Source organism: Vicia villosa, linkage group LG5 (assembly GCF_029867415.1).
Source record: "Vicia villosa cultivar HV-30 ecotype Madison, WI linkage group LG5, Vvil1.0, whole genome shotgun sequence".
Taxonomy (NCBI): domain Eukaryota; kingdom Viridiplantae; phylum Streptophyta; class Magnoliopsida; order Fabales; family Fabaceae; genus Vicia; species Vicia villosa.
Window position 1 is genome coordinate 60,895,988 of NC_081184.1, and position 72,089 is coordinate 60,968,076.

A 72,089-nucleotide genomic window follows, 5' to 3' on the forward strand; every position below is an offset into this window, starting at 1 on the left:
TAGAATTGGTGCTGACAGGAAATTGGGGAATTTTCCGAGGAACAATCCTCCATTGTTCAAGGGCATGCAAGATCCAGAAGGTTATCAAAAGTGGCTGAAGGAGATCGAAAGGATTTTCAGTGTTTTTGATTGTGTTTAGAACCTAAAAGTGAGGTATGGTACTCACATGTTGTCTGAAGAGGCAGATGACTGGTGGGTCTCTAAGAGAGCTGAACTGGACGCTGACGGTGTATCTATTTCTTGGTCTATATTCAAGAGAGAGTTTATGAGGAAGTACTTTCCTGAAGATGTTCGGGGAAGGAAGGAGATAGACTTCTTGAACTGAAACAGGGTAACATGACAGTGCTGGAGTATGCTTCCAAATTTGATGAGCTGGCAAAGTTCTATGTTCACTACAACAATGATGAAGTCAATGAGTTCTCAAAGTGCATCAAATTTGAGAATGGTCTTCGGGACGAGATTAAGCAAGGTATCAAGTATCAGTGGATTCGTTAATTTGTCAATTTGGTGGATTGTAGCAGAATCTTCGAAGAGGCTAACCTTAAGCTGAAGTCATCTAACTCTCACGAGTTGCTTGACAAGAAGGGTAAGAAGCCTATGGACTGGGTAAGCCATATGGTAGAGGAAATCCAAAAGCTGGTATTTGGAAGAAGCCTAGTTGGAGAGATTCTAGTGCTCCCGTTAGGTGCTACAACTCTGGTGAGACTGGACATAGAAGGAATGAGTGTAAGAATGGGGAGAATAAATGCTTCAAGTGTGGTAAGGCGGGTCATATTGCTTCTGATTGTAGGATGAATACCGTGACTTACTACAATTACGGTGAAGAAGGCCATCTCAGGCCACAGTGCACTAAGCCGAAGAAGAATCAGTCTGGTGGGAAGGTCTTTGCTTTGTCTAGGTCAGAGACTACTCCAGAGGATCGATTGATTAAAGGTACGTGTTTCATCCATGGCACACCTTTAATTGCAATTATTGATACTAGAGCGACTCATTCGTTCATTTCATTGGATTGTGCTAAACGATTAGGATTAGAAATATTTGATATTAATGGAAGTATGGTTATTGACACTCCTGCGTCGGGTTCAGTAACTACTTCTTCTGCTTGTTTGAGTTGTCCGGTTGATATTTTTGGTAGAAAGTTTGGGATGGACTTAGTATGCCTTCCGTTGGAACAACTTGATGTTATTTTGGGTATGAACTGGTTGGAATTCAACTAGGTTCATATTAATTGCTTTACGAAGACGGTTATCTTCCTCGAAGAGAGCAGTGTTGAGGCCTTGGCGATGACTACTAAGCAGGTGAAGAAAGCAGTTAGAGATGGGGATGCAATGTTCAAATTATTTGCATCAATGGAAGTGAAAGAGAAAGCAGTGAATAGTGAATTATCGGTGGTACGAGACTTTCCATAGGTTTTTCTAGAAGATGTTAGAGAGTTGCCACCTGAGAGTGAAGTGGAATTTGCGATCGAATTAATTCCTGGAACGAGTTTGGTGTCGATGGCGCTTTATCGCATGTCGGCTTCTGAGTTCGCTGAATTGAAGAGTAAATTAGAAGAGCTGTTGGAGAAGGAATTTATTTGCCCTAGTGTTTCACCATGGGTGCACCGGTGCTATTGGTAAAGAAGAAAGAGGTTTTTATGAGATTGTGTGTGGATTACAGACAACTGAACAAAGTTACTATCAAGAATCGGTATCCATTACCAAGGATTGACGATTTGATGGATCAGTTGGTGGGAGCAAATGCATTTAGAAAAATTGATCTGAGGTATGGGTATCATCAGATTAGAGTGAAGGCGGACGATATTCAGAAAACTGCATTTAGAACAAGTTACGGTCATTACGAGTATACAGTGATGCCATTTGGGATTACTAATGCGCCTGGTATTTTTATGGAGTATATGAATAGGATCTTTCATCCTTATCTCGACAAGTTCATGGTAGTGTTTATAGATGACATTTTGATATATTCTAAGAACGAAGAAGAGCATGCAGAACATCTAAGAGTGGTATTGGAATTGTTAAAAGAGAAGAAGGTTTATGCGAAGTTGTCGAAGTGTGGGTTCTGGTTAGAGAAAGTAAGCTTTCTTGGTAAAGTGATTTCCAAGAATGACGTTGTCATAGATCCTACGAAGGTTGAAGCGGTATCTCAGTGGGAAACCCCGAAGTCCGCGTCAGAGATTCATATTTTTCTGGGTCTTGAGGGTTACTACTGGAAGTTTATTGAAGGATTTTCGAAGTTAGTATTGTCGTTAACTAAGTTGACTAGAAAGGGGCAAGTGCTCATTTGGGATTCTAAGTGTGAATAAGGATTCCAAGAGTTGAAGAAGAGGTTAACTAGTGCTCCCATCTTCATAATCTTTTATGGTTTATTGTAATGCTTCATTGATGGGATTAGGTGGTGTATTAATGCAGAATCAACGGGTAGTGGCTTATGCATCGAGACAACTCAAAGTGCATGAGAGGAATTACCCGACTCATGATTTAGAGTTGGCAGCGGTGGTCTTTGAATTAAAATTATGGAGACATTATCTATACGGTTCGAGGTTTGAAGTGTTTAGCAATCACAAGAGCCTGAAGTATCTCTTTGATCAGAAAGAGCTTAATATGAGGCTGAGAAAATGGTTAGAATTTCTTAAAGATTATAATTTTAGGCTGAATTATCATCCGGGTAAAGCGAATGTCGTTGCTGATGTGTTTAGTAGGAAGTCCTTACATGTGTCTATGCTAATGGTGTAGGAATTGGATTTGATTGAACAATTCTGAGATTTAAGTTTGGTATGTGAAGGTACTGCTAATAGTTTTAAATTGGGTATGCTGAAGCTGACGAGTGGTATTCTTGATGAGATTAGAACAGGTCATAAAGCTGATGTTGAGTTGGTTGATAGATTGACCTTGATTAACCAAGGCAAAGGAGGTGAATTAAGGATTAACGAGAATGATATAATGAGGTTTGGTGATCGGGTTTGTGTTTCTGATGTTGGAGAACTTGGAAAGAGTATTCTTGAAGAAGGACATCATAGTGGATTGAGTATTCATCCTGGTGCTACCAAGATGCACCACGATTTAAAGAAGTTATTTTGGTGGTCTGGAATGAAGAAAGAGATTGCTGTGTTCGTTTATTCTTGTTTGACTTTCCAGAAGTCGAAAATTGAACATCAGAAATTGTATGGTGCTATGCAACCGTTGTTTATTATAGAATGGAAGTGGGACAACATATCTATGGATTTTGTTTCTGGTTTGTCAAGGACTGTTAAGAATTGTGAAGCTATTTGGGTTATCGTGGACAGATTGACGAAGTCTGCTCACTTTATACCGATGAGAATGGATTATTCAATGGAGAAGTTAGCTCAATTGTATATTGAGAAGATAGTGTGTTTACATGGTATTCCTTCGAGTATCGTGTCAGATAGAGATCCAAGGTTTACATCGAGATTTTGGGAAGGTTTACAGAAAGCGTTGGGAACTAAGTTGAGATTGAGTTCTGCTTATCATCCGCAAACTGATGGTCATACGGAGAGAACGATTCAATCGTTGGAAGATTTGTTGCGTGCTTGTGTGTTGGAAAAAGGTGGTATGTGTAACACCCTTCTAAACCCCGCGGAAACTAATTAAATAAATCAGAGTAACATGCACAAGGGCGTCACAATTCATAATAAATAAACATCATCCATCAATGTCATGCATTCACTAAGGAACATTTCATTATAACTCATAATTCATAATATATCATGTTGACACAGCGGAATTACATCATCTAATTACATCACATCATCAATGTATTAATCCTCAAATAAATTAAACAAAAATGAGTTATTATCATAAACTCAAAAACAGCGTTTCCCCCAGTGTTACACCTATCAGAGCATGACCCGACGCTAAACAACATATCGACTCATGAGCTAATCCTCACCAAGTCGGAGCCGCTATCCTCAATCTGAAAAATATAGTGTAAGGGTGAGTCTCACTCGCAATTAACAAATATTATTGCATTATAAATAACAACACATCAATAGTTATATTATTCACCCAATCCATCTATATTCAGATAATCCATCATCACACAAAACACACAATACCAATCATAACAATGAAATACATTCAGTCACGTTATCAAATTCATGCATATGGATGCAACTGACTCTATGCGTGTGGTACCAAACATCACCAGTGGAAATCATCCACCGACCGATCTATCATCATCCAGATACGGCCCTGTCAGCACAAATTCCACACAATGGGAATTCTGCCCTTCACTGAATCCTCTCATCATCTAGGATTCAGCCCTCATCAATGTTTATGAATGCATGCAAACATATATATAACATACTTTCATCATCAACATTCTATGAGTAGCATCATCTATACTCATTTCATCATCATCATCATCCTCATCATCATTATTAAGCATGTTCATATATACATTAACACCATTCATCACATATCAATCATCATCACCATCATTACAGAACATACATGTATTACACTAATCATCATCATCATCAAAAGTAAGAATATACATGTATTCACATCTTCCAAAACAATTCAATCATCATTGTATAATTCTCAACAATCATCACATAATCATGTTTTTCAAACACGTCTTATATTGTCACATCTCATCACATGTGTCAACAATATATCATCCATCAAACGAACAAAGTATTAAAATCATACTCATATCATCACATAAAATATCTCATGAGTTCCATTACACAATCAAACAAGATCATCATCCGAATCATGTTTAAAACATAGCATGTATTGTCATATCTCATCATATATACGTACAATACATCATTCATCAAGCAATAATTCATAATTCAAAATTAATTGAAAGCTACACCTCATTTTATCATTTAAACTCGTAGGTTATCTCATAAGGTTCGTCATACTCGAAACGACACTAAAAACGGAGTTACGGATCAAAAAGTTACGCATCATTGAGCTTTCGAAGAAAATCACAAAACAGAATTTTTACACACAGAAGCCATACGAGTATGGCAATTTCCATACGCGTATCACCCAAACCCATACGCGTTTCAGCAATCCCATACGCAAATGAACAGAACTAATTTTACACTGAAAATTCCCATACGCGTATCAACAAACCCATACGCGTATCAACAAACCCATACGCGTATGGCCTCACCCCATACGCGTATGCCAGAATTCCATATGCAAAACACCAGTATTCCTCCAAAAATATGCAATTTCACACCAGTCCGTTTTCCACTTGTTTTCACTCATAACAGGCTACGATTTTAAGTTTGAAACACCATCTTTTCACACATTAACATATGGTATTCATCCAATTTCATCAATCTATTATCCCATGTCAGTTTTACACATTAAAACCTAACTTTCTATCCAATTATTGGAAACCCATAACTCAGATTCAGTGTTCATGGAAGAACACAACAACACAACAACTGATACAATACCCACAACACAAACATCAATTAACATACAATTCTATATAGAATTCACAGAGGTATTCATCAATTATTCACTTCTATTAAAATTATCCCAAAACCTAACTCTGACATATGATCAAATTGACCCAAACAATATCCCTAATCATGCCCTATCATTCATAACACGATAAGAGATGATAATTGGAAGAGTCCCCCCTTACCTTAGCCAAATTCTTTATCTTTGGTCCTCTTCCTCTTTGGTTCCTCTTTACGTTCCTCAGCTCTCCTCTTCCACTTCTCATTTTTCACGTTCTGACTCTTTTTCCTTATTTCCTTTATTTTATGAAAACATAATATAATTAGTAATGGGCTTACTCACTTAGCACCCCCATACTACTAATCTCACCATTCGGCCCAATGGCCCTTAATCCATAATTCTCCAATAATTCAACAAAATACCAAATAATTCTAAATAATAATTTAATTTCCGATTAAATTAAAATTAGAAAATATGGGGTGTTACAACTCTCCCCCACTAAAAGAGTTTTCGTCCTCGAAAACATACTTCCAGTGAAAAGTTCCAGATAGGAGTCCTTCGTCTATCTCTCTAGCTCCTAAATAACATTCCCATCAGTCGATCATCAAAATCCATCTGATGTTACCAACAGAAAACATGTCTCACGCATTCAATTCTCGGCTCTTGCGTCGTACTTGACCACCCAAAGGTGTACTACTCGTAATACCTCCAAAAGGTTAACAACAATAGTACATTGAGGTACGACTCATACAATACGCCCAATAACTGAATAATAAAATTACACAACCATGGTATGACCACACCTGATCAACACTGCAATAAAGAATTTCATCTACCAAACGTACCAACCTTAGACACACTTTCCATCTGAGCGATGAAATAATACTTACACTTTTCACCAACTGCTTCTCTCAAGAAAAGTCAATAATTGTATTCTTCATACTATTGAATTTCAACTATCTGACTCCTCTCAAGTCACACCAGCAACTATCCAACACGTTACACTCTACTTTTACTACACTATGTTAATTACTCATTACACCCATCATTACCAATTAGATTTTTGAGTTATACCTAACTCTGGCCTTCTTTACTCGTTCGTTCAAGAATCATTCTTACCATACATGGTACTAATTCACTACTCAGCAATCCTTACTCGCATCCAACAAAAACCAATTCCTGATTTACTTCCTCTATTTAAACATCCTAACCATCAGAACAAGTACACACAAGTAATTATAATCACACTCGTCAGCCTCAATACACCATTTCTTACAAAATAACTCAAATTGAGTGTCGCTCTTCTCTAAGAATTAAATCAACCTCATCCTTCTTAGAGTATAATCCCTTATTATATCTGGAATCTACAATAACATCTTACAACAACACAAAATTATTTTAGCATCATATGGTATCAACTCATCGTCTTAACTTCGCCGAATACATACTCGTTAACTACGTACAACCATAATAACATATTCATCATCTCGGTAATTATTCAAAAGAGTTATAATTCTTCGACACGACATCCTTACATCCACTGGATTCTAAATCCAACATATAGATCAATACATATTCTCTATGTAGGCTCCCTACATTTTAATTTCTCACTGCCCACGAGTAGTACTTGCACACTACTCCACATCACACTTTCGCTGCGCGACTCTGATTACCCGTCTTAAGTCATCACCCAATATACTTTTTCATATTCACTTCTTTATAAGTTCACACAACATAGTGAGTGATTATTCTCATGGCTTAATATTCATCACATCTTATACCATTAAGGTAACAAAACAAGCTCATCTTATTTATATGATTCCGTATACTACAAACAAGAGATTAAGGATGATCAAGTCCTCATCAATTTGTCAATAGATAGCCGACAACCATATGTAAGCATAAACCGTCATTACTACATAATAGTGTCCTTTTCCGAGTTTGCAATCAAACTCATTAACATCGTCATAGCCCAATAATTCACTTCGAGTCTTTATAACTCGCACACTTTTCTCTCATTGGATCTTATCGGTGAGACACCGACGTCCAAACATTAAAAAAATCTTCTTCATAGTCACTTAGCATCACACATTTGTTAAGTACTTCCAACCTCACAATCACTAATATACTCGTACATTACTATTCATCTCGTTCCAAATCAAAATCCTCATCTTAGCAAAAAACCGCGACAATATTTATAACTCGTGGTTTTACTCCAAATCCCATGACATCTTTCGCGCCCAAATATCATTCCACTCAAAATCTCAACAAAGTCTCCCTCACATCAATAGGTGTTAGAAATTCTCTACAATTCTTCTTTTATACCTATCGTTACTTTGGCCTCACAAATACGAATCCAAGAGTTCTAAAGTTTATTCCACCTTTACTACTAATTCACTTCTGACTAAAATCCATCAGTACTTAAATCATCTTTATGACCGAACATCTCATCAACTTATTCATCAACAACATGTTCTACTCAATTTTGTTTCAAACAATCACGGTAGTAGGCATTCTTATTCAACAAGTTTCACGCTTCTATAACCGAATTCAGAATATCTCCTCATAGTATCACTCTACTATATTTATAACTCTCCCATAAAGTAGAACATAATCTCTCCTCTTCGTAGGTTCAAACGGCACATTAATCTGACACTCGGAACTCAAGATATGAATTTTCCAACGTCATCCAAAATGCAACATCGATATCATGCAGCGACGCTCTATACGGTATTCCCAAAACTATTCAAATGGTATATTCAATTCTTAAAATTAATTCTCAACAACCTTCTAATTATTCCTTCAATCCGTCCAACGCTGACACTGACATCCCGTGCAGTACCAATAAGTCTAGTTCTAAGAACAAGAGTAACCGTAACTTCACCTCTTTCCAACGTCATCCTGTCACAATTAATTATGTTACAGCTGCTGCAACAATTTTTATAACAAATTTCATGTCGTTAGCTTTCCGACGCTTCAAACGGAACTCAAATCGGATGTCCAGAACTCCAGTTATGAATTTTCGAAGTTCCGCAGCTATTCAGCAATTTTCCTGCGTTTTGCTTACGAAAATCTCACTCCAAAACTCATTCTCTTCAACTCGATCACATTCCAAACAGCCCCTTATCATATCTCTTCACTTCCAAACATTCTTATAACTTGAGCAACACATCCCATCGCCGAAGTACGATTTCTGAAACCTTACGACCGCAAACCTCCTTGCAACTTGCAGCTGAACTTCTTCTGAGACGCAAGGCTACTCAACTGACAACTTCGCAGCCCCTCAGCAGAGCTGATACATTGCAACTTTCTAATTTTCCTCTCCTACAAATAATCATCAATTGCATATAATCATCCTCCCTCAAGATGCTCAAACTTAATTACCAGCCAAGTCCTAATTCCAAGTCACCTTCAATTTGGGAAACAACAAACTCCAACAACGCTTGCACTGTTGCCAACAACAGCCTACTGAATCAATCATCTTACAACTGAAACATAACTGAGAAGCGAATCTTCTCCCCCACTTGTTTCAAACCAACTTCCGCAACAAACAACCAAGTGCCGACAGTGATTCACTCACATGTCGCGTACCAAGGGATAATATGCCGACAATATTCAACTGTCGTGCAACTCAACTGACTCAACAATTGGCCGGACGGACCGACCTGCTCTGATACCACTATTGTAACACCCTTCTAAACCCCGTGGAAATTAATTAAATAAATCAGAGTAACATGCACAAGGGCGTCACAATTCATAATAAATAAACATCATCCGTCAATGTCATGCATTCACTAAGGAACATTTCATTATAACTCATAATTCATAATATATCATGTTGACACAGCGGAATTACATCATCTAATTACATCACATCATCAATGTATTAATCCTCAAATAAATTAAACAAAAATGAGTTATTATCATAAACTCAAAAACAGCGTTTCCCCCAGTGTTACACCTATCAGAACATGACCCGACGCTAAACAACATATCGACTCATGAGCTAATCCTCACCAAGTCGGAGCCGCTATCCTCAATCTGAAAAATATAGTGTAAGGGTGAGTCTCACTCGCAATTAACAAATATTATTGCATTATAAATAACAACACATCAATAGTTATATTATTCACCCAATCCATCTATATTCAGATAATCCATCATCACACAAAACACACAATACCAATCATAACAATGAAATACATTTAGTCACGTTATCAAATTCATGCATATGGATGCAACTGACTCTATGCGTGTGGTACCAAACATCACCAGTGGAAATCATCCACCGACCGATCTATCATCATCCAGATACGGCCCTGCCAGCACAAAATCCACACAATGGGAATTCTGCCCTTCACTGAATCCTCTCATCATCTAGGATTCAGCCCTCATCAATGTTTATGAATGCATGCAAACATATATATAACATACTTTCATCATCAACATTCTATGAGTAGCATCATATATACTCATTTCATCATCATCATCATCCTCATCATCATTATTAAGCATGTCCATATATACATTAACACCATTCATCACAAATCAATCATCATCACCATCATTACAGAACATACATGTATTACACTAATCATCATCATCATCATCAAAAGTAAGAATATACATGTATTCACATCTTCCAAAACAATTCAATTATCATTGTATAATTCTCAACAATCATCACATAATCATGTTTTTCAAACACGTCTTATATTGTCACATCTCATCACATGTGTCAACAATATATCATCCATCAAACGAACAAAGTGTGAATACAAGATCACACTCACAAAGATGTTTTTGATTCATGGCAAACTCAACAAGCATTCAAGCAACAAGGTACAAGCAGAAGAACTCAAAGAAAATCAAGCTTTGGTCTCTCATAACAGAGCAGGTCGACCTACCATGCACACAGGTCGACTCAACACAAGCAAAATAAGAGGAACTCAGAAAATCAGCAGTTAGGTCGACCTACTCACAACACAGGTCGACCTAAAATGAAGAAATTTACATATCATTCTGCTAGGTCGACCTACATAACAACTAGGTCGACTTAATCTGAGAAAATTTCCCCAAAACGCATCTGAAGTGGATTCTGGTCGACCTACCTCTTTGACAGGTCGACCTAACTGGGAACAAATGAAATCCAAAAGATATGCAGCTCTGTTAGGTAGACCCAGCCCTAAATTAGGTCGACCTATCTGATCGAAATTGACTTCCAAAGGATATGCAACTCTGTTAGGTCAACCCAGCCCTAAATTAGGTCGACCTATCTGATCAAAACTGTCAAAATTTCTGGTTTTCTCTGCATCAACTGAAAAGCTCTCATATATATTGTCCAAGGTTCAATTATTGAAGACAACACCAACTACTGAAAGATACACAAAGGCTTCTCATCTTCGTTCTTCGTCATCTCCAACACAATTACACATAATCATTCTTGCGTTGAGGGTTAGTGATCGAGTTCGATAACGTCCATGGAACGGAATTGAAGATTCCTAGTGGGTGAAGATTTGTGGGGTTTTTGGTGAATAAAATCTGCGGGTTTTGTCCTCCAAGATAGGTGTTTCTTGGGGGTTTTTATCAAGAGGTTTCATTGAGGATCCATCTGAGTGTGAAGATTGAAGAACAAGGGTTCAAGGCAATTCAAGACACTGCGGAAAAGGGATTAAGTGAAGCTCTTGGATAACCTTGATCTGACTGAAGATTAAAGGGGAAGAAGATTCAAAGGATCGACATAATTGGTTTATGGTTTATCGCTTTGTTATCTTCTTTATATAAACTGCTTTCAACATTAATGAAAGATTTCCCAATTTCAGTTTGGAATTGGGGCAGACGTAGTCGTAGCGAGGACGATCGACGAACTGCCTAAACAAATATTGTGTTCTTGTCGCTTTTACCTTTTCATTTACGTTCTGTTCATATTTGGTTATAATAGCAAATTGATCATCAATTCGAGTGTTAAGATTGTGAATTAAGAACTTATATAAACATCACAATCCATCACACATTGAATCACCATCAATTTGATCATTATCACCAAGTGTTTGTGTTTTTGCTTCTTTCACCATTACTGCATTGCAAACGTCGTTCATCATATAAGAAGTTAATTGATTTTCAATAGAGCGACGTATTGATTCTATAGTGTATTCTCTTATCGTTTATCTCAAGCTGGTTAGTGGTTTTAACACATATACAATCGTTTCAATAGTGGTTCGGAATAGACGCGAGTCGATTCAGAATCACTTCCGCTTAAAGTTCAATTAATTCCGCAAAACTGTGTAAGATCTATTCACCCCCCTCTAGATTCTAAGGGCAGCGTCTAACAAGTGGCATCAAGAGCTCTGGTTTATTTCGTGCTACGTGAAACACTTATTGGAAAGATGGCTTCCGGACCTAAAGGGGCTCACAATAGAGCTCCAGTTTTCAACGGTGAAAACTATGGCTATTGGAAGGATTGTATGTGTGTCCACATCAATGCAATTGATAGGAACATCTGGACAGCTATTGTCAATGGTCCCTTTCAGATCACCATGACAAATGCAGCTGGTGCAGTTGTTCCAAAACCAGAAAATACTTGGGATGCTGAAGATGAAAAGAGATATGCATACGATTGGAAAGCGAGAAACATTCTAATCTCAGCTCTAGGAGTTGATGAATACTATCGCGTTTCCCATTGTAGATCCGCTAAAGCTATGTGGGACACATTGCAAGTTGCCCACGAGGGAACGGATGATGTCAAACTAGCTAGGATCAACACGTTAACTCAAGAGTTCGAACTCTTCCACATGGAAGATGGTGAATCCATCGAAAACATGCAGAAGAGATTCGTTCACCTGAAAAATCGGTTAAATTCTCTTGATAGACCTGTTTCTAATGCAGTTGCTACTAACAAAATCTTAAGATGCTTGAACAGGGAATGGCAACCCAAGGTTACAGCAATAAAGGAAGCAAATGATCTAAACACCTTAGACATTACCACTCTCTTTGGTAAACTAGAGGAACATGAACAACACCTTAAATGCCTTGACATGCATGAGAAAAGGGCAAAGAAAGAAAAGAACATGGAGAAAGAGGTAGAGAAGAAGTCAATAGCTCTAAAAGCTTCAAGCTCCAAGACCTCAAGACAAGAGCTAAAGGATAGTGATACAAGTGATGACGAAGACTCCGATGATGAGGAAATGGGACTGTTTGTGCGATGATACAACAAATATCTAAAGAAAAATGGAGCAAAACATTCTGACAAAGGCTTGATCAAATATAGAAAGCAATCAAACAAGTTCAAACAAGATGACGACAACAAAGGAAAAATCAAAGGCCTTTGCTTCAATTGTGGGAAAGCCGGTCACTACAAACCGGATTGTCCATACCTTGAGAAGGAAAAAGAGAAGAACCAAAGCAAAGGTCATAACAAATCTAAAAGAGCCTACATAGCATGGGAAAGTGATTCATCTAGTGAAAGCTCATCAAGCGATGAAGAAGAATCAGCAAACCTATGTTTCATGGCTCATCAACACAAGAAAAAGAAAGCTGAAAAGTGTCTTGACATTGCCGAAAGGTTGTGGTTCCTTGATAGCGGATGTTCAAGACACATGACTGGAGACCTATCTCTTTTCGTTGAGTTTCAAGCAAAGAAAAAGGGGTATGTCACCTATGGAGATAACAATCGGGGAGCCATACTTGGTAAATGAAGTGTAGGTAACCCTTCTACCACTACTATAACTGATGTGCTGCTAGTAGAAGGTCTTAAACATAATCTTTTAAGTATAAGTCAATTGTGTGACAAAGATTTTAAAGTAATGTTTACAAATTCTGGCTGCACAATAGAACATACTAAGAAAAGAGACATTATGTTTAAGGGCTTAAGAGTAAACAATATCTACATGCTAAACTTGGATGAGGTATCTAAGTCTAGTACCAAGTGTCTAATTGCTCTAGGCGAAGACTCATGGCTTTGGCATAGACGTCTCGCCCACATAAATTTTGACTTACTAAATAAAGTTGTCACAAAAGATTTAGTAATCGGCTTACCTAAAATGAAGTTTTCAAAAGATCATCTATGTGATGCTTGTCAAAAGGGAAAGCAAACAAAAATCTCTTTTAAATCAAAAAACGTGGTGTCTACATCACGCCCTCTTGAACTACTTCACATGGATCTCTTTGGCCCTTCAAGGACTAAAAGCATAGGTGGAAACACCTATGGTTTTGTCATTGTCGATGATTACTCTAGATTTTGTTGGACAATCTTTCTACCTAGTAAGGATCAAACTTTTCCAGCTTTCACACAATTTGCAAGATTATGTCAAAATAAAATGAACAACAAAATAGTTGCAATTCGAAGTGATCACGGTGGAGAGTTTGAAAACTATCTTTTTGAAAAATACTGTGATAAACATGGAATTGAGCATAACTTTTAAGCTCCTAGAACACCTCAACAAAATGGAGTGGTTGAACGTAAAAATCGGGTTCTAGAGGAGCTGGCAAGAACAATGTTGAATGAGGGTAATCTACCCAAGTATTTCTGGGCTGACGCGATTAGCACCGCATGTTATGTTTTGAATAGGATAATAATACGTCCTATACTGAACAAAACTCCCTATGAATTACTAAAAGGTAGAAAACCAAATGTATCTCATCTCCATGTATTCGGTTGCAAGTGTTTTGTCTTGAACAATGGTAAGGATAATCTTGGTAAATTCGATGCTAAAGCTGATGAGGGCATATTCCTTGGTTACTTACAATCTAGCAAAGCATATCGGGTATATAATAAGAGATTACTTATAGTAGAAGAGTCAGTACACGTGTCTTTTGATGAATCTTATACAAAATATGTCGAGAAAGGTCTTTCGTTTAATGGTGCAGGTCCATCCACTGAAGACATTGTCAAGGATAAGGAAGGCGAGAATGAAAGTATTGTAAAGAAAGATGCTGAGAGAGAGAAAGATGAGTCTCACGATGAAAATGAAAAAGAAAGCATCTCAAACAATGAAGAACTTCCCAAGGCCTGGACAAATGTGAAAGACCATCCAATTGACAATATAATAGGAGACATCTCAAGGGGCGTTACAACACGCTCAAAGATAAGTAACTTCTGTCATCATTTTGCTTTTGTTTCACAAGTTGAGCCGAAAAACGCTAAGGATGCATTACTTGATGAGCATTGGCTAATGGCCATGCAAGAAGAATTAAACCAATTTAAACGGAATGATGTTTGGGACTTAGTCCCTCATTCGGGAGATCATCAAGTAATAGGCACTAGATGGGTTTTTGGTAACAAACTTGATGAAAACGGCGTTATTACTAGAAACAAAGCTAGATTAGTTGCCCAAGGTTATAATCAAGAGGAAGGTATTGATTATGAAGAGACATACGCTCCTGTAGCACGTCTCGAAGCTATTCGTCTCTTACTTGCTTATGCTTGTTCTAAAGACTTCAAACTATTCCAAATGGATGTTAAAAGTGCCTTTCTAAATGGCTATATAAATGAAGAAGTCTATGTTGCTCAGCCACCGGGCTTTGAGAATTACATGTATCCAACTCATGTCTATAAGCTGAAATGTGCTCTATACGGTCTTAAACAAGCCCCTCGGGCTTGGTACGAACGTTTGAGCAAATTTCTCCTTAGTCAAGGGTACTCTAGGGGTAAAGTTGACACTACTCTCTTTATTAAAAGAAAAGATAAAGATATTCTCTTAGTCCAAATTTATGTAGATGATATTATATTTGGGTCGACTAATGCAAAACTTGTCAAAGACTTTTCTAAGCTTATGCAGAGTGAATTTGAGATGAGTCACATGGGTGAGCTAAATTTCTTCCTTGGCCTACAAATCAAGCAACTCAGTCATGGAACGTTTGTGAATCAAACTAAATACTGTACGGAGCTGCTCAAAAGATTTGGAATGAGTGAAGCAAAGGAAATTGACACACCTATGACAACAAATACTAATCTAGACAAAGATGAGAAAGGTAAAGAGGTTGACTTGAAATTATACCGAGGTATGATAGGTTCACTATTGTATCTTACTGCCTCAAGACCAGACATTATGTTTAGTGTGTGTATGGGTGCAAGATATCAATCTTGTCCAAAAGAATCTCACTTAAAAGCTGTCAAAAGAATTCTGCGATACTTACGTAGAACTACTACATATGGCCTATGGTATCCAAAGGGAAATGAGTGCCATTTGGTAGGATTCTCCGAGTCAGATTTTGCTGGCTGCAAATCCGATAGAAAAAGCACCAGTGGAACATGTCATCTATTCTCAAATTCATTGATAAGTTGGCATAGCAAGAAACAAGTATCGGTTGCATTATCTACTGCTGAGGCAGAATATGTAGCTGCTGGAAGCTGCTGTGCACAAATATTATGGCTCAAGCAACAACTTCTTGACTTTGGGATTAAGCTTGATCGCATACCTATCATGTGCGACAACACAAGTGCCATAAACTTGAGTAAAAATCCTGTCTTACACTCACGTACCAAGCATATTGAAATAAGACATCACTTTCTACGAGATCATGTAGAGAAAGGAGACGTTACATTTGAACATGTAGAAAGCAAGAAGCAACTAGCTGACATCTTCACCAAACCTCTAGCAACGGAGCAATACTTCAACATTCGTAGGGAATTAGGGATACTCGATATCTCTAATTTGGGCTAATTACGTTTGTTCTCTCTTAATATTATTCCTTTACTTTATATATATATATATATATATATATATATATTTTTCTGCTAACATTTCTCTTAGCGTAAAGGTAGTTCATCATCAAGCCAGGCGTCATTCCACATTGACTAAAGGCTGCCACTAAAGTTGACACCTACATATTGAGAAAGCGGTAACGTAATTGTTGTTCACTTCCAAAAATATTATTGATACTATAATATGCTATCAATTAACATGCTTATAGTGACTTCATGCATATATCTCTCTTGCTCATATATGTGTCTCATCTTTAATACACTTTTAAACATATTTGCCTCTCATGCTATCACTATCTACCTTTTATCTACTATACTATGAATGCTAGCATTTTATCTATGTTTCTCTCGTTACTCTTCTCTTCTGTTTTTCTTGTATCTCTTTTGATGTTGTCAAAGGGGGAGATAGATGCTGAGTGTACGGGGGAGCTCAGTTGAGTAAATAGATGCTGAGTGTACGGGGGAGCTTTTACCACTTATTGCCAATGCTTCTACTACCGGTTTTCCATCATCAAAAAGGGGGAGTATGTGAATACAAGATCACACTCACAAAGATGTTTTTGATTCATGGCAAACTCAACAAGCATTCAAGCAACAAGGTACAAGCAGAAGAACTCAAAGAAAAGCAAGTTTTGGTCTCTCATAACAGAGCAGGTCGACCTACCATGCACACAGGTCGACTCAACACAAGCAAAATAAGAGGAACTCAGAAAATCAGCAGTTAGGTCAACCTACTCCCAACACAGGTCGACCTAAAATGAATAAATTTACATATCATTCTGCTAGGTCGACCTACACAACAACTAGGTCGACCTAATCTGAGAAAATTTCCCCAAAACGCATCTGAAGTGGATTCTGGTCGACCTACCTCTTTGACAGGTCGACCTAACTGGGAACAAATGACATCTAAAACATATGCAGCTCTGTTAGGTCGACCCAGCCCTAAATTAGGTCGACCTATCTGATCGAAACTGACTTCCAAAGGATATGCAGCTCTGTTAGGTCAACCCAGCCCTAAATTAGGTCGACCTATCTGATCAAAACTGTCAAAATTTCTGGTTTTCTCTGCATCAACTGAAAAGCTCTCATATATATTGTCCAAGGTTCAATTATTGAAGACAACACCAACGACTGAAAGATACACAAAGGCTTCTCATCTTCGTTCTTCGTCATCTCCAACACAATTACACATAATCATTCTTGCGTTGAGGGTTAGTGATCGAGTTCGATAACGTCCATGGAACGGAATTGAAGATTCCTAGTGGGTGAAGATTTGTGGGGTTTTTGGTGAATAAAATCTGCGGGTTTTGTCCTCCAAGATAGGTGTTTCTTGGGGGTTTTTATCAAGAGGTTTCATTGAGGATCCATCTGAGTGTGAAGATTGAAGAACAAGGGTTCAAGGCAATTCAAGACACTGCAGAAAAGGGATTAAGTGAAGCTCTTGGATAACCTTGATCTGACTGAAGATTAAGGGGGAAGAAGATTCAAAGGATCGACATAATTGGTTTATGGTTTATCGCTTTGTTATCTTCTTTATATAAACTGCTTTCAACATTAATGAAAGATTTCCCAATTTCAGTTTGGAATTGGGGGCAGACGTAGTCGTAGCGAGGACGATCGACGAACTGCCTAAACAAATATTGTGTTCTTGTCGCTTTTACCTTTTCATTTACGTTCTGTTCATATTTGGTTATAATAGCAAATTGATCAACGATTCGAGTGTTAAGATTATGAATTAAGAACTTATATAAACATCACAATCCATCACACATTGAATCACCATCAATTTGATCATTATCACCAAGTGTTTGTGTTTTTGCTTCTTTCACCATTACTGCATTGCAAACGTCGTTCATCATATAAGAAGTTAATTGATTTTCAATAGAGCGACGTATTGATTCTATAGTGTATTCTCTTATCGTTTATCTCAAGCTGGTTAGTGGTTTTAACACATATACAATCGTTTCAATAGTGGTTCGGAATAGACGCGAGTCGATTCAGAATCACTTCTGCTTAAAGTTCAATTAATTCCGCAAAACTGTGTAAGATCTATTCACCCGCCCTCTAGATCCTAAGGCCAGCGTCTAACACAAAGTATTAAAATCATACTCATATCATCACATGAAATATCTCATGAGTTCCATTACACAATCAAACAAGATCATCATCCGAATCATGTTTAAAACATAGCATGTATTGTCATATCTCATCATATATACGTACAATACATCATTCATTAAGCAATAATTCATAATTCAAAATTAATTGAAAGCTACACCTCATTTTATCATTTAAACTCATAGGTTATCTCATAAGGTTCGTCATACTCGAAACGACACTAAAAACGGAGTTACGGATCAAAAGTTACGCATCATTGAACTTTCGAAGAAAATCACAAAACAAAATTTTTTCACACAGAAGCCATACGAGTATGGAAATTTCCATACGCGTATCACCCAAACCCATACGCGTTTCAGCAATCCCATACGCAAATCAACAGAACTAATTTTACACTGAAAATTCCCATACGCGTATCAACAAACCCATACGCGTATGGCCTCACCCCATACGCGTATGCCAGAATTCCATACGCAAAACACTAGTATTCCTCCAAAAATATGCAATTTCACACCAGTCCGTTTTCCACTCGTTTTCACTCATAACAGGCTACGATTTTAAGTCTGAAACACCATCTTTTCACACATTAACATATGGTATTCATCCAATTTCATCAATCTATTATCCCATGTCAGTTTTACACATTAAAACCTAACTTTCTATCCAATTATTGGAAACCCATAACTCAGATTCAGTGTTCATGGAAGAACACAACAACACAACAACTGATACAATACCCACAACACAAACATCAATTAACATACAATTCTATATAGAATTCACAGAGGTATTCATCAATTATTCACTTCTATTAAAATTATCCCAAAACCTAACTCTGACATATCATCAAATTGACCCAAACAATATCCCTAATCATGCCCTATCATTCATAACACGATAAGCGATGATAATTGGAAGAGTCCCCCTTACCTTAGACAAATTCTTGATCTTTGGTCCTCTTCCTCTTTGGTTCCTCTTTACGTTCCTCAGCTCTTCTCTTCCACTTCTCATTTTTCATGTTCTGACTCTTTTTCCTTATTTCCTTTATTTTATGAAAACATAGAATAATTAGTAATGGGCTTACTCACTTAGCACCCCCATACTACTAATCTCACCATCCGGCCCAATGGCCCTTAATCCATAATTCTCCAATAATTCAACAAAATACCAAATAATTCTAAATAATAATTTAATTTCCGATTAAATTAAGATTAGAAAATATGGGGTGTTACAGTATGTCTCTGTTTGAAGCCTTGTATGGCAGAAGGAGTAGGACGTTATTGTGTTGGTACGAATCCGGTGAAAGTGCGGTAATTGGACTAGAGATTGTTCAAGAGACGAAAAAAAGATTAAAATTATTCATGAGAAGATGAAAGCTTCCCAGAGTCATCAGAAGAGCTATCACGATAAGAGCCGGAGAATACTGGAATTTCAAGAAGGAGATCGTGTGTTTCTGATAGTGACTCCTATGAAGAGTGTTGGCAGAGCACTGGAGTCAAAGAAGTTGACACCGCGTTTTATTGGTCCGTTTCAGATTACGGAAAGAGTAGGAGAAGTGGCTTATCGTATTGCTTTACCACCGATGCTTGCAAATTTGCATGATGTATTTCATGTGTCTCAGTTGAGTAAATACATTGTGGATCCGTCTCATGTGATCCAAGTGGATCATGTGCAGGTGAGAGACAATTTGGCAGTTGAGGAATTGCCTATGAGGATCGAAGACCGAAAGTTGTAGCAGTTGCGTGGCAAAGAGATAACATTAGTCAGAGTAACTTGGGGAGGAGCAGCAGATGGGAATGTTACATGGGAGCTGGAGAGTCAGATGAAGGACTCTTATCCTGAGATGTTCACTTGAAGTATATTTTCGAGGAAAAAAACTCTTTTAGTGGGGGTGAGTTGTAACACCGCATATTTTCCATCTATTAATTTAATTGGAATTTAAATTAATTATTTGGAAACTTTGATATTTTAATTGGACTTAACTGGAAAAATTATGGAATAAGAGCTATTGGGCTTAAGTTGTGGTTAGAAAAGAGGGGGTGTGATGGTTAGGCCTTTTACTTAAGATAATTTTTATTTTTCATAAAATAGGGGAAATTGCGAAAAAGGAGTCAAAAAGGAAAAAAAAGAGGAGAAGGAGCAAGAACACGTAAAAGAGAAGAGAAGAAGAGAAATAGCTCTCAAGACTTCGAATCAAGATAAGGGGGGACTCTTCCTTTTAGAATTTGTTATGCTATTATAGGTGATAGAATTGATTAAGATATGGATTGATTCAATTGGATATATTGGGATTGTTAGGTTTGGGGATGCCGTAGTTTAGGATAACTGATGAAATTGCATGATCTATTATTTGAAAACCCGTTTTTGTTGATGTTTGATGATGTTTGATGATGTATCTGATGATTTTATGTCTTTAATCGATGTTTATAAGGGATTTTGGGTGAAGGATGTGTTGAACCGCAGGTCTGTCACAAAGGTGAATATCTGCATAATCGCACGTCTGCTAAGCGGCCCTTGGCTCGCTAAGCGGATGATGTTTGTTTTTCAAAAATTAATTAGGCTCGCTAAGCGGACCTAGCCCACTAAGAGGAGGTCCCAACATAGTTAGCTTCTGTCATAGACCGCTTGAAGCGGGGTTATTGAAATTTCAATTGCAAAAGCCCGCTCGAAGGCCGCTGAGCGGACCTTGCTGTATGCAACTTTTTCCATACTTTGAAATAGTGTATCTTTTGATCCGTGTATCTTTTTTTAGTGGCTTTTTGGGAGTTTCAAAGCTAATTAACTGTTTTATATGATAAATTGGTGAGATGGGCAGTGGCCCGATTATATTTAAAAACCTCGATTTAATTACTTTGGTAAAATGAAACATTGTGCATAAATGTGATTTTGTAAATATGACAATGTATTGGTGTAGTGATGGATGAATTGTGATTTATTACTATGTTTATTGTGATAAATGTGTAAATGATTGAATGATTTAGTTAATTGTTCCTCATGTTTCTGGCACTCATTTTAGGAACTACTCCTTTAGCTAACTGCTGGTGTTTGAATTTCAAATTAACCCGTTCAAGTCTTCTTTTCGACACTACCCCCTAGCGTAAACTTAATAAAAATTATTCTAGGTCTCAACTTTCCATATGGTCCACAGAAAAAGGATCGACCAATTTTTCAGATTGTGTCGACTTTTCCTTCTTTGGAAACTTGACACTTTTAACTTTTCTATATCTTTCCAAACTCCCTTATAGATCCACTTTGTAGGGCCCAAACCCTTGATATATTGGTTTTTTCCATTTATTGCGCCATCACCATACCTTACCCGTTTTTTTGCAGTAACAAAATGCCCCCCAGAGATTCCATCTTCGAATGTCGACCTTGATGAGATGATGGCATCTTCGAGATATCGACCACCGTCCTCTATTTATTTGTTTCATCTTATTCTTAATGGTGCAACTGTTCACCCCACATCGCTGACGTCATACCATTATGATAACTTCTCCACTTTCTCCTCGAGACGCGTAGCAATCACCTCATCATTACTCTTTCTTCTAAGTGGGAGACGTATCATCCCCCTAACCACCACTTCGCTCCACATGTCTGCAGATGTGGGGATGTGGGTTTTCACACGCTGTCACAAGTAACTCTACCGTTTTTCATTTCTTTTTCCTTCATTTTCTTTCTCCATAATTAGGGTTTTTACCCTTTATAAAACCCTTCTTCTCTATCATTTTACTCTTTCCTCCATTTTCTCTGTTTCAAAAACTAAACAAGCAATTTTTCTTCAAATCCTCAAACCTTTAAATCTTCATCTTCTTTCAACAATGGCACGTCCTAAACCTATTCCTTCTGCAGTAGAACTCCAGCAACCTCTTCTTGTTAATGGCAAAGAGTATGTTACTGAACCTCCCTTTGCTGAAGAGCAAAACAAAATCTGGAAATCTCAGGTATTAATCCCCTTCTTTCTTGATAACAAACCCTTAGCCTTCTTATGACCACTTCCAGAAGATCGTCAACCTACAACTTCTGAAAAAAGACATGATTTCTTTCCTACCATCCATCTCACAGAACCTCTAGTTTCTCTCCAAAAACCCCTCTCTTAGTTACGCAGATAGAAAATTCAGAATTGCACCTCCCAGGAACTACCCCAAGTTCTGCGCTTGGATGAAGCGTGTAGAAGCAGGTAAGCTGGATCATTGGAAGAAATTGGGTATCCACACCCTCTTGCAAATCTCGTGTTGTGGTCCACCTTACTCCTGTGGCATGCTGCTTGCTGCCATTCAATTTTGGGAAGGCTCAACCAATACTTTTCACACAAAGTGTGGTATGATCATGCTGACCCTCCTGGATATTGCGGCCATTACGGGCCTAAAGCCGACTGGCCGCGTTTTCAACTATAAGGACGCAGAAGCTATCCCTTTAATGTTTGATGTCGGAGACTCTCGCAAGCCGACATACAACAATTTCATTGATCATCATGCCAAGACTTCAGGTCCAGTGACTGATGAAGAGCATGTGACATTTTTAACCCTTTGGCTATCTCACTTTGTGTTTTGCTCCAAGTCAATGCAAGTAGCCAAATATTTTTCTCTCCTTGCTACTCAAATGCACCAAGGTCGTGACGTTGCCCTAGGTAAACTAATATTGGTTTCTCTTTATGACTCGCTAACTGGCGTAGTTTTCCAAATCAGAACCTTCGACCCCAACAATTTAAAAATAAAAAATGTATTGGTTCAGGCCCCCTTTGGTTTCTTCAATTGTGGCTCAATGCCATTTTTTCCAAAGCTTTAACAATACAAAACCATTTTCAAAACAAGTGGGGTGCAAAGCTTTAACAATACTAAGCACAAAGATAAAGAGTTTGGAAGAGAGATTGAGTATCTTAACAATTTTAGTCAATATTATTCTCATTCCTTTGGATATTTAGGCAACAACTTAAGCAATGAATACCTCAAGTAATATATGTGATAATATGTGTATCATGGATACAATCAAGAGTGAGTTCAATAATATATCAAGGTATAAACTAAAAGATAAATGTTAAATGAATAAAAGGGTGACATAACTCAAGGTCATTTCATGTATGAATGAATATGATGTGATGATGGATGAATGTATCAATGCATGGTTAGTAGACAATGTGTGTGTGTGTATATATATATATATATATATATATATATATATAAGGATAAAACCATAAACAAAGCATAAATGTACAAGAACATGATTAACAATTATATGTACAAGTGGATGATCAAAGAGAGATCATAGCAATAAGTTATATCAACATGACATTGCTTTGGGATCAAAGGATCAAGGATCACACAATTAGGATTTTAGGGTTTTTTTGGTTATATACACCTAAGTCTAATTAATTAAAATTTGATTAAACAAAACCCTAAGTGGATTGACTAAGGGAACATATCATGAACTTCAAAGGAAGCTAAATTTAATCCTAAAAGGAATCACACAAATTTAATCAAGACATTTGGTGAAAAAAACATTTTTTGTTTTTGTCTAAAAGGCTTTAAAAGGCATAAAATATTTTTGGATCTTTCAAAATATATTCACAAAATACATCATAAACAAGGAGTGTGCAAAAAAACTCAAAAGGAGTTAGTTTACTCATAGAAACAATTTGAGAAAGTAATGGAAAAACAATTAATGTTTTTCAAAGTTGGCTTCAGGAAATCTGTTTCCCATAATGGGTAACCGATTTTCCCATGTAGAAATTTAATTTTTTTCCAGTTTTTACTTCAGGAAATCGATTTCCCATAATGAGGTAATCGATTTCCCCTTCGAAAAAAGAAGTTTTCCGCTGCAGAATCACATTTTTATCAAACTTCAAATCTTTAAAAATGGTAACTCTCTTATTTCTCAAACAAATGAAAAAGTGTAAAGATCAAAGTTGCTTAGAATTTCACAAGGAACTCAACCATTACTTAAAATAAATTAATATTGATTGTAGCTTTCGAATTTTTGATAAAACCAGAAGTAAGCTAGTTTTTCCAAAGTTAAATTAAATGACAATCAAGCTCAACCAATGCCTATTTTCATAGGAATTATAGTCACACCAATCATATGAACAATAATGGATCAAGAATGAAAACAAATGATGGCTTAAATTATGAGTTTCAAGTTCAATATTTTTACCAAACGGAAGGAGGTGGCATCCCCTTTGAATGATGTTCCAGCAACAAATGAATGATCCTATGAACTTCCTTGAACCTCCCCGGTGCTACTGATGTGCTTACTTAGCTTTGAATCGCCCCTAATCTCTCTGCCAAACTCTATACGTAAATACGATGAATGAAGATTGAGGGTGGTAATGGAGATGTTACAGATGTAATGTAAGGGTTGGATAGCTTCTATATGATGTATATGGAGTGTTTGGATGGTTAGTTTGCAAAGAAATTGAGAGAAACTCAGAACTTGCAAGTTTGTGCAAAGTGAGAAAATGGAGTTTTTGAGTGAGGGAGTGACTTTGGAGATTCTTGTGTGTTTGTTGCAAGAGATAAGACTCTCTATTTATAGGCATAATTTGTGGTTTGTGGAGGGAAAAATCATATCAATAGGAGATCACATGTTCAAGTTAGGTCACTTTGCTTCTTGGTGAAGGAACATGAAAGTTATGGTTCCCATGGTGAAGTACAACCTTTAAGTATGCTTGGGAGATATTATTCTTTAGATGGGAAGCTTGATTGTTGTGTTTAGATTGCTTTTGGTGCATAGCAAATAAGTTGGGAGCTCAAGGAGAGTGGACTTTGTGATTAAAGTAGCTTTACAAGAATGAAAGTGTTAACTTTGTGCCATAAATGGAGTAATTCAATGGGCAATGGTGAAAACACTTGGTTCATATCTCAAAAGCACTCACAATCATATGATTATGGTCTCTCCAACAATTTATAGGAGCTGTAAACAAGATTCTTGCAGATTTGGATTCAAAATTTGGAACTTGGTTCTTCATGGAATGGCTTAAATTCAAGGGTTAGGGTGCTCTATTCACAAATTCATAACTCATGGCTCATGTGTTGAAATTTCATGCTAATGGTCTCTGTGGAAAGCCTTTGCTACATACTTTATTCCACTTGTTGGAAGTTTTCCCAAACGCATTTTGGATCTTGGTGAAAATTAGCCTTAACGTTAGAAGAAAACTAGGTTTTCAAGTGATGAAATTTTTGCTAAGTGTTGTTCAGATCTTCATGAGCCCATATCTCTCAAAAGATTCATGTTTTGGGAAAACTTTATATGTGACAAAGTTGTTCATTGAATCAAGATCTACAACTTTCAAGTTGGAACTTTATTTAGTAGCATACTCAAAATTTGACGTTACTTCCTCAAAGTCTTTGAACTTTCCATCTTTGACTTTTGTTGACTTTTTAATTCTTGATTGATTTTCTTGATATGTATTAATAAAATGACTTGAATAATCATATGTTGATGATTTTGATCTTCAAAAGTCCATAGTTGACCAAATTTCTCAAAAGTCAAAGATTGACCTGCATAGTTGACTTTTCTTAATAAATTGCAATTTTGTGGATTCCAATTGAATCAAGCTCTCCTTTTCAAATAAATGATGTGAGTGGATTATAATGTTAGATTTAATATCCGTGAATCATGGTTTAAGCCATGGAGCCATGTCCTGATTAAAAGTCAACTTCCTAGATGAATTAGGTCAAAAACCCGAATTTGTGCACCAGGTGAATTTAGAAGTTGTTGATCTTGAATTGAGCCACCCTTGTACTTTGATTTTGATGGGGATAATAATTTGAGCATATGATAATTCTTGGACTCCTTAGTGGGTTTCAAAACCCTAATTTTCTTAGTCTCTTTTTTACCAGTCTCCTGTCTTGGAACACAAGTAACAAGAAATAGTATTTTTGGTATTTTGGTTAGCAAATAATATATGCATACTAATAATGATAATGATGATGATCCTACTATTTGAAATGGGGTGGGATCTCAGTGGTGAAAAATTGGGGTACAACACATGTCACTACTGATGTCCTAACATCAAAGTATGATGATAATACATATGTTATAGCATCTGTTGAACAGACAAAATAAAAATAGATATGAATAACCCAAACTAGTAGTTATGCAGATACAAATTACAAAATGATCACTCATTCCTGAAACACAAGTTAAGACAATGTCTTAACACATATCATAATGTCAATACATATTTCTTGACATCATCAATTGTCAGAACACATATTTACCAAACAGAAGAGCATGCAGAATACAACTGCAGAATGGTAAATAACACAGATAATTTTTAACCCAGTTCAATGCAACAACACCTTATCTAGGTGCTACCAAGCCAGGAAGGAAATCCATTATTAGCAGTATTAGTTCAAAGCCTAAATAGTCCCAATTTATAACTTCTCGCCTAATCCCTACCCAGTGCAACTTCTACCTAGAAATCAACATCTAGATATGAGAATCGACATCTCACCTCCAATCACCGCAGTGATAAAACAAACATTCCCAATCACAGTTAGTGTTTCAAGAACAAGTCACAATCACAGTGACAAAGCTAATCACCAACTAGTGGCAAAGAATATCACTCTTCCAACACGATATACTTAGTCTTGCTTCATAACTTCAACTAAGAACAATAACTTGATCTTGCTGAAAAGCTTTAATCAAGAACAATACTTAACTCTATGCTTAAAAGCTTAAAGAACAACAACTTGAAAAAACTTTCAAGTAACAAACAGTCTACCACACAGTATCAAAAGATACATGGGTTACTTTCTCACATAAGAGACTCTCAAAACTTCAGACACAAGACTTCCCCTAATTTTACAATTATAAAAAGTTGTCTTCATTAGGTTTAAGGATCTCTTTAAATACTCTTCAACAGTCCCATGGGATTCGTAGTCTTTTTCCAAATGTTACTTGATCCACTAGTTAGAAGTTGCAGTAAATCTGTAGAGAGATCATTTTGAATCTTGGAATAAATCTTCAAGTTTCCTAAATTGTTCAATCATCCAATTTTAGAAACTACAATAATGTCTTGATTTGATTCTATAGTTTCATATTAAATCTTCTTGACCTGCGAATACTATTGTGATATATTTGAAAGAAATATCACAAAATCAAATCAAATTTCTCAAGAATTAAAACAGCCTATACTAATATTCTGATTAAGAATGTCTTGACATCTGTTATAACATCTGTCTTCACTGTAAGCTCAAACTCTATTGTATCAGTATAATCAAGATGTTATGACATCTTGCTCATAATTTTCATGAGCCATGTTATAGTAAAATTGCTGCCAACCTTAAAACTATGGAACTAACAGATTCGTTGGAGGCTAAGAGTAAACGAGAAATGGTAGATTTCCTAGTTTTTTGTGAATTCCCTTAAGTGTTCACTGAAGACTTCAATGATCTGCATCTAGAGCGTGAAGTGGAATTTGTGATCGACTTAGTACATAGTACGAGTTCAATGTCTATGGCTCGTATCAGATGTCTGCTTTTTAAGAACAAGATTTGGTTTTACATATGGCCTAAACCCGAGTTGGATTACGCCTTAGGACTAGGATTCCATACTATTAATAACAGAAAAGCCACAACATTAAGAATTTCATAAATAACTCGCCAAAGGCTCAAATATATTCATTAAAAAAACCATGATAGGCATAGTTACATACAAGCCTACAAAAGGAGAGAATAAAAATGACATACAAAATACACAAACAAATGTATGAAGGACTCGCCCCAACAAGAAATTTGTTCAGCCAAGTTGACATGAAAGGAAAACGCCTCGAAACTCATTAAACTTGATAAATCCAAGTAAAGTAACGCAAATCACCATAGGATCCAAGCACTCTCATTAGTAAAGGACCCCTAAGGGACTTTAATAGATAACCCCTTCAATGGAGCAATTAAACAAATAGCACAAAAGTCTCGCATGAGAGACTCAACTATAAGTCTTACCTGAGGGACTCAACTTAAAGTCTCGCCTGAGGAACACAACTTACAGTCTTGCTACATGGACTCAATTTAAACTCTCACTTAAAGAACGCAACTTAAAGTCTCACATGAGGCACTCAACTTAAGGTCACGCCTGAAGGACTCAACTTTAAGTTTTTCCCGAGGAACTCAACTTAAAGTCTCCCATGAGGGAATGAACTTAAAGTCTGGTCTGAGGGACGGAACTCAAAGTCTCTCTTGAAGGACTCAACATAAAGTCTTGCACGAGGGACTCAACTTAAGGTCTCATTTGAAAGACTCAACTTAAAGTCTCACCTGAGGGGCTTAGCTTAAATCGCCCGAGGGACTCAACTTAAAGTCTTTGCTCGAGGGACTCAACTTAAATTCTAGCTCGAGGGACTTAACTTAAAATCTTTCCCGAGGGACTCAACTCAAAGTCTCTCCTGAAGGAGTCAACTCAAAGTCTTGCCTAAGAGACTCAAATTAAAGGGACTTAACATTAAGTCTTGCACGAGGGACTCCACTTAAGGTCTCATTTGAAGTACTTAACTTAAAGTCTCGTCTAAGGGACTTAACTTAAATCGCCCGAGGGACTCAACTTAAAGTCTCGTTCGAGGGACTCAACTTAAAGTCTCTTCCTAAGGGACTCAACTTAAATTCTTGCCCGAGAGACTCAACTGAAAGTCTCTCCTGAAGGACTCAACTCAAAGTCTCGCCTAAGAGACTCAAACTATAGTCTCGCTTGAGAGACTAAACTCAAACTTTCGTCTAAGGCTAAACTTAAAGTCTCACCCGAGGAATTCAACTTAAAGTCTCACTCGAGGGACTCAATTTAAATTCTCTCTGAAATAAATTACCTTTTACCTGGGCTAAATCACTTTGTCCTTTTGCAAAGCCCTCGGGCCTGAGGTATTGTGTACCAAAATAACTTTATTGCACCCTATGAGAGAATTGTCTTGGGAAAGCCAATGTACTGTCGGGGACTGTTGCCCGCAAAGCTATAGGTCGTCTAAAATGAGCCACGAGGCCGCCTGGATGTCCACCACAAGCCGTAGAATTGGGCTTCATCTGATTGGACTAGTTCCCACTCTCCACTTGTTTGGTAAACGGGGAGCTCATAGTAAATAATTAGAGAGAGTCAATCAATAGATGAAACAACTTCCTCTATGATTCTAGGAATAGCAAGTCTTTCCTTGACCACTTCCTTAGTTGTGGAGCTAGGGTAAATTTTTTTCATTGACTCTACAACCCAGATCCAAGAAAGTTTCTATAAATACAATGAGGAGGAGCTTCTGTTTTTTCACAGAAATGCATATATAATTTCTTGCCATTTTGCGTGAGCAAGGTCTACGTATTGTTTAAATACCCTAAACATCGCACACTTAACGCTATAAAGACATAGCTACCTCATTGTACCTTTTTTATAGCAAGTAAAACAAGGTAATGAAGTGATTTTTTTTTTTTTTCAAAATAGAATTGAGAACTTTGTTCTTAATGAGAATTGTATGATATAGAATATTAGACCAGAAAATTTTAGAAGTGTTTGCTTGAAAAATTAGTGTTGGTGCTTTCTTTCCACCCTCCCATTTTGTTGAAAAAACTCAACACAATTGATTTGGTCTAAAAAGAATTTTAGTTTTCACAAACATGATATTACATACACTCACATAAAGATCAAAATGAAAATATATAGAATAAGCATGCAACTCGTAATATTAGAAAATTGAAAATGAAAGACAAGAGATAATAAAATTCTCACAAAGTTCTCAATGGCTATACCAAGAAGGATTAATCTATTCTAGTCTAGCATGGTTAATTAATTGAACTATAAGCTGTGCTATGAAACCTTTTAATGGTACAAGTGTCAAGAATTTTGAGTAACACATGATTGTTAGTGCACCTAGGAGTCTTAAACTGGTTCAATGCAACTCCACTGGCTATGAAACTATCCAAAATCTTCTTAAAAGTCCCTCTCTCCAAAATGCAAAGTTCTAATGGCCCAATTGAGTTTGTTTTCCTTGAAACCACATATCCATGATCAGCAAAAGATAGATCCATTTCTCTACAACAATCATCAAGTACATTATCCTCAACTTCTCCTTTAATCTCCCAGTAAATAACATAGTGACCAGGTTGGTTTTTCACATCTGCATTGCTAGTAAAGTCAACAATTTCTGCTTTTGATTTATTTAAAATCTGTGAACCTCTCTCTACCACTAGTTGAAGATCCTTCTCAGTGTTTTTGTCTATGTTGACTGTAAGAATTAGTTTTCTTCTGCATACGAAGTTTAATTTTGGGGTCCCATTGTGAAACCCTGCCACTTCTACCACGTCTCCTAGTCTGCATCTGTACAATCCTGAAACATTAAAAAAATTTAGTTAAAAATAATATTATATAGTTATAAAGTGTGTATGATTTGATGATAGACTAAGTTTGTCGGTAATTTTGAAATTTGTATACAGAAAACGTCAAAATAATTCCCTCCAGATAAGTATGAAAACGATAGAGATATTTATTTTAGTTGAATACACCTATTCCTCACCAAAAGTTAGATAAACACTTTAGGTACTAAAATCATTTAAGATTTGATTAGTGTTGTCTATTTGAAAACAACACTAATTTATTTGTTTTTTTTTAATATAAATTGAATAATACTACTGAATCAACTAATTCTTGGTATATCTAAATTCTAGATGTTTAAAACTTAATTTTAAAATTTTATAAAATGACCTAAATCTTTATTTTTCTTTTGATATCAAATTACCTAAATCTTTTAATACAAAATAAAAGTTCAAATACTAACAATTATATTAATTTACTCAACTTTTATTTTAATAACTCAATTGTTACGAATAAATTTATATACAACTATGGTAAAATGTTTTTCTCACCACAATGAATAATATTTGCATCTTTAAAAAATATTATAATAATATATATGAATTACATTTTTCAATTTATGAATTTGATATTTTGGCATTCGCATTCTGATTCTTAGGACATGTACCGAGAGATATGGACACTAGTCAAATATTGGATTACGTCCTTAACAGGATTAATCAACCAATTATTTGAGTATTAACAATAACATTTGTAAATTCACATTATGTAATTGAGCTTTTACCGGTGGATTAATCAGAATTTTTTTTTTTGTGTGTATACACCAACATGTGATATAAAGGATAACTTAAATATCTGAGATGTGTATTTGTCATGAAATATGTCGGTAAATTATCTAAACAAAATCATATGAGATATGTACGAAACAATAACATTATCAAGAAGAAGAAAATCAATAATTTGAATAAAAACATTAAATGGTATATTGAAGATTGTTGAACAACAAAAGAAACTCATCTACCTCAATTAATTAACACGTTGAACCAATTAAACTACTTTATATATCTAATTAATTACTATATTTTTATATATAATAAATCATGAATCATATGAATAAAAAAAAATTATGTGGTACATTTATGTATATGAATAGCTGGAGTTGCCTACTTGATAGGTCCCAGTCCTTCAAAAAATAGGTTTGTAGGTTGTAGCAATCTAGCTAGCTTGAATTTGACATATCAAAGCATGTTACTTTCCTGGACCTCAGTTTATTATTGTTATATATGGACATCAAATTAGGTCGACTGCCATTTTCAATTTTTTTAATATTTTAATAATACTCTTCTCAATTTATAAATTAATAGCTATAAATATCTTCTGAGATTAAAAAAAACTATAAACTTCTGGGACCCTGCCCCTTACACTATGTTTGGTTTCAAGGAAACTTGAAGCAAAGAAAGGGGAGGGAGAGAAAGATCAAAGAATATTCCATATTCATTTGTTTGAATTGCCGTCATAAAGGAAAGAAAAGAAAGTATTTGAGTGGGATCCACTAAAAAACAATCTCTCCTAAATTGGACGGAAAATGAAACATTCCTTGCTTTTTAGTTGAAATGACATAAATGGCCATAATGTTTTGAAAAATTAAATTACTAAACAATTTATATTTAATATGAACAGTGACAATATATTATTTCTCTTCTTTAAAATTCACATAATTCTTTCTAAAATCAATAAAATGATTTTAATTTATTAAATTTCATATATACTTAATATTTATTAAATATTTATTTTTAGTATCAAATAAAAAATATTTGTTGTCTAATCACATTTGTATTTTTATTTAAGGACAATTTTGTCTTTGTGTATTTACACATCTTTCCTTCCTCCCTCTTTTTATTCATTTTCACCTCTAACAAACAACTAAACATTCTTCTCTCTTTCCATTCACTTTCATTTACTTTCATTCTTTTAAAATTGTTTCTTTTTATTTTCTTTCCTTTTACATTCCTATCACTTGCAAACATTGTGTAAAGTTCTATTCCACGTGTTACAAATCTTAAAAAGTCAAATATATGAATTTTTAATTTAAGAATGAATAGAAATAAATATCTAGTTTATTGTAACAAAAAATATATATAAATTAAAAATAGAAAAATGAGATTTTAATAAAAACAATTTATTCTTAAATATTTTCTTCTTATATTTTTTATTATTAGTTTAATGATTATTACATATACAAATAATGGAGCAAAAATGAGTGTTGTGGATTCTAGTTTTAAGTATGCTGTACTAATTTTTTTAATTAAAATAAATTGTAAGTTATTTATAATATATAAAGAATTGACATGTTTTATCAATGTCATGCTATTTAACATTATTATGTTAAAAATATAGTTTAAATTCATTTTAAAACTTTTATATTGATAATAAATTATCATTCTTTATCTATGAAATAATTGTAGATATTCAATAAAACAAATACAATTACTTTATTATGCAGTGAACATTTTGTAATTTTCTATTATTAATTATAAAACTTTTTAATTTTTTATACAACAGAAAAAAATATTAATAGTGTAGTTAATATATATATATATATATATATATATATATATATATATATATATATATATATATATATATATATATATATATATATATATATATATGTGTGTGTGTGTGTGTGTGTGTGAATATTTATTTTCAGAAATTTATAAATGATATTAAAAAATAATTTATCTGAAAATAAATAGAAATGTAATTGTCGAGTATTTTTTTATAAAAAAGTATTTGACAAGATTTTATAATTAATTGATAATTATATTTTTTTTTCTTCAATAAAATGATGTAAACCTTTAAAGAAATAAACACTTCCACTTTATCATATAGGAATAAAATCATGAAAGTTATTTAAAGTTACTTCATTTTATACAATAAAAATAGATGTATGAAAGGAGAAAGAATAATAGTACCTGTAAAAGTAGTGAGTACAATTTCGTAGTGTTGTCCAACAATAACCTTAGAGAGTGGAATAGGTTTGTCTTCAAAGAAATCATCACAGCTATCTTGTTTATTTCTATGAAGAGGTATGAACTCAAAGTAAGAGAATGTTGGAACAACAGCAAATGTTACTTGTTCTGGATCCAAACTAGGATCAACATTAACTCCAATCCAGCTCTCAGTTGATCCATAATCAGCACTAATCATAGGCAACCCATTTCCATAATGTCTAAGTTTTTTCAAATATGGTATCATAGAACCTGTCATTATTGAATACATGTACTTTGCATTTGGCCATATCTTTGGAATCAAACCAAACCAATCCACTTTCTCCAGCTCTTCACAATACCCTTCTAATTTTGAAGCCAAGTTTGTATTTGGGCCATTTTTAGAATTTATTATCTCCAAAATGGCATCTCGGAGTTTTGGTGACTTAATTCTTGAACTAAGTGTGCCATTTTTAATGTCATTACATAATTCTCTCCAATGTTCTTCGAATGTTGTGAATGCTTGCACCATGGTGTAGACGAAAGCCGAGGTGATGAATTCTACTTGATCGGAATAGAAGAGGCCGAGGAGGAGGTGACAGTATGTGGATTGTTTGTAGTCTCCATTGAAAATTACTTCTTGTGGACTGCAACTAAATGATTTTGCTTTGTGATTTTTGGTTTTGAATTCTTCACTTGCATAGCAATGTGTTGTTGCTGTTCCTACTGTTAAATTTCCCTTTGTTTTGAAACAATTGCTACCATATATGAATTCAAGAACCCTTCCTCCTTCTCTTATGGGATAAACCCTGTCCAAATTACTTAAATTAGTGGTCTAAAAAGTTGATTTTTTTTCACAAAGTTTTCAAGCTTTTCTGGTCTCTATTAAAATTATGATAAAAAGCTTGAAACCATATACTACTAGGTTTAAATAGAGTCGTCTTAAATTTTTTGAAACTCTTAACATGTTAGTCGTGGTTCAATAATGATAAAATATTCAGAGACCCTATCTAAAAGTTTAACATTGACAAAAAAATTTACCAGACTTTGGTTAACTACAATTTAATTGTGATTAATTTTAGATAATGTGTGGTAACCTGATGATCCAGTAACTATTATTTTCTAACACACAAAATATAACTAATTTAAAAGATTGATTAAATGTTACACACCTTGATCTATAAGCTGCTGATAAAGTGAATATTTGCAGCGTGGTTTGAGCACTGTGTCGAGTAAAAGGTACGAATTTCTGCCTCCCATCTGTTGTTCCAGAGCTGTAAAACCACCACCACAAAAATATTAACGTGGAACAAGATATTTCCATGTCACCAACAAACCCTTGTTTAACCAAATAACAGTAACAAAAATATCTAAATTTGAGAGAATAATTATATATTGCTTTTATATAAAATTGTAACTAGATGTTTGATTCTATTTTTGTTGCAGAATCAAACTAGCATATAATGATTTATAAAGATAAGGTCAATAATAAGTGATTAGAATATAATAATGTATAAAGATAAGGTGAATGATAAGTGATAACTATAATGAATCTCAAATTTTCTAGAAAGTGTAAGACTTGAAGAAATGAAAACGTGACCTTAAGGAAAGAGTGGTTATAGGTTGCCGAGTGAGTAAAGGAGCAGTATCTCCATCAGAAATCCTCTGAATGAATGGTTCAAAATCAGCATGAGAAGCAATAGGAACCAAAGAAGTGAAAAGGGATTCCAATGCACATGCTTCCATTTCTAGAATATTGTAACCCCCCAACCATTTCTTCAGATATTCAACACCATTATTCTGTTTCAGAATATTGCTTAATATCTCAGTTTGAACCGAGCCTGTGTTGTTAGATACATCTTCAAACCAACTAATAATCTTTTCAAAGTCAAAGTTTCCACTGCCATTGCTGCTCTTGTTTTTGTTGTTGCTCACAAGTGTTGGCTCCATTAGAGTGTGTTTAAAGAGAAGAAACAAAAGAGCACACTATTGATGAAAATGGTTTGGAATATTGGACCTGATGTGTTTCTTATTCAAGAGGCTCAACAAAAAAAACAATGATATGTGTAGGAAATATATAGACCACAGGAAAGGAAATGGGTTTATCATTTTAAAGGGAGACAGTTAAAAGCTAAATGTCTATTCTTATATTAAGAAGATTTGGTTGGACTTCACAATATTATACTAAAAATATTAAATACATTTTCTGATATGCCCCTTTTTATTGACTGATGTATTATGCCTTTATCATAGCCTTATCACTTCTTTTTTATAAATAAAAACCTCATGTAGATTTCAGGCCCAATAATGCCCAAAGAATGGAACCTTTTTCTATCCATACCCTAGAAGTTGGACATGTTTTTTTGGCTTTATAACGTGCCCTGCAATTTTAAAGTCTCTTAATATCAATGTTTTCCGAATCGAACCGATTATCAAACCGGTAAGATTAATGGGTCATTCGTTTATTGGTCGAATTATTGAATCACTAGTCACTAAATCAGATTAAATCGAATAACTTGTTTGAATAAATCAGTTTCTATAACAAAACTATATAGTTATCAAATCAGTCGCATCAAATGACTCAGTCTCTATAAAAATCACAACACCTATAAAATTACAAAATTTCAAAATATCATAATTTCACAAGTTCATTCTTTAAATTTAATTTCTAAACATAGTCAGACGCAACAAAATAGTACAAAATACAGATAAAATTTTAACAAACACTACTACAAATAAATCATTTTGTGATAAAGTTTTCTCCTCGGCCATATAAAAATTGAGGTCTAATGCCCTGGAACGTGTCATTTTATTTTTTTTTAAATTCAATTTTATCCCTCGGGATTTGAGCTTTGATTCTCATCTCCTGAAATTACCTGTTTTATTAAGAAGCAAAATGGCACCATCATTTTATTAAAATTTTAATTGCAATATAAATTATCTATTCCCTCGGCTGTTTAACCAACTGATATTAAATGTTGTTTATTATTTTATTTATTTAAAATAGAGCTCAACGATTACCTCTGTTAATCTGGAAATAATCATTGTATTTATTGTGAATAATTTACTTTCATAGGATATCAAATTAGTCATTACGAGATGTAATTAGTCATTATGAATTGTAATCACCGACACTATTATATATAGTATCCAATACAATGAGAAAGACATCAAGTCAATTTTCCTGACATGGTATCAGAAGGTTCGATCAAACTTAACCCGTGAAAATTGTGTTATCTTGGCCTTGTTTAGCGACACCCCATTGGTTCGCTCTTGGAATTGTTTCTTCTGTTTCTGCACATTTTTCGTAATTATTTTTCCAAACCTTGATTGTAGTTGTCGTAGCTGTTTGCGGTTTTGTGCAGTCTCTTGATTTTATATCAGTGATTCTTGATTTAAAGAATTGAGATCGTAATTCTTTACGGTATTCTAGGTTATTGATCATTTGTGCTTCCGAATACTGAGTTTTGTTACCGTCTCTTGATTTCGTCTTTGTTTCCTGATTTGGTGTTGTCTTCTGATCGTGATTTTGTCTTTGATTGATTGTTCGGTGCTGCTTGGTAATCGTGATTTGGTGTTTGCAATTTGCCACTCAATTTCCAATTTGGTGTTTTTATGTGTGGCGGTACTGTGCGTTTGCGGTAACTTCATTCTTTGTTTTGGTTAATATTATAAGCACTTGCACAGTTTAAATAATAATAATAGTATATCAAGCAGTGTGATAGTGTGTTGCACGTGAAGGGTACATTATCTTATATAGTGATAAAACACTATTATAAAGTTTTAGTGTTCCAACAATGAGTATAGAAAATGAGAAAAGCCCTTTTTGTGTTAATTTTACCGGTAAAAATTATTCGGCTTGGGAATTTCAATTCAGAATGTATGTCAAAGGGAAGGGATTATGGAGTCATTTGGACGATATTTCTAAGGCACCATTAGAGACAACCGATTTAGATGCATGGGAAATCAAAGATGCTCAAATTATCACTTGGATTCTTGGTACTATTGATCCTCAGATGATTAATAATTTGCGATCTTTTTCCACTGCTCGAGAAATGTGGAACTATTTAAAGCGTATTTACAATCAGGACAACGCGGCCAAACGTTTCCAGTTGGAGCTAGAGATAACCAATTACGAACAAGGTAATTTGTTAGTTCAAGAATATTATTCTGGTATTTTGAATTTGTGGATAGAACACTCTGCGATTATACATGCTGATGTTCCTAAGAGTTCTCTTGCGGATGTCCAGGAGGTTTACAACATTAGTAGGCGAGATCAATTTCTTATGAAACTTTGTCCAAAATTTGAAGTTGTTAGAGGTGCCTTGCTGAACAGGAATCTTGTTCCTTCTTTAGATACATGTGTTGGTGAACTTCTCAGAGAGGAACAACGTCGCTACTCAAGGAACCATGTCTTATGAAGCTGTTGTTTCTGAGCCTACGGTGGTTGCATTTGCTACTCAGTGTAGAGGTAAAGGTCGTGATATGAGACATGTTCAATGTTTCTCTTGCAAACAATTTGGCCACATTTCCCGGAGTTGCAATAAAAAGTTCTGCTATTATTGCAAGCAGCAAGGTCATATTATATCTGATTGTCCCACACGTCCTCCACGAGCAACACAATGTTCGGTGCAGGCATTTCATGCAACTACAAATTCTACAACTGGTCATTCCATTACCAATGCATCTAATGGTGCAACTTTACAACCTAGAATGATTCCACAAATGGTACTTTCCGCTCTTTCATCTCTAGGAATTCAGGGTAAGTCTTCGAATGTTTCTTGCCCATGGTTTCTTGATTCTGGTGCATCCAATCACATGACAGGCTCTTCTGAATACTTGCAAAATTTACATTCTTACCATGGTAATCAGAAAATTCAAATTGCCGATGGTAATGCTCTCTCTATCAGTAATATTGGTGACCTCAACTTTGATTTTCGGGAGGTGTTTGTATCACCTGGACTAACTTCCAATTTGTTATTTGTGGGTCAATTGGTTGATAACAATTGTAACATAAATTTTTCACGTGATGGTTGTCTTGTGCAGGAACAGGTGTCGGGGAAGGTGATCCCGAAGGGGCCTAAAGTGGGAAGATTATTTCCACTCCGGTTTATTTCTAATCATTTATCTTTTGCTTGTAATAACGTTTTGAGTTCTTAAGAAGATTGGCATAGAATATTGGGTCATCCAAACTCTACTGTTTTGTCTCATTTATTTAAAAATGGTTTTTTGGGAAATAAGAATGTTGTTTCTAATGCCTCTCTATCATGTTCTGTTTGCAAATTGGCTAAAAGTAAAACACTTCCTTTTTCGTCTGGTGCTTATCGAGCTTCCTCTTGTTTTGAAATAATTCATAGTGATGTATGGGGTATGTCTCCTGTAGTTTCTCATGCTCGCTATAAATATTTTGTCATATTTATTGATGATTATAGTCATTTTACTTGGATATATTTTCTTCGGTCTAAATCTGAAGTGTTTTCGATGTTTAAGAAATTTCTGACATATGTTGAAACTCAATTTCATGGAAGTGTTAAAAATTTCCGCTCTGACTCTGGTGGTGAGTACATGTCTCGTGAGTTTTAGGAATTTCTTCAACAAAAGGCATTTTATCTCAACGATCTTGTCCCAGTACCCCCCAACAAAATGGGTTGGCAGAATGCAAGAATCGTCATTTGCTTGATGTGACACGCACTTTACTTCTTCAAGCTTCTGTACCACCTCGATTTTGGGTGGAGGCTATTTCCACAATTGTCTTCTTGATCAATCGTCTTCCTTATACGTTTATTGATCTCTATTCTCCTTTTTTTTGTCTTTTTAAAATTCAGCCTAATTATAATGATTTACATACTTTTGGGTGTGTATATTTTGTTCACTTACCACCATTTGAAAGGCATAAACTTGGAGCACAATCTGTTCAATGTGCACTTATGGGGTATAGTCACTCTCATAAGGGATTTGTGTGTTATGATGTCTTTAACCATCGTTTTCGCATATCTAGGAATGTGACATTTTTTTATAATCAGTTTATGTTTCCTTGTGTTTCTCCTGCCATTAATGATATTGTTACTCTTCCTAAGTTTTCTATTATGCATCAATCTATAGAATGTTATGAACCAGGTCATGTATATGTAATAAAATACAGACAGTAGGTTCCCACGCCCTTTCCCGATGCTGAACCGCTACCTGATCTTGTACCAGTTGAACCACGACGATCTGGTAGAATATCTCGTGCACCAGATAGATATTCACCCAACAGGTATGATTCCTCACATACTTCTATGACTGCCACACTCTTTAGCATATCTATTCCTACTTGTTACTCATAGGCTGTTAAAGATGTTCGATGGATAAAAGCAATGAATGAAGAGCTTCAAGCTCTTCAAGAGAATTTCACATGCGATATTGTCTCTTGTCCTCCTGATGTCAAACCTATAGGTTGCAAATGAGTGTATTCTAGGAAATTGAATTCTGATGGGTCCCTCAACTGTTACAAGGCTCATTTGGTTGCTTTAGGAAACAAACATGAATATTAAATTGATTATGATGAGACAATTGCACCAGTTGCCAAAATGACAAATATTCACACGATCATCTCTATAGCTGCTTCTAGTGGGTGGTCTCTTCATCAAATGGATGTGAATAATGCTTTTTTTCATGGTGACCTGATATAAGATATTTAAATGACTCCATCTCAAGGAGTATTCTATTCATCTAAAGGAGTATGCAAGCTCAAACGCTCCTTTTATGGTTTGAAACAGGCACCTAGAGCATGGTACGAGAAATTCCACTCCACTCTACTTGGATTCTACTTTACTCAGAGTCAGTATGGTTCCTTGTTATTTATTCATAGTACATTTGCGGGTATTGTTCTGCTTCTTTTGTATGTTGGTGATATGGTTATTACTGGTTCTAATCATCTGGGTAATCTACATTACTTTCTTGGTCTTGAGGTTCATTCTACATCGAAGGGAATCTTTCTCCATCAACATAAGTATGCTACGGATTTGATTTCTATGGTCGGTCTCCAAACGGCTAATCCGGTAGATACTCCTCTTGAGGTTAATGTTAAATATCACCGTGATGATGGTGATCTTTTGCCTGATCCCTTATTGTACCGATAACTTGTGGGTAGCCTTAACTACTTGACTATTACTCGCCCTGACATATCTTTTGCTGTTCAACAAGTAAGTCAATTCATGCATTCTCCTCGCCATCTTCACTTGGCTGCGGTTCGTTGTATAATTTGCTACTTAAAGGGAACCTCTCACCATGGATTATTCTTTTGTGTTGGAATTTCTCTTAATTTGAGTGCTTATAGTGATGCTGGTTGGGCAGGGTTTCCTGATACTCATCACTCTATCACTAGTTGGTGCATGTTTTTTGGTTCTTCCTTGATCTCTTGGAAAATTAAGAAGCAAACGAGAGTTTCTAAATCTTCTACTGTATCAGAGTATCATGCCATGTCTGCTACTTGTTCAGAAATACTTTGGCTTCGTGGTCTCTTGTCTGAACTTGGATTTCCCCAAATAGAGCCAACTTCACTTTCTGCTGACAATACAAGTGCTTACAAATTGTTGCAAATCCTATTTTTCATGAACGCACCAAACATATAGAAGTTGTTTGTCATTCCATACGTGATGCCTACGATGATCGAATGATATCACTTCCTCACGTCAGTACTCGGTGGCAAGTTGTAGATATTCTTACCAAGGTTGTTCCACGTCCACGACATCAGTTTCTTGTTAGCAAATTGATGCTCCTTGACCAGCCGCATCAATTTGAGGGGGGATGTTAATCAGGAAATAATCCTTGTATTTATTGTGAATAATTTACTTTCAAAGGATAGCAAATTAGTCATTATGAGTTGTAATAGTCATTATGAATTGTAATTACCGACACTATTATATATAATATCCAATACAATGAGAAAGGCATCAAGCCAATTTTCCAAACAACCTGGTGTTAAAACAAGTATTGTTCTGATCAATATTCTTAGTTTTGATGATAACATTATATATGAATTTTGTATAAGACAATGTGGTACTCTAATCCTATGCATTTTCCATTTCAGGAAATATATAAAGAGTATGCACAATTCAGCGCAAGAAGCACTGACTTAGAAGGTTCAAGTATGCAACATCAGAACATGCTCTCGCAAGACATTAGAAGAAGGTCAAGCAGAATCAGAACATGGTCTATGAAGCATCAGAAGAACTTGAGTTCAGAAGCAGAAGCACTGAAGTTCTTATGGTATCACGCTAGAAGCACTTCAAAGTCAGAAGACAAGAAGATGCTCTGCACCAAGCTGAATGAATCTGATATTCAAACGTTGTATCTACAAACATAAGATCAGAAGCAAGTACAAGATGACAGGCTACTGTTATACCCCAAAAGTTGCCCGCATCTTTTTTCAAGAAGACTCCTATCTAAGAATTAAGAGTTTCATATGATCTTGGATTTTTATTCCATAAATATCCTGATTTATGAATACTCGGTTTTTAGAATTTTTCTTATACGGTATTTTGGCTCGCTGTTGAATTTATTCTTACACAAACGCCAATTACTGTTTATCATTTCACACACGCTGTTTATTTGAGATTTATTTGCAGATAAATAGTACTGACGCGATTGGTACAGAATTAAATCTTTTTGCAGGCGCAGAGTCCGGGCAATCAGACTGTACTGGCAACAAGTAAATTATTATTAACTTTTGTTTCCCACTAGTTTTTGTACTATATTCTATTATTTTCAAAAATCTTTTCCTTTCTTTTCAAATCTCTTTCTTTCAAAATCAAATCCTAACTTTATTCTATACATCTCTCTTTTCAAACCCTACCATACACTTTCTTTCAAATCCTACTACCACTCAAATTTTCCTTTTTTTGTACGGAATCACTTCATTCCCCAACGTCTCTATCTTTCTTTTCCCTCTATAAATACATCTCATTTTTTCCATAAAATCTCACATCAAATTCTAACTCATATCTCAAATTTCTACTTCATATTCATTCTCTCTTCTTCCCCGGCAAAAATGGCGAAGCGGATGGAAACGTGTTTTCTTATGGTCATCACCGTCGTGGTGGTAATCATGTCCTTCTTCTGTCTGCATAGTCCTGAAAAATGTGGACCTGGGTTGTTTACACTCCCAATCATCTATATGTTATTATTTGTAGCATGGGTTATTAATCGTCATTCTTAAAGTTTGTCGTATCTTTTATTTTTTAATAACGTACCGTTTACTCGTCGTACTGTTCATTATATTATGTAATATTTGTACTGTCAGTATTAAATGTCGTACTATCTGTCGTACTGTTGTTTAATTATTAAGATAATATTTTTGTGTGTTTTCTGCCAGTTAAATATTTATTTTCTCTGCATTAAATGTTTTTCAGGGTTATTATCGCTAATTTCACTTGCATACAGTATATATTATTTATTTATTATGTCTGTGTTTTTTCTAACAACTCATGTAAATAAATTTTCACCATTAGCACAAAAAAAAACAAAAAAAAGAAAAATTAACTTTAACTGTTGAATTTTCACTTTAACTGCTACATTAATACCTGAACAGTCAGTTGACAGTCAAACCCGCTGACAGTACAATTCTCCGTGTTTTGTACCATCAATGAAATCAATCTTTTGCATTTCAAAATTCCATGATTTTTGTTCTAGAAGTCTTCTGAATATCACATGATTAGCAGAGACTCAGCACTGCACAAAAATCAGGTACGCTTAACTGTCTCCTACACGAACAGTCCCTAACTAGGGTTTCTTGTTTTTTTCAGGAGAACAAGTTTTTGAGACCTCAAATGGATTTCATGGACCTCCATATATCTCAAAGTACCACCATAAAAATTTTCAAACTTCAATTCGCTCAGACGCACAGTCAACAGCTCAAACAGTCAACAGACGACCAGTTTGACCGAAAAGTCAACAGACAGTCAAAAATGAAATTTTTTGTCAACATCCATATTTTGTCAAAAGATTCATCATTTGATCATTGGTTGATCATAATTCATCAAGGAAAGATAAAAAATCAACAAAACCCTAAGTTTTAAAATTAGGGTTTTTTCCTAAAAAGTCAATTGAACTTTGATTGGTCATAACTCTCTCATCCTTCATCCAAAAAATTTCAACCAAAGCTCATTTTGAAGGAAATTCAATTATCTTTCAAATGCAATTGGTCCCATGGTCATTAGATTCACCATTTGGAAAATATGAACCAAGACATTACAGGTTCAAAGTCAACAAAAAGTGGTTTTTTGTCAAAGGCTATAACATCAAGATAACTTCTCCAAATAAAAAAAAAGTTTCCAAAGTGGCTTGTAGAGGACATCTTGGGGTTTCTAAAAAGTACAAGAACTCCTTCATATGATAAAAATTGAGGGATTTATGCCTTGTTGAAGTTGGCCATTTTTTTGGGAAAATGCATGAAATCAACATTGATCAAAAGTGTCTTTTTTCCAAAAGAGACCAAGTTTCTATGATTCAAACATGCTTCCAACAATGCTAAGGGCCTCCCACGACCAACCTAAGGCCCATAACATTTTATTTCTTTTTTTGGTTTAATTTTATTACATTTAAGATTAAATTGAAAAAGAAATGGAAGGATAATGTTATGTAGCTTGGATCTTAAGCATGAGTCATCAAGAAACATTCAAACTCTGCCACAAGGAGCTGGTACAGCAGGCCTAAGAGCAAGAGAGTGGAAAAATCAAGCCATGGTTGCTTGAATTCAAAGCTTGATATATTATAAAATTAAAAAATTCAACAAAGCACTTATTGCTTCTTAGCTTAGTTTTTAAGTGCTTCTCTGCCTATAAATGAAGTAGAACACTTCATCAATGAAGGGAGACAAAATCAGAACCAAACCTATGCTTGTAACTCACTTGTAACACATTTGAAATTTTCAAAGAAACTTGAAATTCGAATTTTCAGTTTAAGTCATTTTTAATCCAAACTAAACACTCAAACATCATCTCTGAGCATCACTGAACCTATTCAAATCAGTTTCAAGCTTTGAAACTCAAATAATCGAGCACCATAGCTCACGGTTTGTACAAACAAAAACTTAACAAAATCTCATCATACACGCATATCTAGCACGATGTAATCATATATTTGAATTTAGTTCATTGTTTTGATCGTTTCTGGATGGTTAATTGAAGTTTGGAAATGTATCCATGAAGATACCATTTTAGGGTTCTTGAACTCTATTTTAGGGTTTTTCGTTAGAGGTAAAATTAGACAAAAATAATGGCATGGTTGAACTCAGTAGATCATGACGAATAAGATGGACAGGTCGCGAAATTTTTTTGTGCATGTTTACCACTATTCGTTATTTTGCAGGATTGGAGTTCATATATTACAGTGCTTTTGGAAGAAAACGCTGTTAAAAGTGTAGTCTGGAGGTAGAAGACGAAGACGTGGCTTGCCCTGGTTGGTTAGTTTGCGCGCGCGTGTATTTTGAAACCCAGACCAATCACATGCGTTGCTTTCCACTATCATGTCATGAGCCCTATGATCTCTGCCATTAGATTTCATTAACTCAAGATTCAACGCTCTAGCCTTGCCAGTCCATGATATAGACTCTCTTGTCAACCACACATGATCATTTTTTTATATTTTCTATTTTATTTTATTTTCTTTACAAAATTAATTTAAAATGGTTTAAAAAATCAAAAAAATATAATAAAAATATTTTTAGGCTTATAAAATAATCTATTATTTTTTGACATAAAAATATTTTATTTTTCTTAATAATTAAAATATTTTGTTTAATTAATTAGTATATATTTATATATTTGCTTTTTAATTATTTCAACCAATCAAAAAAATCAGAAAAATTGTTCTTTATATTAAATTTAGTTTATATATTATAGACTAATTTTGTACATATTTAGGATAATTTTCTCTTTAATTTTTAATTATTTATGTAATTATTTGCATAATTATATATTATTTAACTTAATAGTTTTCAAAACAATTTCAAAAATTCCAAAAAAAATTAGTTTGGTTTTAAAATTAATTAACAAGCATTTTGAACATATTTTAAACTTAATTTTTAGGTTTAAATTTTATTTCCACCTTTTTCTCATTTTAATTAAACTAATCATGCATTAATTCTAATTAAAATCATTTATACAAAAAATCCAAAAAAATTTCTTTTATCTTATTGCAATTTAAATTCCTAGATAAAGTGTATAGGTTGTCAAATTCATGTAAATATCGTAGTTTACATTTCCCGCACAATCGATGTAATAGCGTAGATTTACTTTCCGCATTTTACATTCCCGCATTTTAATTCCAATACATATAAAGCTGCGTGTATGTCAAAGATAAAAATTGAAGCGTTAGGTCACTAACTTCAAAGGTAAAATATCTGAATCAAAACACAATCACACTTGCACCTCTTAGGGTAATCCCTCTTTTACTCTTTTCAAAATCAAAATCAAATTCTACTGTTTCAAATGCAAAATCGAACTTTCGTTTACATCCGGTGAAAGGAGAATTTTCTAAAGGAAATAGGAAAAGACCTTATAACTTAGGGTAGACCTCCTAATTGCTTGCTAAATCAAACAACAAATGTCTCATATACCGTTGTTTTTCAAAATAAAACTCTAAAAAAAGACAATACTTGGTGTATATCCAAACAAGGATCATTACGAAGTTAACGTTCTTTTTTCAAAACATCTTTCGAAAGATAAAACACTTTGTATACATCCACACAAGGATCATTACAAAGTCAATTTACAAAGGTATTTGAAACCACATACAAGCATTTCAAGGCAAGAGAAAAAAATGATTCAAAACAAGTGAGCTAAGCAATTAAGAGCCCATGGATAACCATGGATACAAAGGGTGCTAACACCTTCCCTTTGTATAACCTACCCCCTTACCCAGAATTTCTTAAAGGTCTTTTTCTATTTCTTTTATAAACCTTTCCTTAATTGGATAAAATAAAAGTCGGTGGCGACTCTCTGATTTTCAAAAACACAAAAGCAAAAGAGAAGAGTGTCAGTTCGTATATCTCTCCACGAGAGGTATGGTAAAAAACCGAGGGCGACAGAACTGGCGACTCTGCTGGGGAATTACTTTCTAAAAACAAAATGTTTTTAAAAGGGGTTACCTTAGAGTTTAGATCACTTCGATGTTTTCAATTGCTTGACTTGATTGCTCTATTTTTCAAAGGTTTGTTTGGGTATTTGCTTGTGTGAAAGATTGTAACCCGAATCTCGAGATACCTTAAGTATGTGACAATAGACCAAGGAAACTGTACGGCATGTACCGATACGGTTGATCTGGTAGTCACCGTTAGTGTGACACTTTGGTTCATACTGATGTCCCTTGAAAACGATCAAGGAGTATGTTAGGCTTCCGAAATGTCATTAAACACTAATTTGTCTTAGAACCTTTAGTTGAAGTTGACTTGTGGCCTATTAAGTGGCTAGCTTTGAAATTGATCAAAGTTAGTTATCCTCGAGGAATATTTTGATCGGCCGTCCGAGCGCCGTATTGAGGTGTTGTCTCCAAGTATCATAGAACCCGAATACTATTTTAGGACAGGTTTTAACCAACTCAACTTCAGTGGGGAGGGTATCACCTATGAACTTCATGCAGGCCTTTAAACCTAAGGCTTTTGTTTGATTTGTTTGTGTTTGCCACATGTTTGAAATCATGACATCATAAGCATCATAAGCATATCATTTTCTCACTAATCATTTCAAGGATCGAAGAGTTTACCTTTGTTCTGTTATTGCAGGTAATGGCTCCCGCTATCAGAGATTACATCCGGATCAACATCTCAACAGTACCATCTGAACTAAAGGACTTAATATCAGAATTTCCCAGGAATGCTCAATTCACCGAAAAGCACGGTCACCTACTCCATTTGGTTACCTCAAAATTTAAAGAAGACATGATACGGGTCCTGTTCCAGTTCTTTGATCCCGAACATCATTGTTTTACATTTCCTGATTACCAGTTAGTACCCACCTTGGAAGAGTTTTCTGAACTAATTGGATTACCTGTTCGAGATCAATTACCTTTCACTGGTTTAGAAAGGATTCCAAAACCTGAAATCATTGCTGCTGCCTTACATTTGCGAAAGTCAGAAATCGAGTCCAATTGGGAAATAAAGAGTGGAGTCAAGGGTTTGCTTGCTAAGTTCTTAATGGAAAAGGCTCGATTACTACTAAAAAATAGAAGTTACCTAGCTTTTGAGGAAGTTGTGGCTCTTTTGATCCATGGGTTGGTTTTATTCCCTAATCCCGACCAGTTCATAAGTGTGCACATTATCAACATTTTCTTAACCCGTAGCCCGGTACCTACCTTGCTGGGAGACATTCTACATTCTCTACACACTCATACCATGAAGAAACGAGGAACTCTTATGTGCTGTGTACCACTACTGGCTAGATGGTTTACATTGCACCTTCCCTGATCAGTGTTGAGAAATGAACAAAGGATGCAATGGTCTCGCAGGATTATGTCTTTGTCTCATTCAGATATCCGGTGGAACAACTTCTTTCAAAGAGACATCACTATCATTGACCATTGTGGAGAGTACCCTAATGTGCCACTCCTTGGCCTCAAGGGAGGCATCACTTACAATGCCTTTTTAGCTTTACGCCAATTCGGATATGCACGAAGAAACGGTCCTCATGACATGATTATCCGTGGCATTGTGTTTGATTACGAGGATGATTCCCATAGACATCGACGAAGGTTTATACATGCGTGGGGAAGTGTCTATAGAATAGAAAGCAAAAATTTAGAGCAATGGAATTCTATTCCTATGGAACCTTACCTCAGATGGGTGCGTACTCATGCTCATAAGTTCATCATGCCATGTCCCGCTATTCTACCTGTGACTATTGAGCCAGAAGTTGAAGGAGACGAACCTCGAGTTATTCTACATCCGGACATGCCAACTGACCTGGAAGAGCTGTAGAAATATTGGGTTCAACTAAAAGAGGAAAGAGACACCTTCAAAGCACACTGTCAGGACTATGAGAGGAAAGTGTTGGAGCTCACCAGACAACTCCAAGAAGAACAACAGATCAACACATTCCTGGGTGCAAAGAGAAAGCGTCCATGGGAGACCTGAGGGATCCTTCATTTTCTTTATTTTCTGTTTTGTAAGCCCGAAAGAGGCAAAGAAAAAAAAGAAAGAAAAAAAAAAGAAATAAATTGTTTAACTAATAAATGTTTGTTTCTCCTTTGCTTTAAAATCTAAATTCCAAGATCCTTGAAAACATTGCATATGCATTTCATTCATAAACATTGCATAACAGGTTCACATAATGGGTTTCTCATCTCCTCGCTGTTTATTTCAGTTAGAAGAGATGGATTCTGAAACAAGCATCAAGAATCTCGAAGCACGGAATGCCCAAGTTCAGGTAGCAATTCTTGAGCTAGCAAAGGGGAAACAAGAACTGAAAGCCTTGATAATCAAGAAGAAAAAGAAGCCCAAAGGATCTGTAGGCTTGAGTCACCTGATAAGGAAGGTCAAAATCCCAGTCAAAAGACCCAAAAAGGCACCGATCCCTGAAATAGTCGGTGAAGGTGAAGGAGACAATCACAGTAACCAGGATTCTGCCAAACCCTCTCTCTCTCTTCTAACGAAGAAGATTATCGTTCCGAAGACGAACAGGGTAATGACAAATACCAGCAGTTGGAAGAACGCATGAAAGCTATGGAGATACAAAAAATACCTAGTTTAGATTTCAATGATCTTGGACTCGTCTCAGATATCGTTATTCCTCCAAAGTTCAAAGTTCCTGTCTTTGCAAAGTATGATGGAGTTTCTTGCCCAAAACTACATCTGAGGTCCTATGTAAGGAAGATACTACCTCATACGGAAGATAACAAATTCTGGATTCATTTCTTCCAAGAAAGTCTGTCGGGTACACAACTCGAGTGGTACTACCAACTGGAAAGTACAAAAGTTCATACCTGGGAAGATTTAGCTACTGCTTTTTACAAACAGTATCAATACAATGCTGACCTTGCACCAACCCGTACTCAACTGCGGGGCATGTCTATGGCACCAAAAGAAAGTTTTAAAGGGTATGCACAAAAGTGGAGAGATCTGGCTGGAAGGGTTCAACCACCCTTATCTGATCGCGAGCTGGTCGACATGTTCATGGGCACTTTAACTGGCCCTTTCTATAGTCATTTGCTGGGAAGCTCATCATCAGGTTTCACTGACCTGATATTAACTGGAGAACGTGTCGAAAGCGACATTCAAAATGGAAAAATTCAAATAGGCTCTTCCTCTGGTACTACAAAAAGGCCCATCAGTGGGAGAAATGAAGTCAATACAATGCACAGTCAGAAAGGTCGCAAAAATGAGCAGCACCAATCTGTAGGGGCAGTTCTAATCTCCGCATCTGCACCTCAAAAAGATCAACCGCCAAAATATACGTGTCGACCAGATGCACCAAGAAGAAATTTCACCAGAATCAATATGCCAATCTCTCAAACATTGCAGCATTTGTTAAAAGCAGACCTGATCACAATGAAAAACCCTCCGAAGAATGTCAACACTTCCTCTCCGAGTTATCGCCCTGATGCAACATGTGCATATCACTCTAACTGTCCAGGACATGAAGCAGATCACTGTTGGGCCCTGAAAAATAAATTACAAGACATGATAGATGCTAGGGAAATTGAGTTCGATCCTCCAGAAACTCCAAATGTCATCACTGCACCTATGCCGAAGCACGACAAAACCGTTAACGCTATCATATACACTGTTTACATCTATGATGTGAGAGAATTGTCAACTCCGCTCCTTGAAGTCAAAAGAAAGCTAATCCAAGCTGGTTACTTTCCAGGTTGTGACCCTGATTGCTTTTATTGCACACACCTACCCAATGGTTGTGAAAATCTGAGAATGGGAATTCAAAAGTGGATGGATCGCCGTATCATTATGTTTGAGAGGCTCCCTTCTATGGATGATTTATGCGAAGTCTTTTCAAATGGGATGAGAATAGAGGACGTCTCAGTGGTTTCTAACATACCATTGAGAATCCCTACCAAAGCTCCTTTCAAAATTTCTGCTGCACCCAAAGTGGCATCCGTCATCATTACCAGTCCAACTCCGTTTCCATATTCCTCAGACAAAGTTGTCCCGTGGAGTTATGACACTAATGTTTATGTCCATGGAGTTAAGCAAGATACCTTAACTGAAGAGGCCATGAATTTTACTACTCCAACTGTTGATAATATTGTGGGTACTAGCAAGATTACGAGAAGTGGAAGGATCTTTTCACCAGAAATTTCTCCAAATGTTGCTACTAATCCAGTCCCGGTCCCAGTTCCTAATCAAGATATCAACGCTCGAGGCAAAGAGCCACTAGTTGAACCAGTTCAAATACCGGTGGAAGTCACTATTGAAGATCCATCAAAGCAAGAAATGGAGGAAATATTGAAAATCATCTGCTAGAGTGATTTCAATATTGTCGAACAGCTGGGGCACACTGCTTCAAAAATCTCAATGCTGTCTCTGCTAAAATATTCTGAAGCTCATGCCAAGGCCCTGATGAAGTTCCTGAAAGCTGCACATGTGCCACAAGAGATTTCAGTCGATCAATTTGAAAATTGTGTTGCCAATCTAACAGTGAATAATGGTCTCGGTTTCTCTGATGTTGATCTAACCCCTGCTGGAAAAAATCACAATAAAGCCCTACACATATCTATTGAATGTAATGGCACCACTCTATCTCATGTGCTGGTAGATAACGGTTCCTTTTTGAAAGTGTTACCAAAAACAGTACTGGAAAGGCTTGACTTCGAAGGAATTGTGTTACAACCAAGCGATGTTGTGGTAAGAGCCTTCGACGGGTTAACAAGAACATTGTATGGAAAGGTGAATCTCCCAATCCGAGTGGGCTCTCAGATCTTTGATTCTACCTTTTACGTAATGGAAATTCACCCAGCATATTCCTGTTTACTAGGATGCCCTTGGATACATGGGGCAAATGCTGTAATTTCTACCCTACATCAGAAGTTGAAATATCCAGTAAAATGAAAGATTGTCACAGTTTACGGCGAAGAAGAATATGTGGTTAGCCACCTGAGCAACTCCAAGTATGTTGAGTTGGATGACGAATTCATCGAAACTCCCTGCCAATCTTTTGAGGTGGTCTCTCCAGATGTCTCTACTACCAAGCATATTTCTGCTACTCCTGCTACGAAAGTAACTCCAACTATGGCTTCTCTCAAAGACGCCAAAGTTGTGATCGAAGAAGGTGGTTGCACAGTATGGGGACAGCTCCTCGATGTACCTTACAAGTCCGATAAGCTAGGCCTGGGCTATGCTAATGGAAATCAGAAGAACGATCAGAGTTCTCGTTCTGGAGGATTAATGTCACATTTCATCAGCCAAGGAGTAAATGCTATTGAAGACGATGGAGTGTTCTTGAACCGTATTATTCAGCCATATCCAAATGAAGTTCCACCTGTTTCCATGAAAATTTGGGATACTTTGGGAGAACCAAGCGGCGGGTATGATTTTCTAGTAAAATATACTGCACCTCAGAGTTCTTTTATTGCTATGGAAGACATTACCCCAACTGGATGGGGTGATCAGTTTGAAGATTGCAAAAGTTTCACAAGTTCCATCACTGAGCAATACCAAAGTCCACCTAGTCCAAAAGAAGTTTGGGATACACTAGGAGAACCAAGTGGCAAGTATGACTTCATGGTGAAGTATTCCGCTCCCATGAGCTCGCAGATCGTTATTGAAGACATCACCCCAACTGGATGGGACAACCATTTCGAAGAACATATGACATTCACAAGCCCTGACGCTCCTGAAGAAGTTTGGGAAACACCAAATAATGAGAATGATTTCCTGACACAATACACTGCTCCCCAGAATGTACAAGTCTCCCTTGAAGACATCATTCCAACCGGATGGGACAATCTTATCGGGTATCTCGCTCAGCCAATAGAGGTATCTCAACCCGGGCTCTCGTATCCAGCAGAGTATATTACTTATCCCGAAAGATCACCAGCTCATTTCCCCACCAAAGAAATCAATGCTGTGGAAGACGAAGAAGGCAACTGCAACTGGAGCAGCTGGATACTCCCTGCTCACAACAATGCATTGAACAACTGGGAAGCTGAGGATGTGATCTCCTTTGATCAGGAGTAAATGCAATTTCCTGTTTTCGTTGTTTATATTGTTCAAAGATAAAAATGGTTCCTGTACTATCGAACCATGAACTTGAAAGCCGTGTGCCTTGCCCGAAGCACACTGGTCCTTTTTATAAGGGTTTGTCATATCATGATCATGTTCATTCAATAAAATCATGGGACGTTTGCATATTCAAATTTTGTGATCCTTTTTCTTTCTTTGATTTATTCATTTATCAAATAGCTATGTGTTCTTACACACACCCACATAAATAAATGCAGATTCACATTCACTCTGGATCCTGTTGATAACAATTCTGCTATTGCCCGTCATGACTTTGAAAATCCGATCTACCAAACTGAGGACGAAAGTGAGAAAGATTGTGAAGTACCAAGAGAACTTGCAAGGCTGTTAGAACAAAAAGAAAAGACTATACCGCCGCATGAAAAACCAATTGAGGTTATCAACTTGGGCAGTGACGAAGAAAAGAAAGAAGTCAAGATATGGGCTGATCTAGAAGACAGTGTCAAGCAAAGAGTGATTCAGATGTTACAAGACTACGTTGAGATATTCGCTTGGTCCTATGAAGATATGCCTGGCCTTGACACGGACATTGTGGTTCATCGCTTGCCAATCAAAGAAGGTAGCACTCCAGTTAAGCAGAAACTGCGGAGGAGTAGGCCCGATATGTCAAAAAAGATCAAAGACGAGGTTGAGAAGCAATTCAATGCTGGCTTTCTGAAAGTTGTGAGTTATCCTCCTTGGATAGCTAACATAGTGCCTGTGCCTAAAAAATACGGGAAAGTCAGAATGTGTGTAGACTACAGAGATCTGAATTGGGCAAGCCCCAAAGATGATTTCCCTTTACCTGACATCGATGTACTAGTTGACAATACTGCACAATGCAAGGTATTCTCCTTTATGGATGGATTCTCAAGGTACAATCAAATCAAGATGGCACCCGAAGACATGGAAAAAACAACCTTCACAACACCCTGGGGAACCTTTTGTTACAAAGTAATGCCCTTTGGTTTAAAGAATGCAGGAGCAACATATCAGCGCGTAATGGTAGCTCTGTTCCATGATATGATTCATCAAGAAATAGAGGTTTATGTCGATGATATGATTGCAAAATCCAACACCGAAGAAGAACATCTGGGTCATCTGCATAAGCTGTTTGACAGACTCAAGAAATACAGGTTGCGACTGAATCCGAACATGTGTACCTTTGGAGTAAGATCCGACAAACTCTTAGGTTTCATCATCAGCAGCAAAGGTATTGAGGTTGATCCTGCCAAGGTCAAAGCCATTTAAGAAATGCCTATACCCCGTACCGAGAAACAAGTCAGAGGATTCTTGGGACGTCTGAATTACATCGCCAAATTTATTGCCCATATGACTACCACTTGTGTGCCGATCTTCAAACTATTGAAGAAAGATCAAGTGGAAAGATGGAATGACAAATGCCAGTTAGCCTTTGATAATATCAAAGAATATCTTCAAAAACCGCCAATCTTGTTACCACCAGTGGAAGGAAGACCTCTAATAATGTACCTAACTGTGTTAGAAGATTCAATGGGGTGTGTACTGGGGCAACATGACGAGTCTGGCCGAAAGGAGCATGCAATCTACTGTGAAACAAGATACTCACTACTCGAGAAAACTTGTTGTGCCTTAGCATGGGCGGCTCGCCGACTAAGACAGTATATGCTAAACCATACCACTTTCCTAATCTCCAAAATGGATCCTATCAAGTATGTGTTTGAAAAACCTGCTCTCTCTGGAAGAATAACAAGATGGCAAATGATCTTAACAGAGTATGACATCCAGTACACTTCACGAAAAGCAATCAAAGGAAGTGTGGTAGCTGATCATCTGGCTCATCAAGCAGTGGATGATTATCAAGCATTGAACTTTGACTTCCCAGATGAAGACATTATGCTAGTTACTGACTACAAACAACCAGGACCGGAAGAAGGACCCGATCCAGGATCCCGATGGACTATTGTTTTTGATGGAGCTTATAATGCACTTGGCAATGGCATCGGAGCTGTGATCATTTCTCCTGCAGGAGGTTATACACCATTCACTGCCAGATTATGCTTCAACTACACTAACAATATAGCCGAGTATGAAGCATGTATTCTGGGTCTCAAAGCTGCAATCGATCTAAGAATCAAGTTCCTGGAAGTCTACGGAGACTCGGCACTTGTAATTTATCAAGTCAAAGAGGAATGGGACACGAAGCACCCGAATCTAATTCCTTACAAAGAATATGTGCTGAGTTTGATTCCTTATTTCGAAGAAATCACTTTTGAACATATCCCGCGCGAAGAAAATTAACTAGCTGATGCTCTAGCTACCATGTCATCTATGTTCAAGGTCAGGTGGGACAATGAGGCGCCAATGATCACTATTTACAGACAGGATGAACCAGCCTATTGCAATACGATCAATGCCGAAGGAACGGAAGAAAAACCATGGTTCCATGAAGTAAAAAGATATCTCGAAGCTCAGGAGTACCCTGAAGGGGGCATCCATTAACGACATAAAGTTTCTAAGAAGATTTGCTGCCAAATTCTTTCTAAGTAATGGAACCCTATACAAACGCAACCATGACTTGACTTTGCTTCGTTGTGTAAACAGGAAGGAAGCAGAACAAATTATGGAAGACATACACGATGGTGCCTTTGGTACTCATTCAAGTGGACATACAATGGCTAAAAAGGTCCTAAGAGCAGGTTATTACTGGTCTACCATGGAGACAGACTGCCATCGTCACTCCAAAACCTATCACAAATGCCAGATATATGCCGACAAAGTACATGTACCTCCAGTCCCGTTAAATGTCCTGACAGCTCCTTGGCCTTTTGCAATGTGGGGTATTGATATGATTGGAGAAATCAAGCCTACTGCCTCCAACGGACATCGTTTTATCCTAGTCGCTATTGATTACTTCACAAAATGGGTAGAAGCAGCTTCATTTGCTTCTGTCACCAAGAATGTTGTGGCCAGGTTTATCAAACATAATCTCATTTGTCGGTATGGCATCCCTGAAAGGATCGTCACAGACAATGGCACAAATTTAAACAATAGAATGATTACTGAACTTTGCACACAGTTCCAGATCAAACATCATAATTCCTCTCCATATCGACCAAAGATGAATGGCACGGTGGAAGCTGCCAACAAGAACATTAAGAAGATCATACAAAAGATGACAGTAACCTACAAAGACTGGCACGAGATGTTACCTTTTGCTCTTTATGGTTATCGCACATCTGCGCGTACTTCAACAGGGGCAACTCCGTTTTCCTTAGTCTATGGTATGGAGGCAGTTCTTCCAATTGAAATTCAAATTCCTTCCCTAAGGATTATGAAAGAAGCTGATCTAGACGAAGACGATTGGATTCAGACGCGGTTGGACCAGATAAACTTGATTGATGAGAAGAGGCTCGCAGCTATTTTCATGGTCAGTTGTACCAAAAGCGTATGATCAAAGCCTTCAACAAGAAAGTCAAAAGTCAGGCATACCAAACCGGTGGCTTGGTTGTCAAACGCATCATCCTACCACAAGGTGACCCTAGGGGCAAGTGGACTCCCACTTATGAGGGGCCGTTTGTAATCAAGAAAATATTCTCCGGCGGTGCCATGTTGCTTACCACTATGGATGACGAGGATTTCCCCCACCATGTGAATACGGACATAGTCAAAAAGTACTTCGCTTAAAGAACAGCTCGCTAAGTTGAAAACCTAAAAGGGCAATTTAGGCAAAAAATGAGCGTCTCAGTGGATCGAAAACCTGAAAGGGCGATCCAGGCAAAAGTTAGAGACAAAAAATAATAATTATCCCGGTAGGCTGAAAACCTGAAAGGGCAGCCTAGGAAAAGTTAGGGAATAAAGCGTACAACTATGTTCCGTTCGGCTACCTACTCACCTTCAAGGTTCAACACATCAAAGACACCGATCAGTCCAATTACTTTCTTCCAACAAGTGAGGGATGAGATGCTCGAAGACAGATTGGCAATAGCAGAATTGAAACTTGACTGAATTGTTTTCACATAGCTATTTCTCTACTTTTCAAAGCTTTATGACAATTTCCTACAACTAGGATTTTTGTCTCCTTGTACTAATCCGCCTATTATGGCTCTCTTTCAAAATCAATACAGCTCATGCTCAAAATCAACATCTCCACTTTCATTTCCAAATGGCTAGCAGGGATTTATTTTCCCAATCAGAAGCTTGATACGCTCAAGACATCATACATCATACATCATACATCATACATCATACATCATATATCATACGCATATTCATACACAGCATATAATGTTTCATGACAAACGCATACATAACATGCATATTTCTCCTTTAGTTCAAAAATCTCATACATTACATACATCATAACATTGCATATCACTAACTTGATTTTTTTCAGGCGGACGGATATCTTCAGCAAAGATATTCTCAATCACATGTAGTGTTCCCCTGAATTCTATTCAGACAAGCGGTCCTCTCAGATATAATCAAGCCGAAGATTCATTCTGAAGAGATCTCTCTTTCCAAATCACCTATCAACTCAAAAACATACCTACAGATCTAAGTCGATATCTTGGACGGTTCCTTAATGATCTACCACCAAAGATCTAAAGCTGATACCTCAGACGGTTCCAGAACAATCTACCATCAAAGATCTAAAGCTGATACCTCAGACGGTTGCAGAACGATCTACCATCAAAGATCTAAAGCTGATACCTCGGACGGTTCCACAATGATCTACCATCAATGATCTAAAGCTGATACCTCAGACGGTTCCAGAATGATCTACCATCAAAGATCTAAAGCTGATACCTCAGACGGTTCCAGAACGATCTACCATCAAAGACATAAAGCTGATACCTCAGACGGTTCCACAACGATCAACTTTCAAAATCTAAAGCGGAAAAACTTTGGACAGTTCCATAACGATCCGCCTCCAATACTTAAAGCGGTAACCTCGGATGGTTCCGAAATAGTCAACGCAGAGGTTTTCAAATCCTTCATCAAGATATAATCAATGGATTCATTCTGGTGAACAAACCATCAAATACATTTGCCAGATGGCATCTGAAAGCCCATCTCAGACAACATTCAAATGCAATTTCCAACATCACGTCCGGTGGAGGTAAGTGCAAATTTTCAGGGCATCTAAAATATTCAATCATCTTCTACCTTCAGATTCCAAACGGTCTATTCAGGTTTAAGAAGATTGAATAGGGGCAACTGTTATACCCCAAAACTTGCCCGCATCTTTTTTCAAGAAGACTCCTATCTAAGAATTAAGAGTTTCATATAATCTTGGATTTTTATTCCATAAATATCCTGATTTATGAATACTCGGTTTTTAGAATTTTTCTTATACGATATTTTGGCTCGTTGTTGAATTTATTCTTACACAAACGCCAATTACTGTTTATCATTTCACACACGCTGTTTATTTAATATTTATTTGCAGATAAATAGTACTGACGCGATTGGTACATAATTAAATCTTTTTGCAGGCGCAGAGTCCGGGGATTCAGACTGTACTGGCAACAAGTAAATTGTTATTAACTTTTGTTTCCCACTAGTTTTTGTACTATATTCTATTATTATAAAAAATCTTTTCCTTTCTTTTCAAATCTCTTTCTTTCAAAATCAAATCCTAACTTTATTCTATACATCTCTCTTTTCAAACCCTACCATACACTTTCTTTCAAATCCTACTACCACTCAAATTTTCCTTTTTTGTACGGAATCACTTCATTCCCTAATGTCTCTATCTTTCTTTTCCCTCTATAAATACATCTCATTTTTTCCATAAAATCTCACATCAAATTCTAACTCATCTCTCAAATTTCTACTTCATATTCATTCTCTCTTCTTCCCCGGCAAAAATGGCGAAGCGGATGGAAACGTGTTTTCTTATGGTCATCACCGTCGTGGTGGTAATCATGTCCTTCTTCTGTCTGCATAGTCCTGAAAAATGTGGACCTGGGTTGTTTACACTCCCAATCATCTATATGTTATTATTTGTAGCATGGGTTATTAATCGTCATTCTTAAAGTTTGTCGTATCTTTTATTTTTTAATAACGTACCGTTTACTCGTCGTAGTGTTCATTATATTATGTAATATTTGTACTGTCAGTATTAAATGTCGTACTATCTGTCGTATTGTTGTTTAATTATTAAGATAATATTTTTGTGTGTTTCTGCCAGTTAAATATTTATTTTCTGTGCATTAAATGTTTTTTAGGGTTATTATCGCTAATTTCACTTACGTACAGTATATATTATTTATTTATTATGTCTGTGTTTTTTCTAACAACTCATGTAAATAAATTTTCACCATTAACACAATAAAAAAAACAAAAAAAAGAAAAATTAACTTTAACTGTTGAATTTTCACTTTAACTGCTACATTAATACCTGAACAGTCAGTTGACAGTCAAACCCGCTGACAGTGCAATTCTCCGTGTTTTGTACCATCAATGAAATCAATATTTTGCATTTCAAAATTCCAAGATTTTTGTTCTAGAAGTCTTCTGAATATCACATGATTAGCAGAGACTCAGCACTGCACAAAAATCAGGTACGCTTAACTGTCTCCTACACGAACAGTCCCTAACTAGGGTTTCTTGTTTTTTTCAGGAGAACAAGTTTTTGAGACCTCAAATGGATTTCATGGACCCCCATATATCTCAAAGTACCACCTTACAAATTTTCAAACTTCAATTCGCTCAGACGCACAGTCAGCAGCTCAAACAGTCAACAGACGACCAGTTTGACCGAAAAGTCAACAGACAGTCAAAAATGAAATTTTTTGTCAACATCCATATTTTTTCAAAAGATTCATCATTTGATCATTGGTTGATCATAATTCATCAAGGAAAGATCAAAAATCAACAAAACCCTAAGTTTCAAAATTAGGGTTTTCTCCTAAAAAGTCAACTGAACTTTGACTGGTCATAACTCTCTCATCCTTCATCCAAAAAATTCCAACCAAAGCTCATTTTGAAGGAAATTCAATTATCTTTCAAATGAAATTGGTCCCATGGTCATTAGATTCACCATTTGGAAAATATGAACCAAGACATTACAGGTTCAAAGTCAACAAAAAGTGGTTTTTTCTCAAAGGCTATAACATCAAGATAACTTCTCCAAATAAAAAAAAAGTTTCCAAAGTGGCTTGTAGAGGACATCTTGGGGTTTCTAAAAAGTACAAGAACTCCTTCATATGATAAAAATTGAGGGATTTATGCCTTGTTGAAGTTGGCCATTTTTTGGGAAAATGCATGAAATCAACATTGATCAAAAGTGTCTTTTTTCCAAAAGAGACCAAGTTTCTATGATTCAAACATGCTTCCAACAATGCTAAGGGCCTCCCACGACCAACCTAAGGCCCATAACATTTTATTTCTTTTTTTGGTTTAATTTTATTACATTTAAGATTAAATTGAAAAAGAAATGGAAGGATAATGTTATGTAGCTTGGATCTTAAGCATGAGTCATCAAGAAACATTCAAACTCTGCCACAAGGAGCTGGTACAGCGGGCCTAAGAGCAAGAGAGTGGAAAAATCAAGCCATGGTTGCTTGAATTCAAAGCTTGATATATTATAAAATTCAAAAATTCAACAAAGCACTTATTGCTTCTTAGCTTAGTTTTTAAGTGCTTCTCTGCCTATAAATGAAGTAGAACACTTCATCAATGAAGGGAGACAAAATCAGAACCAAACCTATGCTTGTAACTCACTTGTAACACATTTGAAATTTTCAAAGAAACTTGAAATTCGAATTTTCAGTTTAAGTCATTTTTAATCCAAACTAAACACTCAAACATCATCTCTGAGCATCACTGAACCTATTCAAATCAGTTTCAAGCTTTGAAACTCAAATAATCGAGCACCATAGCTCACGGTTTGTACAAACAAAAACTTAACAAAATCTCATCATACACGCATATCTAGCACGATGTAATCATATATTTGAATTTAGTTCATTGTTTTGATCGTTTCTGGATGGTTAATTGAAGTGCGAACATGTATCCATGAAGATACCATTTTAGGGTTCTTGAACTCTATTTTAGGGTTTTTCGTTAGAGGTAAAATTAGACAAAAATAATGGCATGGTTGAACTCAGTAGATCATGACGAATAAGATGGACAGGTCGCGAAATTTTTTTGTGCATGTTTACCCCTATTCGTTATTTTGCAGGATTGGAGCTCATATATTACAGCGCTTTTGGAAGAAGACGCTGTTAAAAGTGTAGTCTGGAGGTAGAAGACGAAGACGTGGCTTGCCCTTGTTGGTTGGTTTGCGCGCGCGTGTATTTTGTAACCCAGACCAACCACATGCGTTGCTTTCCACTATCATGTCATGAGCCCTATGATCTCTGCCATTAGATTTCATTAACTCAAGATCCAACGCTCTAGCCTTGCCAGTCCATGATATAGACTCTCTTGTCAACCACACATGATAATTTTTTTATATTTTCTATTTTATTTTATTTTCTTTACAAAATTAATTTAAAATAGTTTCAAAAATAAAAAAAAATATAATAAAATATTTTTAGGCTTATAAAATAATCTATTATTTTTTGACATAAAAATATTTTATTTTTCTTAATAATTAAAATATTTTGTTTAATTAATTAGTATATATTTATATATTTGCTTTTTAATTATTACAACCAATCAAAAAAATCAGAAAAAATTGTTCTTTATATTAAATTTAGTTTATATATTATAGACTAATTTTGTACATATTTAGGATAATTTTCTCTTTAAGTTTTAATTATTTATGTAATTATTTGCATAATTATATATTATTTAACTTAATAGTTTTCAAAACAATTTCAAAAATTCCAAAAAAAATTAGTTTGGTTTTAAAATTAATTAACAAGCATTTTGAACATATTTTAAACTTAATTTTTAGGTTTAAAATTTATTTCCACCTTTTTCTCATTTTAATTAAATTAATCATGCATTAATTCTAATTAAAATCATTCATACAAAAAATCCAAAAAAATTTCTTTTATCTTATTGCAATTTAAATTCTAGATAAAGTGTATAGGTTGTCAAATTCATGTAAATATCGTAGTTTACATTTCCCGCACAATCGATGTAATAGCGTAGATTTACTTTCCGCATTTTACATTCCCGCATTTTAATTCCAGTACATATAAAACTGCGTGTATGTCAAAGATAAAAATTGAAGCGTTAGGTCACTAACTTCAAAGGTAAAATATCTGAATCAAAACACAATCACACTTGCACCTCTTAGGGTAATCCCTCTTTTACTCTTTTCAAAATCAAAATCAAATTCTACTGTTTCAAATGCAAAATCGAACTTTCGTTTACATCCGGTGAAAGGAGAATTTTCTAAAGGAAGTAGGAAAAGACCTTATAACTTAGGGTAGACCTCCTAATTTCTTACTAAATCAAACAACAAATGTCTTATATACCGTTGTTTTTCAAAATAAAACTCTAAAAAAAGACAATACTTGATGTATATCCAAACATGGATCATTACGAAGTTAACGTTCTTTTTTCAAAACATCTTTCGAAAGATAAAACACTTTGTATACATCCACACAAGGATCATTACAAAGTCAATTTACAAAGGTATTTGAAACCACATACAAGCATTTTAAGGCAAGAGAAAAAAATGATTCAAAACAAGTGAGCTAAGCAATTAAGAGCCCATGGATAACCATGGATACAAAGGGTGCTAACACCTTCCCTTTGTATAACCTACCCCCTTACCCATAATTTCTTAAAGGTCTTTTTCTGTTTCTTTTATAAACCTTTCCTTAATTGGATAAAATAAAAGTCGGTGGCGACTCTCTGATTTTCAAAAACACAAAAGAAAAAGAAAAGAGTGTTAGTTCGTATATCTCTCCACGAGAGGTATGGTAAAAAACCGAGGGCGACAGCTACGCTGACTGACAAAAGGAATGTTAGAAGCTATTAAAGGCAAAGTCAGTTAAAGCAGGAAAAGCAAGGCTCGAGGTAGTTGACAAAAGAGTGAAACATTAAATGCAAAGCTGTACGGATCACGCAACGCATTAAATGCTCCCAACGGTCATCTTCTCATAACGCCTATAAATAGTGAAGTTCTGGTCATAAGCAAGGTTACAACACTTACGCGAACAACGCTGCACAAACTACCTTATACGCTGCTGAATCAAAGTCTTACAAACTTCATCTGCAACCTCACTACATTTGTAATATCTTAGTGAGATTTAAGCTTAGAACTTAAGAGAAATATCACAATTGTGATTATAGCTTTTTAAGAAGCACTTGTATACTCTTGTAAACATTTATTTTACATTAATTTGTAAAAGGTTCCTAGAGTGATCAAGTTGTGATCAGTAGACTCTATAAGACTTAGAAGTTTCTAAGTAGTGTATTTCCTAAAGTGATCAAGTTGTGATCAGAATACTCTAGAAGACTTAGAGGGTATCTAAGTGAAAAACCATTGTAATCAAGGTTGATTAGTGGAATAAACCCTCAGGTGAGGTAAATCATTCTAAGGGGGTGGAATGGAGTAGTTTCGTTAACAATGAACCAGGATAAAAATCATTGTGCAATTGTTTTTATCTTAAGAGTTTTTAAAGTCACACTTATTCAACCCCCCCCTTTCTAAGTGTTTTTCTATCCTTCAATTGGCATCAGAGCACCGGTTCTAGGTGCAAGCACTTAACCGTGTTGGAAAAAGATTCAGGGTGAGAAAAACATTAAGTCAATATGGTTGATGTTATTCCTCCTCCTACTACATCTACTTCAAATGATCAACACAACAATGGCAATGAAAATGGATATACTAGACCACCAGTATTTGATGGTGAAAACTTTGAATACTGGAAAGATAGATTAGAAAGTTACTTTCTTGGTCTAGATGGTGATTTATGGGACTTGCTTGTGGATGGTTACAAACATCCAGTAAATGCTAGTGGAGCAAAGATGTCAAGACAAGAAATGAGTGATGATTAAAAGAAACAATTTAAAAATCATCATAAGTCAAGGACTATTCTGCTGAATGCTATTTCTCATTCTGAATATGAGAAGATATCAAACAGGGAAACTGCCCATGACATCTTTGAATCATTAAAGATGACTCACGAAGGAAATGCCCAAGTCAAGGAAACTAAAGCTCTTGCATTAATCCATAAGTATGAAGCCTTCAAGATGGAGGATGATGAAAACATTGAAACAATGTTCTCTAGATTTCAAACTCTAACTGCTGGATTAAGAGTGCTTGACAAGGGATATACAAAGGCTGATCATGTCAAGAAGATCATCAGAAGCTTTCCCAGAAGACGGGGCCCAATGGAGACTGCATTCAAGATAGCAAAGAATCTGAATGAAGTCTCTTTGGAAGAGCTGATCAGCGCCTTGAGGAGTCATGAAATTGAGCTAGATGCTAATGAACCTCAGAAGAAAGGTAAGTCTATTGCATTAAAATATTTAAATAAAAAATGCACTAACGCTTTTCAGGCTGAAGAAGACGATTCTGAAGAATCAAAATCAGAAGAAGAAGAAGAAGAAGAAGAAGAAGAAGATGATGATGAACTGTCCATGATCTCCAGAAGGGTAAACCAACGCTGGAAATGTAAGCAAAGGAAGTTCAAGAACTTCAGAAGTTCCAAAAAGCTTGAAAGAGGAGAATCTTCTGGAAGCAGAAGAAATGACAAGAAGAAGGTCACGTGCTTTGAATGCAATGAGCCAGAACATTACAAGAGTGAGTGTCCAAAGCTTTAGAAGGAGAAGCCCAAGAAGAAGTTTCATAAGAAGAAAGGTCTTATGGCAACTTGGGATGATTCAGATTCATCAGAATCAGAATCAGATTCTAAAGGCGAGCAGGCAAACATTGCGCTGATGGCTACTGTGGATGCTGAATCAGAATCTACATCAGAATCAAACTCTGACTCTAAAGAGGTATTTTCTGATCTATCTAGAGATGAGCTAGCTTCCAGTTTAGCTGAAATTCTTGAAACTAAGAAGCTTGAATTAGAAAATTTTGAACTCAAAGAAAAAGTTTTAAAACTATCCAAAGATGTTGAGTCATCTTCTGGTTTAGAAAAATCTATTCCAAGCTTGAACAATATTCTTAAAGAATATGACTTGAGTTTCAGGAAATTCTTATCTAGAGGTATTGGTAGAAGTCAACGTGCCTCTATGATATATGCTGTAAGTTGAAACAAGAGAGTTGGCATAGGCTATGAGGGTGATAACCCATAAAAACTTGAACCTGTAGATCATATGAAAATCACATACAAGCCATTGTATGATCAGTTCAAGTATGGCCACTCCCATGATATTAGGCTCACCTCACATAATAAAAGCTTTCACGTCACACACACTAAGAAGCATGTGACACAAAATAGAAAATATCATGTTGCTAAACCTAAGGAATATCATGTTGTACCTCCTGTTGCTTACCATGCTAAACCCAAGTTCAATCAGAACTTGAGGAGAACTAACAAGAAAGGACCCAAGAAAATGTGGGTACCTAAGGAGAAGATAATTTCTGTTGCAGATATCCTTGGCAGCAAAGAAGACAAAGCAAAACATGTCATGGTACCTGGACACTGGGTGCTCGCGACACATGACGGGAAGAAGGTCTATGTTCCAAGACCTGGTGCTTAAATCTTCTGGAGAAGTTAAGTTTGAAGGGAATCCGAAAGGCAGGATAATTGGCCCAGGAACCATAAGTACTAGTAACTCTCCTTCTATAACTAATGTTCTTCTGGTAGATGGATTAACTCATAACTTATTATCCATAAGTCAATTAAGTGACAATGGTTATGACATAATCTTTGATCAAAAGTCTTGTAAGGCGAAATAATAAGACTCTACAAGAAATGGCCAGAACCATGATCAATGAAACCAACATGGCTAAGCATTTCTGGGCAGAAGCAATAAACAATGCATGCTATATTCAAAATAGAATCTCTATCAGACCTATTCTTAATAAGACTCCTTATGAATTGTGGAAGAACAGAAAGCCCAACATTTCATATTTTCATCCTTTTGGATGTGTTTGTTTTATTCTGAATACTAAAGATCATCTGAGTAAGTTTGATTCTAAGGCACAGAAGTGTTTCCTTCTTGGATATTCTGAACGCTCTAAAGGCTACAGATTATACAATACTGAAACATTGATTGTTGAAGAATCAATCAATAATAGATTTGATGATAAGCTTGGTCTTGAAAAACCAAAGCAGGTTGAGAATTTTGCATATATAGATATCTCAATTTTAGAAGCTGAAGAACCCATAAACAAAGTATCAGAAGATCAAGTTGCTGCTTCTTTAGAGAATCTCAGAATTTCTGAAGAGCCAACAGTCAGAAGATCTTCTAGACTCAACTCTACTCACTCAGAAGATGTTATTCTTGGAAAGAAAGAAGATCCTATCAGAACAAGAGCATTCCTTAAGAACAATGCAGAATGTCAATTAGGTCTTGTTTCTCTGATCGAGCCAACTTCTGTTGATCAAGCTCTAGAAGATGCAGACTGGATAATTGCCATGCAAGAAGAACTAAATCAGTTTACAAGGAATGATGTGTGGGATCTTGTTCCTAGACCAAAAGGATTTAACATCATTGGTACGAAGTGGGTCTTCAGAAACAAGCTAAGCGAAAAAGGAGAAGTTGTAAGAAACATAGCCAGACTGGTTGCTCAGGGCTATAGTCAGTAAGAAGGGATTGACTATACAAAATCCTTCGCACCAGTGGCCAGGTTAGAATCTATTCGCTTATTGATTTCTTTTGCCACTCAACATAACATCACTGTATATTAGATGGATGTTAAGAGTTCCTTCTTAAATGGTTATATAGATGAGGAAGTTTATGTCCACCAACCTTCTGGTTTTGAAGACTCTAAGTCTCCAGAACATGTTTTTACACTAAAGAAGTCATTATACAGATTGAAGCAAGCTCCTAGAGCTTGGTATGAAAGATTAAGTTCTTTCCTTCTAGATAATGGTTTCACTAGAGGAAAAGTGGATACTACTCTCTTTTGTAAAACCTTTAAAAAGGATATTTTAATTTGCCAAATATATGTTGATGATATTATCTTTGGAACCTCTAATTCTACACTTGGAAAGGAGTTTGCTTAATCTATGTGTTATACCCCAAAATTTGCCCGCATCTTTTTTCAGAAAGAAGGCAACAGACTTCTGTCTAAAAATTGGGAGTTTCATATAATCTTGGATTTTATTTCATAAATATCCCGATTTTATGAATACTCGGTTTTTAGAATATTTTTTATACGGTATTTTGGTTCACTGTTGAATTTGTTCTTACACAAACGCCAAATACTGTTTATCACTTCACACGCTGTTTATTTGAGATTTATTTTCAGATAGATAATACTGACGCAATTGGTACAGAATTAAATTTTTGCAGGCGCAGCGTCCGGGGATTCAGACTGTACTGGTAACAATTAAATTATTATTAATTTTTTGTTTCCCACTAATTTTTGTACTATATTATTGTTTTCAAATCTTTTCCTTTCTTTTCAAATCTCTTTCTTTCAAATCAAATCCTAACTTTATTCCATACATCTTTCTTTTCAAACCCTACCATACACTTTCTTTCAAATCCTACTACCACTCAAATTTTCCTTTTTTGTACGGTATCACTTCATTCCCCAACGTCTCCATCTATCTCATCTCTCTATATATACCCCTCATTTTTTCCATAAATTCTCACATCAAATTTCACTCATCTCCCAAATTTCTATCATACTACCTCCTAATTATTTTCTCTTCTTCCCCGGCAAAAATGGCAAAGTGGATGGATATGTTTTTTCTTATGGTCATCACTATTTTGGTGGTGATCATGTCCTTTTTCTGTCTACATAGTCCTGAGAAATGCGTACCTGGGATGCTTACACTCCCGTGCATCTATATGTTGTTATTTATAGCATGGGTTTTTAATCGTCATACTTAAAGTTTGTCGTATCTTTCGCTTTCAAAATAATGTACCGTTCATTATATTTGTCGTACTGTTCGTTATATTATGTAATATTTGTACTGTCAGTATTAAATGTTGTACTATCTGTCGTACCGTCGTTTAATTATCAAGATAATATTATGTGTATTTATTGCTAGTTAAATATTTATTTTTCTGTGCATTAAATATTTTTTCAAGATTATTATCGGTAATTTGGTTCGCGTACGGTATATTTTATTTATTTATTTATTATGTTTTTGTTTTTCGAACAACTCATGTAAATAAATTTTCACCATTAACACAACAAAAAACAAAAATAAAAAATTAACTTTAACTGTTAAGTTTTCACCTTAACTGTTATGTTAATTCCCGGACAGCCAGTTAACAGTCAAACTCGCTGACAGCACAATTCTCCGTATTTGTACTATCAGTCAATTCAATCTTTTGCATTTCAAAATTCCAAGATTTTTTTCTAGAAGTCTTCTGATAACCACATGATCAGCAAAAGACTTAACACTGCACAAAAATTAGGTACGCTTAACTGACTCCTACACAAACAGTCCCTAATTACGGTTTTTGTTTTTTTTTCAGGAGAACAAGTTTTTTGAGACCTCAAATGGATTTCATGGATCTCCATATGTCTCAAAGTACCACCAGACAAATTTTCAAACTTCGATTCGCTCGGACGCACAGTCAGCAGCTCAAACAGTCAACAGACGACCAGTTTGACCGGAAAGTCAACAGACAGTCAAAAATGAAATTTTTTGTCAACATCCATATTTTGTCAAAATATTCATCATTTAATCAATGGTTGATCATAATTCATCAAGAAAAGTTCAGAAATCAACAAAACCCTAAGTTTCAAAATTAGGGTTTTCTCTTGAAAAGTCAACTGAACTTTGACCGGCCATAACTCTCTCCTCGTTCATTCAAAAAATTCCAACCAAAGCTTGTTTTGAAGGAAATTCAATTATATTTCAAATGAAATTGATCCCATGGTCATTGGATTTATCATTTGGAAAATATGAGCCAGGACATTACAGGTCATTTTCAAAGTCAACAAAAAGTGGTTTTTTGTCAAAGCCCATAACATCAAGATAACTTCTCAAAATGCAAAAAAGTTTCCAAAGTAGCTTGTAGAGGACATCTTGAGGTTTCTAAAAAGTACAAGAACTCCTTCATATGATCAAAATTGAGGGAGTTATGCCTTGTTGAAGTTGGCTATTTTTTGGGAAAATGCATGAAACCAACATTGATCAAAAATGTTTTTTTCCAAAAGAGGCCAAGTATTCATGATCCAAACATGTTTCTAATAATGTTAAAGGGCTCCCATGACCCACATAAGGCCCATGACATTTTTATTTCTTTTTTAATTTAATTTTATTCCATTTAAAGTTAAATTAAAAAAGAAATGGTGCAAGATAATGATTCAAGGCTTTTGTCCTTAGCATAAGCCATCAAATTTGATCCAAACTCTGCAGCATAGAGATGTATAGCAGGCCTATAGCAAGAGGGGTGAAGAAAATTGAAGCCATGGCCAAGAAATTCAAAGTTTTTATTATTAAAAAATTAAAAGTTCAAAGGCACTCAAGAGCTTGGTAGCTTAATATTTCAGCACCTCTATTGCTTATAAATGACATAAACACTTCAGTAACAATAGGGACACGAATTCAGAACCAAACACATGCTTGTATCACTCTTGTACTAACTTGAAAATTTCAAAGAAATTGAAAATTTGAATTTTTAGTTTGAGCTAAATTCAACTGCAAATAACTGTCCAAACACAACCTTCAAGTGATTCTGAAACTATTCCAATAGTTTCCATCAACCAAAACACCTTGAATCAGGCTTGAAAAGCTCACGGTTTGTTCAAACCAAAACCTACCAAAATATAATTATACATGCATATTTAACACGATGTAAACATATATTTGAGTTTGGTTTGCTTCTCTGATCGTTTCTGGATAGTTAATTAGAGTTTGGTCACGTATTCACGAAGATACCATTTTAGGGTTCTTGAGCTCTATTTTGGGGTTTTTCGTTAGAGGCAAAATTAGACCAAACTAAGGCCATGGTTGTGATCAACGAAACAATTGCAACGAAACCATGACCTCGCGCCAAATTTATTTCATGTCTAACCCCTATTCGTGTTGCACAGGTGTGGTAGATATATTTTTTTTACAACACCCTGTGAACGAGCGGTGTAAAAAGCCTATCTGATGAAGAAGACGAGACGTGGCTCCTTCCTATTGGTTGAAGGGCGCGCGCGTTTTTATTTTCTTTTAAATTTCTGATTCTATGCTTGGCTGGTCCTATTGTTACCACGCGCCTTCACTCCAATCACCATCAGATCAACTTTTCACTCAATCCAACGCCCATGACACGCTAGTCCATACCATGGACTCTCCCATCAGCCACACATGATCCATATTTAATATATTTTATATTTTTCCATTTTATTTGATTTTCCTTGTAAAATTAATTTAAAATAAGTTTTAAAAATTAAAAATTATATTAAAAATATTTTTAGAGTGATAAAATGTTTAATTAATTTTTGACACAAAAATATTTTATTTTTCTTCATAATTAAAATATTTTGTTTAATTAATTAGATAATATTGTTATATTTATCTTTTAATTATTTCTAACCTATCAAAAAATCAGAAAAAAATATTTTCTTTTTATTAAAATAAGTTTATATATTATAAACTAATTTTGTACATATTTAGAATATATTTCTCTTTAAGGTTAATTTATGTGTATAATTATTTGTATAATTATATGTTAATTAGCTTAATAATCTCCAAAACAATTTCAAAAATCCCAAAAAAAATAATTTTATTTTAAAATTAATTAACAAACAACTTGGACATATTTTAGACTATTTTTTTTAGGTTTAAATTTTGTTTCTAATTCCTAATCTTTTAATTAAATTAATTATGCATTAATTTTAATTAAAATCAACCATCCAAAAATCCAAAAATATTTTACCTTTATCTTATTGCAATTTAAATTCATAGATAAGTGTATAGGATGTCAAATTCATGTAAATAGCGTAGTTTACATTTCTCGCACAATCGATGTAATAGCGTAGATTTACTTTCCGCATTTTACGTTCCCGCACTTTAATTTCTGTACATATAAAATTGCGTGTATGACAAGAATAATAACTGAAGCGCTAGATCACTAATTTCAAAGATAACATATTTGAAAATAAAACACAATCACACTTGCACCTCTTAGGGTAATCCCTCTGTTACTCTTTTCAAAATCAATTCCACTGTTTCAAAGGCAATTCAAATAATTTCTTTATGTATCCAGTCAAAGAAAAATTCTAAAAGAAATAAGAAAGGACCTTATAAACTTAGGGTAAATCTCCTAATTGCTTGCTCAATCAAAAACAACAAACGTTTCACATATCACTGTTTTTCCAAAACAAAACTTTCAAGAAGACAACACTTTGTATATATCCAAACAAGGATCATTACGAAGTTAATCTTTTTTTTCAAACCATCAAAACATCTTTCGAAAGATAAAAAAATTTGTATACATCCGCACAAGGATCATTACAAAGTTAATTCTTTACAAAAGTATTTAAAACCACATACAAGCATTTCAAAGCAAGACAAACGATTCAAACAAGTGAGCTAAGCAATTAAGAGCCCATGAATAACCATGGATACAAAGGGTGCTAACACCTTCCCTTTGTATAACCTACCCCCGAACCCAAAATCTCTTTAAGGTATTTTTCTGTTTCTTTTATAAACCTTTCCTTAATTGGATAAAATAAAAGTCGGTGGCGACTCTCTGATTTTCACAACTCAAAAATAAAAGAAGAGTCAGTTCGAATCCCATAAAAACCGAGGGCGACACAACTGGCGACTCTGTTGGTGATTTCAAAAAATGTTTTCAAAAGGGGTTACCTTAGAGATTATATCACTTCGATGTTTTCAATTGCTTGTCTTGTTTGCTCTATTTTCAAAGGTTGGTTTGGGTATTGAATTTACTTGTGTGAAAGATTCTAACCCGAATCTCGAGATACCTTAAGTATGTGACAATAGACCAAGGAAACTGTACGGCATGTACCGATACGGTTGATCTGGTAGTCACCGTTAGTGCGACACTTTGGTCTGTACTGATATCCCTTGAAAACAATCAAGGAGTATGTTAGGCTTCCGAAATGTCATTAAGCCCTAATTTGTCTTAGAACCTTTAGTTGAACTTAACTTGTGGCCTATTAAGTGACTGGCTTTGAAATTGATCGAAGTTGGTTATCCTCGAGGAATGTTTTGATCGGCCGTCCGAGTGCTGTATTGAGATGTTGTCTCCAAGGATCATAGAACCCGAATACCATTTTAAGACAGGTTTAAACCAACTCAACTTCAGTGGGGAGGGTATCACCTATGAACCTCGTACAAGCCTTT

At 35.7% G+C, this 72,089-nt stretch overlaps 1 protein-coding gene across 1 annotated transcript; it reads right to left on the reverse strand.

Annotated features, from left to right (window-relative positions):
• Positions 1–29,896: 29,896 nt before the first annotated feature.
• Positions 29,897–35,660, reverse strand: LOC131601693 (indole-3-acetic acid-amido synthetase GH3.10-like). The gene is made up of 4 exons (XM_058873559.1): positions 35,140–35,660; positions 34,712–34,813; positions 33,525–34,348; positions 29,897–30,565 (listed from the first exon to the last, which is right to left on the reverse strand). Exons 1-4 carry the CDS (start codon positions 35,487–35,489, stop codon positions 30,021–30,023), a joined length of 1,821 nt encoding a protein of 606 aa, XP_058729542.1. The 5' UTR covers positions 35,490–35,660; the 3' UTR covers positions 29,897–30,020.
• Positions 35,661–72,089: the final 36,429 nt, after the last annotated feature.

What these genes read in the sequence shown, in the direction of transcription:
- LOC131601693 (XM_058873559.1), bottom strand. Translation starts at nt 35,489, where the DNA reads ATGGAGCCAACACTTGTGAGCAACAACAAAAACAAGAGCAGCAATGGC. An exon ending in TCAGCAGCTTATAGATCAAG is followed by an intron (nt 34,349 to 34,711) that starts GTGTGTAACATT and finishes TAATTTGGACAG; the next exon opens with GGTTTATCCCATAAGAGAAG. An exon ending in TGTACTCACTACTTTTACAG is followed by an intron (nt 30,566 to 33,524) that starts GTACTATTATTC and finishes TTAATGTTTCAG; the next exon opens with GATTGTACAGATGCAGACTA.